Here is a 59,521-nt window from a genome sequence, read left to right as displayed (position 1 = left end):
AGCCCCGAGTCAATAAAGACTGAGAAAATTGACTCAAGAACATATTTCATTTTCATTAGGAGCTCCATTGTAGAATTCAGGCCTAACCATTAATTGAGAAGCGATGGGAACGACGAAACCTGTGGATGCATAAGATTCTATTGAAAACGAATCCTAATGATTCACTGGGTAGGATGGCGGAACAAACCCGGGACCAATCCACTTTTATTCTGAAAGGTCATGTCATGGGATAGCCCTACAACTGAAATAGATATTGAAAGAGTAAACATTCGCCCGCGAAAGTTTTTAATAATAAACAGCTTGAGAATGGACCTAAAGTACAAATAAAACTAGCTCTAATAGATCTAGGACACTTGTCACCTCATGACTTGTCTTATTACTATTAATTACAATTTATTGAACTAAAAAAATTAATTTGCGCTCTAGTATTTTTTTGATTAATCAAGACTCCCAACGACATCTTATAATTGCAATTGACCCTTCCATTAAATATTCATAGCCGAACTAAAGTCATATTCACTATCTATTAATTCTTGAGTATCCGATTTAATCATTTGATTAGTCTTGTACTCTTGAAATCATATTTTATTTAGTACATTTAATTTTAATAACTCCTTACTAAAATATTCCAGCCAGAATTTCAGTAATTAATTCCCATTTAATTTATCTCAAGTGGATATCACCACTAACACTCATAAATGGTTTAAAGACAAAACTTGTTTTGTAAGCTTTAATTCTTGATTAGACAACAATTAACTCTTTTATCCAAAATTAACTCATTATGGCTTTCAAGTCAATGATAGAAGGCATACGAACGTTAACTATGGTTTATGAACAAATTAAAAATGCAAAGAAAAAAAATATGTAAAATGTTTAGGAGCCTTATTTTAAAAGGAAAATGCTAAATGTTCTTCTAATGTTCTCCTGGTGGTCTTTCAACTGTAATGTGACTTTTAAAATCATCAATAGATTAAAAGTTAATAATGATAATATTAAATTTAACGATGATTTTAAAAGTTACATCACAGTTGGAAGAATACCATGAGAACATTAAAAGAACACCTAGCATTTCTCATTTAAAAATTCAAAATAAGGCTCTTTAATCCAAATTGATGCAATTTATTTACATATATTTTTCTGGGTCACATCCAAAAAAAAAAAAAAAAAAAAAAAAAAAAAAAAGATATGGATGCAATTCCCACAAGAAGAAATTGAATCTGTAGTGGCTATAATAAGCGACGTAACAGGCCCAAGACTGGGAATGTTTATTGGCTGGGCCTCTCTTTAAGCCCAAAATTTAGTAAATTGATTTTTGCCTTATACAATTTGATAACCTAAACTAGTTGAGAAAAGTTCATGTTCCAAAATATCAACTAGTTATTGTTTAATGTTTATAAGGTGATATGATTACTAATGTTTTTCATTGAAAAAAATGATTTATTTGAAAATATTTTTCGGCATTTGACTAATACAGAAAAAAGTGACAACAGAAAAAGGCCGGCGACTTCCAATAATCTCCGGTAGTGATTCGGCGGAGATGGTGAAACTCGAAAAGTAATTTACGGTTTTTAAAAGTGAAACCTTTCTTTTTTGTGTGTTTTTTTGGAATGTTTTGGGTTTGAAGTGTTTGAAATTGAGTAACAAATTATAAAAAAGAAAGTCGTAATTTGTCCACCCATATTGGTGGACGGTTTGGGTAGGGCACAATGTTGGATTGAAGCATGGAGACCCTACCCAAAGTACCCATCATAAATGTGAGCTTCCCAACTGAGTAAGGGAATTTCTCTCTTTGGCAGAAAGGGTAATAAAGGGAATAAACACTATTGATAAATGTGGAGCTAATCATGTAAAGGATAATGAACAGTGCCCAGAATTATTATTGGCCCACCTGGATATGACTGTTTGTAAGTACCTTATGCTGACATGATCCATTCAAGTACTTGATTATGGGTGGATAAGGGCCATAAGGCACCCATGGAATTCATAGGAGATAATGGTTGCCCTATGCTATTGGTAATACATTCTCACCACCACTCTCACCAAGAAAGGATATGCGAGAGAGAAATGAGGTTAGAAGGGTTCAACGGGATGGGATATGGCAATATCAGTTCGATGCTTAAGTCAGTTGATGAGAGTGAGAGGAAAATTTAGCATAATATTAATAAGGCAAAAGGCGTTGAATGGGATATGGCGAGATCAATTTGATGCTTAAGTAAGTTGAATGAGAGTGAGGAAAATTTAACATAATATTGATAAGGCAAAAGGCAAATGCCTTCTTCCTTTATGTATAGGTCAACGTCTTTCGACCTTTATCTTTAGGATTTTTGGAATTCTTGCTAATAGTTTATTGATGTAGATATTCGTTTCACCAGTATGTTGGGAGGGAAAGTATGGTGCAAACAAACGGTTAACTGAGCTAGCGAGTGGGAAATCAATTGTTGAGTGTTACTTTTTGGTATAAATGTACATGGTCCTTTCTAACAGGTGGTTGTTCGAGAGTTATTGGGCCTTTCAGGCCTCCCCTTGGTGGTGGGTTGTCGGCCTTCTAGGCCTTTCGATTGTGAACGGTTGGAGCTTCGATAAGTGACTTACCAAAAGGCCGCTGATAACAAAGCCTTTTAGCTATTAATTCCTTTCGATTGAGTTTATTATTGGCATCCACGTTTGAAAAATGATGACCTTAATGGTCCTACCAAACATATTACATAGCATCTTTCATGTAATCATGTGGACAGCTACACGCTAAAAACTTCTCACAAGCAAAATTTAATCAATTCTTACGCATCTTTCGCATCAAGTTTTTACCATCAGAGCGGGAAAAATTGAAATTGATTTTAACTTTAGTCTTATCTTTGAGATAAATTTAGTCCCCTCCTTTATTAATCTAACACAATCCGAACTCTATCATTTCCCCTCAAATTGGGAGATGCCTTTTTAGTTTTGTCTTTAAGGGTAAAACTTAAACATAAATTACTTACAAACTGTTTTATAGCTAATTTATATCAACTCGGACCTAATAGTTTGCTTTTTAGATTTAGTTATTTGAAGAGTGGAAGCAATGACTTTAGTGGGATAATTATTGAAAGTTGCAAGCTATCATTGATGAAAATGAAGTTTCAACACATGTTCTGATAAGAGTGATAATACATTGGCTGTGCTGAAAAATATCCTTTTTAGGTAGGTTAATATGGCCAAATTTTATTCCATTTATCATTTTGTTGTGAAAATACCAAATTGACCCATTCTCCCATAGATACTTACATATTTTTCTGACTGGGATTCAACAATGGATTTGAACTAAGGAGACCCTAATTCCCATTGGTGTCATAGAATTATTGAATTAAATATATGATCATCCCCTCCACCCAAAAAAAAAAATTGTTTAAAAAACTTTTAGCCTCTAAATTTGTTAAAAAATGTATTTATGGTATTTTTTTTTCTTCATTTCATTAATGATAGCTCTCTTATAATAACATTTCAATGCTATAGGTTATCCAAAGTTAAGGTTTTAATTCTGTACCTGCATGATCCCACTAGTTACTAAATGATAAATGCTATATACACAGTACTTCCATCCCATTTGGCGTATGTGTCTATCAGACAGTGTTGTTCTTTTTCTTTTCCCACTTTCTCAGTGTTGCGTAGAAAAAATAAGTCATTAGAGAAAAATTATATATTAATGATAAAAATTAACATAACTTCGCAATCAGATAATGTAGTGAGACCAAAATTGGCTCCACACCATCATAAAATATGTAAGAATAGAATACAGCGAGGAGCAATGATGAAGCCCCAAGGAAAATAAAGACCCCATACGTCCTTATGCTTGAATTCAAAGAAAGATGCAGTGTGAAATCATCATTATTGGTGCTTGTTTCCTGAGAAAATGCATTCCCTGGAAAAATTTGTTCCACCTGTTATGAATTATGATTGTCCCTTTCATCATTCCATTGGATGACGACAATTTCCTTACTAAGCCCTTCACACGTGTCAACAACCACAGGCCTAAGTGGATGAAGAAAGATCAATCAAAGAGATGCATATCAAACTTTGATGCTTACTCTTTTGTTTTCTTGTGTGATTTTCTGCAAATTAAAAATATTTAGTTTCATGTTTTTCGATAACGACATTTTTCTAATCATTTAATTAATGCCTCAAATTTTCTAATTAAATCTTCTTCCACTTCTAGATTTGTGGACTTTCTCACACGCCTTACCAACCAACCAAATGCTTGCCCTCGATTCTTCTTGGATTCTTTCCTAAACCCATAATTAGGGTCTTAAGCTGCTAACCCACTTTGTGTATGGATTAATTAATCATAATACGGTGCTGGAAACCCTTGTTAGCAATCATTCTGTCAGAATATATATATATATATATTTTTTCACAAAATATATAAATATAGATATCAAGATTCAAGAATACTTGCAAATAAAGGCACTTTCTTTTTCATAAAATAGGTGAGTACCAATAAGGATCCCTTAAATAGGTTTTCTATAATATAATTAGTAATATTATTCTTCCTCAGGTTAATTATCTAAAAAATGAGTAATTTTAGGTGGTTTACTTGTGTCCTACTTGTGTCCCGCTAAAAATGATATTGCTATTAAAATCACCATTTAATCAAAATTCAATAATGGTCAATCACAAGTCCAATGGTAATTTTAATAGTCACATTATTCTTAGTATGACACAAGTGGGCCACCTAAAATTACTTATAAAAAGCTGATTGAGAAGTCATGTACTATTCCTTATGTGGTTCTCCTTCACATCTGGATATTGTTTTTTAAAAAGTTTTTTTAGAAAGTAAGAATAAATCTTTTGATTTTTGTTTTTTGTTTTTTTATAAAACAATATTCACGTAAGATGATGAAAACATCAAGAGAATTACATGAGAAATCGTAGTATTTTTTTTTTAAAATAAGTATGATAAATGAGTATGAAGAGTAGTCTTAGGGCCTATTTAGGTGTGCGCTTAAAGAGCCTAAAAGTGCGCTTAACATTTAAAAAGTCTGTTTGAAAAAAAAAAAAAAAAAAAAAAAAAAGGTACCCATTAGGTAAAAACCTTAAAAAGCGCTTTTAAAGATCCAAAAAATCCCACAAGACTAAAACACACTTGACAAAAAGCTTAAAATAAAACTTTTACACAAAAAAAAAGGCTATTGACTTAAAATCTCTATTTCATAAACGCAATAACAAACGTGCTCTTACTCTAATATTATTCATTCAGGAATTAACACTAGGTGGAGAAAATGCAACCTAATTTTGGCTCAATTTCAACTCTACACAAACTTCGAATGTCCAACAAAGTTTTTTTTTTTTTTTTTTTCAATAAATAATATTAAGAAAATATATTCAATACTCTTGAAAACAAATTTGATATTTATGAAATGATCTCATTATACAAAGAAAGCCAAAGAAAACGATATTCCTCAATGGTATTTTTCAAAAAATGATTAGATATTTTAGCTTTTAGTGAATAATTAAAACAAGATATTTTAGGAATCCAGGAAAGAAGCAAAAGGATGGTAAATAAGCTGTAATCACAGAATCATTTCCCCCATCTCCATTAATTTATACAAAAAAGCAAGCAAGACCTCCTAATCCACACCATATGATAATAATAATAATAATAATAATATTAAAACAAATAAAGCAGAAAATTAACATAAATACTCAACTTATAATAAGGTTATTATATTTGGAGTATTATCTACGCAACTAAATTATTATTATAATCACACAGAGGGTTGTGAAACCTTGTTAACCACCTTACCCTCCTGGCCCAACGCGCCAGCTTGCCTCATATCAGCACTAACGGCCACGCCAACGCCGTGATACGGCGCCGTAGCGGCTGTGTAGTACACCTGTCGCCCGTCGTATCCCCCAGTCGCGCCCATTGGCGCGTAGCCACCTGTGTCCGTCACAACAGCTCCACCGCCAACGCCGCCACTCGGGCGCACCATACTGAACCCTTCCGTGTAGGCCGTCATCTTCGGCAGCTGCTGCTGCTGCGGCGGCGGCGGATGAACCTGCGGAGGAGCCGCGGACAACGGTGGTGGTTGGGACTGCGGTTGCGGGACCACATTGTAAACCGGTTGGTCCCGGTAAACATCTGGCGGGACGCGCGACATGGCGTAGTATCCTTGATTGGTTGGGGCGGCCATCGGTCGGACCATCGGTGGTGAATGGTAGACTGGTCCCGGGCCTGAGAATACGTACATGGGTTGGTCTGGTGCTCCAGGTGCACTCCCCGGAAAACCCCCTCCTGAGAATTGCTTTTCTGTCCAGTACCCGGTGGCGGGAGGTAGGTTCGCCGGAGAAGGAGCCTTTTCCGGCGCCTTGGGGAAGTAGTAATCGCCGGCGTATCCTCCAACGAGATTCTCATCGCTCTTTCTCGTGTACATCACCGCCTGTTCGTGATCCCCAATGTGAAGTCTCTGCAATTCCTGCAATTGCCTCTGGATCTCAACCGGGTTGACGGCCACGTCGGACCCGTAGACCCGGTCCCCGTAGACCCGATCCCCGTGACCCGCCCGGGAGGGAAACTCTGTAGGCGGTGGCGGAGCGGGTTCGGGCACAGGCTCTCGGAGATGCGCCGGTGGTTGTGGCGGCGGGACGCCTTTGTCCAAGCCGAAGAGAAAATCAACGTCGTTCGGCACCGGAGCTTTGGGCGGCTCGGTCGGACCCGAATTGAGAGCGTCCACGAAGCGGTCGCGATCGGACCTAGCCCCCTCGGAGCCGAAGCTGGAAGAAGACTGATTCGGCGTCGGCGCCGCCTGAAACACAAACAACCTCATCCTGGCGGGCTTGGCGGAGGCGCGGTAGAGGCGGTCGTACTCGTGCATCATGTGATCGAGGTCGTCGTCGTTGGTGACGGAGATCAAGGCGTCGAGATCCTCGCCGGGGAGCTGGTACTTGAAGGCGACTTCGGCGTCGGCGCAGAGAGCGGAGAGCCTGGAGATCATGGCGTCGAACTTGACGTAGCGGTCGACGGAGAGGATCTTGGTCTCTCCGCCGAGATAGGAGAGCTGGTTGTCGTGGGGGCGAGGGTGGATCTTGCCGCCGTAGCTGCACATGAACTTGGCCTTGTAGTTGGGAGGCTGCTGCTGATCGTCCCACGGCGGAGGGTTCTCGAACTCTATCTCCCTGGAGCGCGGGGAAGATTCGCCGGAATCGGGATAAGAGTTGAAGCCGTAGTTTTCCATAGTTGAATGAAAGGAAGGGAGCAGGAGAGCAGCGATGGTGGAAAGAGAGAGAGAGAGAGAGAGAGAGAGAGAGAGATGGTGGAGGGTTTTGTGGGGGCTGAGATGGATTTTTTGGTGAGGAGGGTGGGGGCCACTGGGCTTTGATTTTGGGGGAGTGTGGGGGCCGGAGAGACGGAGATAAGAGAGTGATGTGCTCTTGACTGCGATTAGACTACGGGGGAGGCTCTCTCTCTCTCTCAGGTGAGAAATGCCAAGTGCGAAGTTTACAGGTGTGGAAAACCTCTGCCCTACATCTGTACGGCGCTCGGATGCGTTGGGGGCAAAAGCAATTAGGCCCATTAGGGTGCATTGACGGGATTATCCTTGTTCATTCTCCTAATTTCATTTTCAATTTATGTCATTGATTTAGGTGGCTCAAAAATTGTTAATCTTAAATGTCATGTACTGAGTTTAAGGGTCGGTTTAAATGATGTGACTTCTAAAATTATAATTGGCATTGCGATTAATTTTTTTTTTTTTTTTTTTTGAATAACTGACTGATCTTTATTCAAAAATTCTGGAAAGGTACATAAAACATCTAGAGTCAGAGAGCCTCTAAATACCAAGAGCTCAAAAGAAAACTCTAAACATCAAGAGCAATTTGCTCTAAAACAACTACATCATGAATAACATCCGGGATTTCTTCCATCCAGACACTATGTATTCCAGTAATACTCGTTGTTTTAGCCAGGACATGAGCTGCTTCATTTGCTTCTCGTCGAACATGTTCCACGCTCCAGCTCTTGAATCTCGGCAGAATGGTGTGGATATCCTCGATAATCTGTCCAAACCTGCACCATGATGACCCACCTTTGATAGCTTGAACCACGATTTTGGAATCCCCTTCCAGCAGGATGTTTTGAAAGCCCAGATCGGCATTGCGATTGATTATTATTGAGTTTTGATTACATAGTGATTTTGAGAAAATAGAGCTTTTAAGTTTTAAGTCAAAAGATGATTTTTGGCTTAAATTTTATTTTTAAACTTTTGTCAAAAATGCGTTTTTAATATTTTTAGGCTTTTTAGACTCTTAAAAACGCTTTCAATTTTTTTTAACAAACATGTACTCTTTCCTTCAAACAAACTTTTTGAGTATTAAATGCATTTTTAAACCCCTCAAAGGACACCCAGATAGGCCCTTAGAGTGACACAAGAGGGATATAAGAGTTACTTCTAAAATTACTCATGGGGACTTGAAACATGACTTTTAAAAACGCGTTAAGCATTTGGCAAAATCGTATTTTAACCTTTAAAATTGTGTTTTTTTTAAAAAAAAAAAAAAAAAAAAACCCTCCTTGCATACAACTTGAAAATACAGATTACATTTTTTTAAAAAAAAACGCAATCCTAAACAATTAATTTTTTAAAATATGGTTTAAAATCATATTTTTTATATATGAAATTGCAATGACGCATCCAAAGTCAAGTCAAAACGTGAATATAAAATTATAAATTAACCTTAACCATTGGTGGCCTTAATCTTAATTGGATGTGTTTTTATATGATTAATGGAGATTTCAATCTCTTAATTTAGTGTGAGGGTTTTTTTGGTAAAATAAATTCACATTATCTTTTCTCAAATTTTAAAATTTAATTATCCCATCCAAACCCAATATAAGAAAGTCAAGTAGTCTACCTAAACCGGACTTGTATGGTCCTTTAAAGAAGATTTTTTTGTTAGCTCACTTGAACGGTCGATTGTAATTAAAAGTGGGTGAATCTTTTTTTAATTAATAAAAAGAAAATTTGAAATTGAACCGACGCTCCCTGATTGGTCAGTCATTTTTTTTATTATTATTATTTACGCTCCCTAATCGCAAGCCAATCATCCGGTAGCCTAGTCAAAGCTTTTTAAGACGTAGACCTGACAGAATTTACCCTTTCACCCAGTATTTTGCTTGTTTTGGTTTGTCCCTTCATTTCTTTCACCAACCCAAATATGTACAAAAACATTAAAAATCTAGTACTGACTTTGGAGCTAAAATAGTACCACAATAAATGAGATAGGGGTAATGATAAACAGCACATTGGTGCATGAACAGTTATACCTGCGCAGTTAAATTTTTTTTATTTTTTATTTTTATTTTTATAATTAAAATATTAAAACAAATAAATGAATTTTGTTGGGCGTACATGACTGTTCATGCACGCCTAGCGTGCTGTGAATCATTACGCAATGGAATAGACTCAAGTTGAAGTGAACGCCACTAAATCAAGGGTATGTTTGTGATATTGTTTCAAGGGTTTAAAAGTATTTTTAACACTTAAAAAGTTCGTTTAAATAAAAAAGTATTCGTTTAGCAAAAAAAATTAAAAGCGCTTTTAAAGGTTTAAAAAGCCTAAAAATGGCAAAAATGCATTTTTAGCATAAGTTTAAAAATAAAGCTTTTGTCCAAAAGCTTTTTTTTACTTAAAAACTCTATTTTTCAAACACAATCTGAATCCCCCTATCTCTTTTTTTTTTTTTTTTTTTTTTTTTTTTTTTTTTTGTACTGATGTGTAAAAAAAAAAAATTTGAGACAAATTTTATAATCTGGTTGTTTGAATTTATAAATTTTTTTTGAAAATTTAATAAGGTTTACAAGGTTCATTTGTCCCAAAGAATTTAAAGATGTAGGACTCTTATTTATACCCCATAATCTCTCTCTTTCAACTTGAATTTTGATGAAATTCATGCATCTCAATAGCAAAGAATCCAAATCCGACATGTTGTGGTTGTTTTATAAAACAAGAAGCATATATAATATATTCTAAAGAATCAATAAGAATAAGAATAATGCTACACTTACTTTTACTTTTTTACATAATTTTTTTTATACTTACAGGTGACTTTTAAAACCACCATTGAGTTGTGAAAAAATTGTGTAAATAAATTAGGGTAAGTGTAACATTTCTCTAAGAACAATAGGTATACTATTAAGGGTGGTATTTAAGTGGCCTAAAAACAAATCTCATGTGGTTAGTCTTAAAGACTAGGGCATGTGTTCGACTTTTGCAATAGGAATTCTGATTAGTGTAAACCTTAAGTCTTATTGATGTTCTTAGAGCATATTATTACCAGTATCACCAAAACCATTTTTTTTTTTTACCTACTTTGGTGAGTCAATTTGGTAAAAAAACTCTAAATCCCTCACCAGCAACCTCGCTATTCTGTTGAAACCAAATATATACAAAACGATTAAAAACTTTTCCCTCTCTCCTCATTTTTTTCCCCTTTCTCACGCATGCCTCTCTCCTCCATTTTCTTTGCATTTTCTCACCCATTTTATTTAACCCCGTTTCTAAAGAGCGCCATTTTCTTTCCACCAGTGCATCACTTCATTTCGAGTCTCACCATCACCGTTAGGAAAAATACAATTTTTTTTTTTTAATATTACCTTTAGAATAAGACAAATATTCAAAATATAAAAGCTAAAGAAAGAATAAAAAAATCTTTGAAAAATAATATTTAAATTAAATAATAAAAGTGAATTGTTAAAATGGTAAGACCGCTGGAATGCCAAAAAAAAAAAAAAAAAAGAGAGACTATTTTAATAATTAAAATTTGATAAAACTTCTAATAATGCTCTTATGAACGCAAAACTAGGAACCTTTCCTGTAACATGAACACCATTTTACTTGTTTTTGAAAGTCATCTCTTGTTAAACAAACAAATATTTGACTAGAGTTATTTAATAAATAATTGGATAAAAAAAAAGAAAAAAGAATGTTGACAATTATTAACAGTATCATATATTATTATATTAATATGGGGGAAGACATGACCACTTGACCAACCCACCTGCCGACAGCTTTATTTTTTTCCCCAAAACCCTATTTGTTTTAAGGTAGTTCTGCAATTACACCAACCTCGGCGCCATTTGCTCACATGAACATGTTCAGTCAATCCTGTCTCCATGTTCTCCCATGCATCTTTGTCACCAAGCTTTTCATTTTTCTAATCTTCTTTCTGTTTATTATTTATGCAATGTAGTTTCATTTTGGCTATGAAACATTGGTTATATAAAATATTAGAAGTCCATTGGGGCCTACTAGAATATAACAAAGCTTGTTATCCTTCCCGCACATGAAGCCCTATTCACTTTCAACACGGACAGAAAGCCTCTTACTCTCGGTTCTTCAAGAGACTCATTAACTGACAGTCTCCTAACCATCGATTACCCACCTAAAAGTAGGGTATCACCTGTTAACATTCCTCTATTTGGGTTTAGTCCTATAGAGGAAGGCTTGATTTTCTAAGGAAAGAATTTGCTTAGGCGTATTTAAATGGAAAGTCGTTTATGAGAATTTATCATCCTTCATGCCAAATCCTTGACTTCTTATACTTTGCCATATCAAACATGCATTTTCATAAATCATTCTATTGACTTAGGTATCGGAGCAGGCTTCATCTGTACAAGTCATATGTGTCTTTGCTAAATTATTAAGGCGAGACAAATTATATCAACAAAAAATCAACACCTTGGATTATTTAGGAAGACATTTCTTCTTGTTTTAAGGAATTTCTCTTAGCTAGTGCCTAAAAGGTCATGTTTCTTTCTTTTTTTCTAAACAAAACGACAGAAGCACCTTTAATTATCTTATCTCGTAAACCCTTTTCAAATTCACACTTATCATGAATCGAATCTTAAGCATTCTCTATTAAGAGAAAGAGAGAGAGAGAGAGAGAGAGAGACAGAGGGGGGATTAAAGGGCATGATTTGAAATCCTAAAAATTAAAGGACACGATGGGATAGGATTTGATGGCTTCTTATCCTAACAATCCAACATTCATTCAAACAAAAGAAATTATAGATACAGAAAGAACAGAAAGCAAATATAAACTTATTAGAAAAATTCAATCCAAAGAGACTACTAGCACTTCAAGAATCAGAAAAGAGATCATAAAAGAAAAGGTTATTTACGAATGCAGTTGTTGAAGGCCGCGGCGATTTGTCCCGACTCATTTCAGAATGAGGCCATATAGTGTTTGCTTACCTTTAGAGTCTACAATTTCATATGGGGAGGAAAATTTTAATAATTTTATCGTCAAAATAAATGTGGGAGAGTTTTATGAATCTTTGCTTTGGGCAACCACATACATGTAGTGTCTCCATTGATGTAGAATGTGGTTGCAACTATTGGTTTTGAATAAGATACAGAGAGTGAAATGCTTAAAACTTAAGTATTGCCTCAATTTTCCATTTTTATTTTTATGAAGTTCTTATATATAGAAACAAATATATATATATATATATATATATATATATATATATATAATCAAAGATCTTTTAGAATTTCTAATTGTTTTTGAATGAAGATGTTGAAGCATATTTTTGGATCTCTGGACTTGTCAGATGTCACCCAGAAAACAAAGAAAAAAGTGATCGAAAGACCAATCTCTAAAAGAAAACTAAAAATGAAAAGAGCGAGAGATGAAGAATTTATAAAGTAATAATTTTTTTTATTTTTTTGATATGTCCGTACAAGAGGGTGGGGGGAATTTGAACTAGTGACCTCTACTTCATTAAGTGTGGTCTCAGCCGATTGAACTACCTCTTGGGGACTATAAAGTAATTTTAGATGTCACTCTCTTTGTTTTTTTGGCAAAATAGATGTCACTCTCGTATGACTGTATCTTTCTTGTGTTTTTAGATGTCACTCTTTTTGTATCTTTCTTGTGTCACTTTATAAATGATGTGGCTTTTAAAATTATAACTTGCAATTGGGTTACCTCTAGCCATTAATGTAAAAATGCGCACACACACACACACACACACACACATATATATATATATTTGAAAACTTTACTTTAGATCTCTGAACTACTACGCGTTTTGAGAAGACTTCACTAAATTTAAAAAACTCTCAATTTAACCTCATAAACTTTCAATTTATTCATTTGACCCTGTCCATTGGATTTAACCGTTAATCCCTACCGGAAAACGGAAATGACTAAAAAGACCAAATTACCCTTCGAAATTCGGTTTTTTATTTTTATTTTTATTTTTAATTTGAAATTAAGAGTAAATTTAAAATTTTATAAAAAAAAAAGTCAAGGATATAAAATCATTTTATCATTTCTAACGTTTAAAATCGAATGGAGAGATACATTGTATCAAATTGAAAATTCAGGGAGTGAAATTAAAAACTTTTAAAATTTGAAAAGATGTTCTTAAAATGCGTGGTAGTTTAGAAGTCTTAAATTAAATTTTTTATTTTTTTAATCTACATTTGTAAATTACAATTTGTAAAAAATACTCTTAAATATTACAAAATTTGCGATTTATAGTTTAAAATTGGTGAAATTGCAATGGAAAATATTGCTATTTAAATGAGTTAGCGTGAATCTTCAAATCCATTTAATTAAATTCTAATAATAATCGATCACCAGTGGAATAACAATTCTACCCTTATTCTTGCATGGTTTAGTGTATTCACATCCTCCGGTCCTCACACACTCACACCGTACTCTTGCGTCACGCACCGCCACCGGCGATCTCCATTGCCCCCCTCCGGCGAGCTCAGGGTGGAAAGGAGCTAGCCCCTCTAGGCTCGGCACCCTTTCAAGAACAAAGGTGAATTTCTAAATTCCCTCTATCTAAAGAGCTGCTTCATGTTTATAAATGATGCGCAAGGAATTCCCAACAGAATGGAAGCTGATAACGCCCATTTGAAGGGCCGTAGAAATTGGTTTATGGGGGGTTTTGGTTCTTGAGGTGTTGTTGTTGCGGCTTCATGTCCTCAAGACTCTTGGCTCGGCTTTATGTCTTCAAGTTTGGGCCGTTTCAACAACTGGGGGATGCATGTAATTTGTCCACTCTTATTTTAGGTTAATTGTGGGACTTTTTCTTGTCTCTCAAAATAGGTGAATCGGAGCGATGGGTCGGTCTCGAGCGCTGTCGCATACTGTGGAAGACGATCCAAACCAAAGGTCCGTACAATTATTTTTCTTCATTTTCCTGCAAATTTAAGCACATTAAACTGCAAGAAAACCCATAAGAAAATGAGTGAATTTTTAATTGGTTCGAAACCAAAATAAGCCTATCTATTTGATGAGGAGTTTAATATTTGTATACATTTGTAGCGATGTTGAGCAGAAAATTGGAGCTTCATGTTTATTCCTAGATGTTTCATTTGGTGTTTTTTTTTTCTCCATGTTATATTTGCCTGTAGTTTGTGTATGTTGCTTTTTTCTTCAATGCAGTCTCACTTGAATTTTTCATTTTCTGTAGGTCCAAGAGAAAGAGGGCGGCTTCCAATGCAGAAATTATAGGTACTACTCTTACAGATACTTCTGTCACTAGCATTGTTAGCGTGATTTCGGATCTAGGTATATTTTTGTTGATGTGATAGTGAGGGTATTGGTCTGCAAGAATTCTGATGCCTCTTGTTGTTTGTGATTTGTGCTTTGGTTTCTTAAACGTTTCTTCACTTTGTAGTTTTAGGCCTGAATTTGACTACTAACTTAATCTCTTACAATGTGGTAGGTCAAGGAATGTTTGAAGGGAAAGTGGCTTTGTACCACTGTAATTATTGCAATAAGGATATCTCAGGGAGGGTCCGCATCAAGTGTGTAATGTGCCCAGATTTTGATCTTTGTGTAGAGTGCTTTTCTTTAGGAGCTGAGGTTACACCGCATAAGAGCAATCATCCTTACAGGGTTATGGTTAGTACTTTTCTTTGTAGTTAATTAATTTCATTGCTGCCTTGGCAATTCAAAGGTGTAGTGAGTACCCATTTCTGTGTCATGCCTTTTACCATCTCTATATTAATATTCTTTGCTCTCTCCTCTTACTAATACTTAGCAAGTACGTATTACGTTTGGATGCTTGCAGGATGTCAAGTTGAAAGCTTTTTTCTTATTTAAATATCATTTTGAATTTCAATAACTGTCTGGCACCTTTGATATAAGTTTCCAAAAGTAGTTTATTAGTTCGACAGGCCTATCATTAATCTGATTATCATGAATTCCTGTGTCATCATTAAATTGCTTTTTCCCACAAATTGCTTGAAGTTTGTTTTCTTTTTTTTTTGATAAGTAAAAGGGCAATCTCAGATTCTCAACAGCGCGCAAAAAAGTAGTTTCTTTTTTTTTTTGTTTTCTTTATAGTCATTTTTTTGATTTGGCACCGGGTATCTGGAGCTTCGCTCCGACTAGTCTTGGGGGTGCACATGCCCTCTGCAAGGAGTTTCTTCTTTATATGTGCCCCATCCAATTTCACAGTTGTGACATGGAGGGTTGGATTTTAATTTAGAGAGGTCACCAGACTCTCTTTATACCCTTTTTTGGATTTCTTAAGGTCTGATTCTTTTGGACATTTCTAGAGCAGACATCCAACCCAATAGCTCCAATACATAAGGCTCAAATATGAATGACTAAGCAAGATGAATCATATCATAGAAGTAGTCATGAAGCAATAAGAAATATACCGGTCGTTTTTTTTCCCTTTTACCTCACTAAACGACTTGTCGTTGAGGTTGGTTTTCTATCGTAAGTCATTGCGCCAAACGATGTGTCCTTTTGTCTTTTACCGCACGACATGTAGTGTATGTTGCACCAATAGACTTGCAGCTTGGTCCCCCTTCAATGACTTGTAGTTTACACCCCAGACAAAAATGACTTATCGTTTTAGCCCTGTCTAACATTGTCGTGGCCAGTCATTGGAAAATGCATCAGCATCACCAGAAAACATAAGAAGTACGTTAAACTAACCTAGAGAACATTGCCTAACGCCTTAGCACCAAAAATGAAAAAAACACAAAGACACCAATCACAAATTGAAGCTTCCGATCTTTCGGTTGTCGTTTTCTTCAGGGTGACAAGGGAAACCAGAAACCACTGTGCTTTGACCATCTTCGGGGTACATATATAAGACGCTCATGAGACCTTGAGCACAACTCCAGTAATTCTTACTACCCTGGCGTCAACATCTAGATGACCCAAGAGTCTTCGATCGAGCCTCTAACAGTCTCTAACAGTCTTTAACAACTGTGGGTGCGCCGCCTACGTGGCTTGATACTGAGTTGAAGAAAACAGAAAGAAGAGAAAAATAAAGCAGGGAGAAGAAAGCTTGTATTCTTTGATATATAACCATACAACATCTACATGCTCAAATAGAAAACCTTATACAAATTATTTGCTAATACAGTTAATGCAGATTACAGCAAAGAGTTCCATTCCCCTTACTCGTATTGCAGGCAATAATGAAAATAAAATATGAGAATAATAATGACAATAAAATCAAGAATAAAATCTGATAAGGAATTAAGCAAGTTTCCTAATCAACAAAAACTTTCTTAGGAGTAGGATTAGGAGCTAATTTAGACAAATTGAATGATTAAGAGATAGACAATGGACTTGGTTTTCATTTTGGTTCACTATGAAATGAAATTGGAAATCTGAATTAGTTTTCCACTTTTACCATATTGCCTCAGTTACTATGTGTGTAAATGTTGATTGAAATTAAGAAAAAAACATTTGTCCTGACAGGACAATCTCTGTTTCCCACTTATGTGTCCAGACTGGAATGTTGATGAAGAGATATTACTTCTGGAGGTAATTTATTTGCTTAAAACTCACTTTTCCTTAAATTTTTTATTTAATTATTTAGGTTAATGCTGCTAATAATCTGTCATGAAACAACGTATTATTGCTCTTGATGTTTGGGTGATGAATGCTTTTTTAGGGCATTGAAATGTATGGATTCGGTAACTGGACTGAAGTTGCCGAACATGTTGGAACAAAAACCAAATCGCAATGTATTGACCACTATAATGCTGTATACATAAGCTCTCCATGCTTTCCTTTGCCGGTAATTTTTGACATGTGCATACATACTTATACTACATGCATGTAGGTATATGGTGTGTAAATTAAAGTTGTAATTAATGTACGTAGGACATGTCGCATGTTATGGGAAAGAGCAGGGAAGAGCTCCTTGCTATGGCCAAAGGGCCTGGTGAAGTCAAGGAAGGTTAGTTTGCCTATTCTATTGTTAATTGCTGGCTTGTAGCTCTTGTTTTTGTGATTTTTCATTATGATATTTGACTAGTTTGAATTGGTATATCAGTAGGAGAATAAATGCCTTATGGATAAGGCTGAACCGTGCTGAGTAAATTTGTAGTCCGCTGATTTTTTGTTGATGTGCTTGCTTGAGTGGGATATATGTGTTTTGCTTATACAGTCATATTTTCTGTTGTTCCATGTAAATTTTAATTCAAAAGCATTAGTTGAGAAGTTTATCAATTCACTCTTCTTGATTCTCAGGAATGGTGCATTTGTTTATATTTTGTGCATTTACTGATTGCTTATAATTCCTATTGTCTCCAGAACTATAAGATACAAGTATTATTATGTGTGTCAAGGCTGCTGTATTTACCTTTTCTTTGCCACAGAAATTCCTAAAATTAGGGAGCTTACTCTGAAAGAAGAATCTCCATTCCCAGCAAGAGTCGGGTATTGCCATCTTCGACACTGTAGTGATTTTGAATTCAGCTTTGTGATTCTCATATGCTAATTATTTTGATTTTTTACATCAGATATGATGAATCAAAAAAAGGTCAGCCTTGTCATTCCTCATCTAGCTTTACATCAGGTAGAGCAGTCAATATCTTGAAAGTTGCTGCTTATCAGCATTTTTCTTTGTGCCTGTTTGGCAGTCCCAAAAATCTGACTTTACTTATTTTGAATTAACTCATGCAAAATTGTGTAAATTAGCCATGTCTGGTTGTTTATTATGCTCAATTAAGAAAGTAAGGAATTTGCCTTATTGCTAAAACTTTATACTATGAAATATCAAAAGAGCTGTGAAATGTGATCATTCAAAATTTGGAAAAAAGGCTACTTTAAGATCTCTTTGACACCATGGCATTAGTAAGCTCTATGACTGCTCCAGTTCACATCATGACTCTCTCTCTCTGGACAAGATTTATTGGTTTACTGTACTCTGTGGATGTACTGGTTAATTGAGGTCTTGTTGAAGGAAAATGGTGGGCACATATGCATTTTATGTGATTGCAGCTGATAGATTGGTAGTCTTCTCTGATTTATGAATCTGGAAGGAGATAGGTTCAGATTTGTTGATGCTGGTGGAGGCAAGGCTGACTAAACAGTGAAAGATGAAGTCATTTAGAAGAAATTGCATATGCAATTACTTGATCTAGAATGTGACAATTTAGAAAATTATCGTTCCTTTTATGTGCTTGGGTTTATTATTGAAAAAGCATAAACTTATTTTTACTATTGGCATCAGATATAGGCACAGGTTTGGGTTCAAGCAGTGGTGACACATTCTCAAATGCGGTAAAGAAGGCCTCCAACAAAGCCCAGATCAAGGATGGCACTAGTGTGCAAGGCAGGCTTTCTGCATTTTACAATAACTTCCAACCATTGGTTGTCTATTGCTTTATTTATTTATCAATTTTTTTTTATGGCAATTCTTGTAATCGATAATTTTTGGAAAAAGCCCCACGCAGCCTAGACACTGTTCAATCAAAATTGTGGCTCCTTTCCCTGACGTGCATTTACGATATTACCCTTCAATTGTTTCTCCAAAAAAATCCCAGCGCACGACTCGTAAAAGTGAGCGCTCGTGTCTGAGCGAATGCATTTTCCAAAGTAAAAAACCAACCGTTGAACACACAACCCAGCGATCATACCGGAAGTTCCTCCGGAGGGAAAAGTCAAACCAAATAAAATAAAATAAAAACCTCTCCCAACCGTCAGAGAGATCTCTGTACACTCGGAATTGCGACGGCGATAGAAAAAGCGGCAATGTCGAGCCCAAGAGGAGCACCGGCAGCAGCCGGAGCAGCAGGCCTAGACTCGTGGGACTGCACACTCCTGGGGCCGCCGAGCCGCAACAACTTTGGATTAGCGGACCTGAGCCCCTCGGGCCTCCTGGCCTTCACCGCCGGCAGCTCCATATCCGTCGTCGACTCCCGCTCTCTCTAGCTCATTTCCACTATCCCCCTCCCCTCTCCCAACCCCTCCAACTCCATTTCCCTCTTGCCATTCGTCACCTCTGTTCGTTGGACTCCTCTCCCCCTCCACCGCGACCTCCTCTCCATGGAGCCCTCATCATCCCATCTCCTCCTCGCCGCCGCCGACCGCCAGGGACGCATCTGCATCCTCGATTTCCGCGCCCGATCCCCGCTTCTCTGGTTTGAGACCGACTCCGCATCGAAACCTGACATCCAGGACCTTGCTGGGTCCAGGCCCGGCCTGACTCCTGTCTCCTCGCAGCCATCAACGGTCCCTCCACTCTCTCCCTCTACAGCCTCCGCCCGCTGCCTCTTCCAATACGACGCCGCGCCCGAGTTCCTCTCCTGCCTCCGCCGCGGAGACGGTCTTTCTGCAAATCGTAGGGGATGAATGAGAGAGTTCTCAGGGTATCGGTGGCGGTTCGGTTGAAAATCTGGTCGCCACCGGAGAAGAATCCGGTGCTGAGCTGGAGGATATTGGAGGTGTTACTAGATGAGAATAAGAAGGAGGTTTTGGGGGCTAATGGGGACTCGGGAACGACATCGTTGCAGTGCTGGGTGTACAGGACTTCGGGGTTTGAGTTTCGGTCTCCGACCAGAGAGTCGGAGGTAGTAGTCGGCGTGTTGGCGATGAATACGAGAAGGAAACAGAGGAAGGGACTGAGTGGGAATTTGTGGGGTTTTAAAAGGTTCATTTGGGATTTGAGCAATGGAGCTGAAGAAGAAGAAGAAAGAAGAAGAAGAAGAAGAAAAAGAATTGGATGGAGCGCCGGGGGGGAGTGCTTTGGGGATTTTCAGGAAAAAAATACAGTAAGTGAAGGATGGAGCGCAGGGGCAATATGGTCAAAATCGTGTGACATTTTGAGGCTGAAATTTCAGAGTTGATGGTCAACGGTCAAATGGTGAACAGTGTCTAGGACATCCCTGTTGCCAAACAGACCCTTGTTGATGCTGGTGGAGGCAAGGCTGACTAAACAGTGAAAGATGAAGTCATTTAGAAGAAATTGCATATGCAATTACTTGATCTAGAATGTGACAATTTAGAAAATTATCGTTCCTTTTATGTGCTTGGGTTTATTATTGAAAAAGCATAAACTTATTTTTACTATTGGCATCAGATATAGGCACAGGTTTGGGTTCAAGCAGTGGTGACACATTTTCAAATGCGGTAAAGAAGGCCTCCAACAAAGCCCAGATCAAGGATGGCACTAGTGTGCAAGGCAGGCTTTCTGCATTTTACAATAACTTCCAACCATTGGTTGTCTATTGCTTTATTTATTTATCAATTTTTTTTTATGGCAATTCTTGTAATCGATAATTTTTGGGGTGTTTCATTTGAACTGTTATTTGTATAAAATTTTGATATGTACAACTAATTTTGTAGCTGGAGACGTTATTCTAGAGTTTTCCCAAAAGTAAGTGCATACTACATAATTTCATCTGCTGCATAACATCTTTCCTCATGTGCACAAATAAATTAGAGTTTTCATTCTGAATTAAGGTTTTGTTGGATTACATTGTGTTCAAAAAGGAAAAAGAAAAAAAACTGTTATTTTTGGATTGATGTGTGCACAGATTGTATTCTTATTGAAAAAAATTCTTACTACAATGAGTTGGTGAAGAAAATAACATTTCATTTCACAAGTATACTTGATACATTCTTTTTCTTAATAAATTTCAGAACTTCAGTCGGACAGGAGCATTCGAGAGAAAAAGCCTAGGGTTTTAGGGGATGAGGGACCTTCTATGACAGAGTTGAGTGGTTATAATTTCAAGAGGCAGGAGTTTGAGATTGAATATGATAACGATGCAGAACTGGTACTGGCAGATATGGAATTCAAGGATACTGACTCTGATACTGACCACGAATTGAAGTTGAGAGTGCTGCGTATCTACTCAAAGAGGTAACCATGTATTTCCTTCAGTGTGCAGGTTTTGTGAAAGAAACTATTGCACAGACATGGCTGATTGATGGTCTATAGTATCAATATACATGTAATAAATAGATAAAAGAAAATGGGTTTGCCATTAAGTCCTGAAGGAATCTCTATAATGTAGCTCATGAAGGGATTGCAGTTTTGCTCTTGATGTATAAAAAATTGCAGAACCACTGTAGTTTGTTGTTTCTTCTTTTCATGGGCTAGATGCCTATTAATTGAGATTCAACTAACTTGTGGTTAGGGTTGCTGATTGGTCATATTCAGCCAATTGTTAAATGCTTGAGAGTGATTCCCTTAATTTTAAACGGAGTAGGAGAGGATCTCGAGCCTGGCACCAATGTCAGCTACATGCTCAAGCTTGGTTCATTACATATTTGAAGAAGGGCTGTGAAACATAGAGCTCATTTCAGAAACATTTTCCATTTATGTTATCAATCTTTCATTTATCAACTAGTCCATGTTTTCACTTGTGTACTAGGCTCTTGTAATAGAAGAATGAGTGATTATTTTAGCCCATATTGTTGTTTGCTGCACCAAGTTTAGTGTCTAGAAGGCTAAACATGTTTTGCCATAACCTATATTCTTGTCTATTTTTTTTCTTCCTATTATACTGCATATTATCATCAGCAAATCACATGCATTGGCAGCTTGAGAATGTTCAACCTGAGAACTTTGGTTCCCAACACACGGCCTAAGTCAATTATTCCACCTTCATATGTTAACACCGGTCAATATCCTATATTATTGTAATAGCATTTAGATTTTATGTTTTTAATGAAATACTAAAATATTTTATTGTTTACTTGCAACACGTGACATAGCACATTTGCCTATTGGACTGTAGAGTTATTGCATGTTTTGTACTGCTGTATGTAATTTTAGACAATTATTGTTGCGAATGAGTGTTATTTTGATACATGATCCTCTAAATAGGTATTCTTACTTACCCCCAAAAAAGAAGAGATGATCATGTATCAAAATAAACTCATTTTGCAACAATGAGAATTTTTGTTTTCCCATAACTCACTGGGCACTTCTTGACAGGCTTGATGAGAGAAAACGCAGGAAGGATTTCATATTGGAAAGAAATTTACTTTACCCTGACCCTTTTGAGAAGAGCTTCTCACCTGAAGAGAGGGAGATATGTCAGCGTTATAGGGTCTTAATGCGATTCCACTTGAAAGAAGAGCATGATAAGTTACTTAAGAATATTATTGAGGAACAGCGTATAGTCAAAAGAATACAAGATCTTCAGGTTGATGCATCCCTCACACTTGATTCTCCGTATGCATTATTCACTTCATTTGGTTCAAGATTTTCTTTTCCCGTGTTTGTTGGGAAAATTTGAACCTAGGATTACCTTATCCCCACCCTTTATCACTTTGACTTGAGCCGAGAGCATATGAGATGCTATTTTTTCAAATTCATTGGGTTTGCAGCACACATTCTCCTCTCACTTTTTTTGCTAATTTCTAATGTTCATGGTTACCTATGGCTGAAGAAGACTGACCAGCTAGTAATTGGCTATATGGCTGTGCTAATGTCCTAAATAATTATGCAGGAAGCTCGAGCTGCAGGCTGCTGTACAGCTGCTGAGGCAAATAGATTTATTGAGCAGAAGAGGAAAAAGGAAGCTGAAGAAAGTGAACATGGAGTTAAAGAAAGTGCTCAGGGTCCCAATGGTAAGGTCCTGCAAAGGCAAAATCATCTCAAAGGAGAATTTGATGCCAGCCCTCAGGGATTTGTCAAGGGCTCCACAGGTCTGCAACCTAGTAGCAGGGATTCGTCTTCAGCATTGCAAACTATTTCAAGCTGGGTAGACGAGTGGGACATCACTGGATTTGCAGGGGCCGATTTACTCTCCGAAACTGTAAGAATGCTGTCCTCAATTCTAGCCTTAGCATAGAAAGACGACTCCTCGTTTGTTACTTATCCGATATTCGTTCTCTCTACAATTCTACCAATCCTCAGATTGTAAGGAGACAGCATACAAGAATTATGTAGCAAATTGTGCTTAATTTTGTGTCGTCGAAGCTTGTGAATTTGATTATGGTGTTGTGATAATGTTACATGCAGGAGAAAGGGCTTTGTGGGGAGATCAGAATACTACCTTCACATTATCTGAACATGCTGCAGGTCATGTCAGTAGAAATTCTGAAGGGAAATGTCACCAAGAAGTCCGATGCCCATAGCCTGTTCAAGGTGGAAGCGAGTAAAGTTGATAAAGTGTATGATATGCTTGTGGAAAAGGGGATTGCTCAAGCATCATGACATATCCCCCCATCTTCATCTTTGTATAGAAAACTGTACAGTTTCTTTTTGCTAAAAGCAACCATGTCAACGTAGGAAAAAAAAATATATGCAAAGATATCAATATTGTTATACATCTTGGGGAACTGTTTTTTTACTACTACGCACTGTTGTAATGAGAAACTTTTTATTTTTTTATTTTTTTTATTTTATATATATATATATATATATAATGCTTGGGAAGGGAAAAGGGATTGAGGAACTAGTTAATTATCATTTGATCAAAGCTTAATAATAATTCTTTATAAATTCAATAATGATTTTAAAAGTTATGTCATGAGTATAAGAAGTGGGAGGAGTGGGAGAATGAAAGTTTGTGTAGTATATTATTCATGAATTCTGGCACATTTAGTGCGTTGGAATAGACCTAAAAATCAAATAACTATTCCTATAGAATAATTATTTTATTATTTGGATGCTCTACCATTATTGAGCATAACTATTATTTAGAAATAACTATTCTCCTAAATTGAGGAATATTTATTTCTCTAAAAAAATATAGCTATTCTTATAGAATAATCATTTTATTATATGGATACCCTGCCTTTATTGAGAATAACTATTATTTTAAATAACTATTTTCCTTAAATGAGGAATATATATTTCTCTACAAAAAATAAGGGAGGAATAAAATAGTTCTAAAATTAATAATTCCATTAATCGTTCAAATGGTTGGCCACCCTGGTCGACCATTGCTCAGCCCACCTCCGGCCACTACTCGTCTTACTAATTAAATTCGATCAACTTGGAAAGTGCTATTGAAACTAACGAACGGTGCAAAATTGGTTGGAAAATTAACGAAATAATTCATTTCAAATTCGCGATAAACTTATATGCACCGAAACTCGCAAATTTTAAAATGGCGTGTGTTAATTCTAGATTTTTTTTTAGATTTACCCTATTATTAATGAAGCGGAGAAAAATTAGATGAATGTAATATAATTAAATCTATTAATTTAAGATAATTTTTTTAAAAAAAGAATTGGACTTATATAAATCCAAAATCAGGGGATAATTCAAGAGTGATATTTGCTATTTTGCATTTATCTATTGATGCTTGTTTTAACTAAAAAAAAAAACAAAAAAAATATTAATAATTCAAGAATTTCTTACTCGTGATATTGCAATCATTTATTAAACAGCAAAACCTTTTACATAAAAGCTGGTATGGTGTATAGGTGCTCTGCAGTACCTCAAAAAACTGAACCAACTGCCATGGAAATTGCTTCTTGTTCAATTCTTAACACTTTGCGCCTTTCAAGCACCGCTAGCAATAACTCCAACAACACTTTTTGCAACTGTTACACGCCCAGAAACCCTTATTTGGCTCTCCCATTTTCCTCCATTTTCCCGAGAAACTCCACCACTTCTCCCGGAAAATGTTTGCACTTCAATCGGTTCATTGCTTTCAGCTCACCTTCCAGCTCCGACAACCAGAACCCATCTCAGGAACTTGCTGTTCTTCTTGAAGTTGAAGGGTACACATATTTTCTGTAGTCTATGTACTTTAATTTGATGTACAATTCGTATCGTATTTTCTCTTTTACCTGATGCTATCTTCCTGTACGTTTCTTTGATGCTTCCTTTACTTCTTGTTATATTTGATTATAAACTAGTGTTTCTTTTCAATTATGGAGTTGGTTAAATGGGTCTTCGCCCAAAGGATTTCAGCAAACGTGTGTCATTTTTGTAATTGTGATTTTTGACTTTATTCTGATGTTACTATGCGATAACTTTTATAGATTCATTTTGATTTTTCAATTTTTCTAGTGCCCATATGATGTTTCCAGGTTTCGTGTTACGTGCTTGCAGTTGATTAGATGGGTCATCTACTCATCTTTATGTGTAAAACTTTTTATTACTCTTTTCTTTTGCTTACCAATACAGTAACCTCTATTTGGTTTCATTCACGATATATCTGATTTTTTCGTTCTTTTCTGATTGTGTTATCTATATTGCATTCCCATTAATGCATATGATTGAAATGATAAGTAACATTATGTTCAGGAAATCCTGATACCGTGATCACGTTCCACTAGACGTGTTCAAAAGTGGTGAAGTGGAAAGATTAGTAGAGACCTGAACTCTTCCTTCTGTTCCTCCATTTTAAGTCTTCAATAACCTAGATAATTCTACTTAGATGTTATTAATTTATTTATTATTATCATTTTAAAATGTGTATTATACATATTGGTTTCATTTGGAACTTTATTGTAAATCTATTTTCTTCCTATCAGGGTTCTTATGGATGCTTATCGTGTGGGTAACCGCCAAGCCTTCAACGTAGGTGCGGTAGATGCAGTAATTATATTGTACCACACAAAATGATCTAATTGAATATTCTAGTAACCACAATTCATAGCTAGTTGAAAATATATGGTTTGTGACTTTAATCTTCTTTTTCTTTGCCTTCTTTTCTTTTTTTGATGGTGTCAGCATTTCAAAAGCTTGGGCTTGACTGTGCAAACTGGAAAGAACCTGTCTATTTGGACCTTGTGAGGTGTGAATTTCATTTAACTATGTGTTTCTGTAAAATGGGCTGTTCCTATTGGATATATTCATTATATGGACTATAATCATTTTGGAACATGAAATTATTGCTAGTTGAGTCATGTAAAAGGAATTGAGTTGCAATGTTTCAATGCTAGTTCGCGTCACTGGGTCTCAGTTTAACTCTTTGATTTTGGTGTATATACTTTCATATATTCCGTTTAACTCTTAACCAATGTCACTGGGGTTCATACAAAATGCAAATTTTGTGGCTGAAATGACCTTTCCTCAGAGTGTGAGTCAAGTTTTGGGTCTTCGCATTAGTTTTTGATGGCCACATGAAATTTATTTTAAAATTTGTAAAGGGATTGGGAGATCTCTTCATTAGTTGATATCTAAGTTTGTTGTAAAGGATTATGTGATTATGTACCAGGAAGTGTTCTGGTGACGAGGAAAGGATGCTAATTCTTTATTTTAACCGGGTGAGTTCTGTTTTTTCTTTTGTGACTTTTGAAAAATGAGAAGCTTATTGGTAGTTCTCTACACATGCCTCTACTTCATCATTTAATCAGTCTTCCCTATTACCTCTTGCCTTATTGCAGATTGGTTGGCCTACTTCATTGCCAACAAATGAGAAGGGACCATTCATAAAAAGTGTGCTGCGAGAAAAGGTTTTCTTAGATACCATAAATAAAATAGTCATATTACTTGGATTTAGTTAAGTTTTACCTTTACTGGTTGACTTGTAACTTCAAGTTCCAATCCTAGAATGGTGGTCATTTTATAGCTTTCATTGTCTTAAGAGTTGCATTAGAAAACAGAGATTAGAGGATTGATGTCGATAAATCTTAGACATCATTAATTAGCTCCCTTAGTAATTAGCTTTTCTGACGTTCTTGCTCTCTTTTCTCTTTCTAGTTAGGTGTCCTCTTGACAACATTACTCATGAAAAAAAAAAAAAATTATATTCGTAGACATCATTTTTTGATAAGTATATTCGTAGACATCATTAATTTGATTATATAAATAAATCTAGATGTAGTTGCGTAGAGGATTTGTAAGTAGGATGGGTTATGTGTTAGGTCTTGTCAGGAATTCCCTTGGTTGAGTTTTTGAAATCTCATTTTTTGTTTCAACTAGACAATAACCATCTTGAGTTAGGGTAAATGCTCTGAATTATATATTTTATACTCTACAAGCACCATGAATATCTTAAATTTTAGTGGTTATTAAAATTTGGTAAGGTTTGTTTTAAAATAATGCTTGATGAAATATTAGATGCTTAAGAACTTCAACATACCTAGTATAAAATTAGAAATTGAGGCGTCTCAAATTTCCACTGAAGCTTATACCTTTGACTTAAATTTTGTGATATCCTCAAAAGTGATTACTGATTCCACTTTTTCTTACTAGCTCATATCTGAGCTATTTAGCTTATATTTGACTTTCATTATGAAGTAATTCTGCCAAACTACTCCTATAAATCTTAAAAACTTTTTTTTTAATTTTTATAAATTGAAGAATACCATAAAAAAGCATATCTGATGCTTAGGTAGAAAGAAAAAAGAATTCAAAAAAAAAAACAAAAAATTCCTGCCAATTATTTTATTCCTTGTGATCTGCATGCTGTTGATTTTTTCTGAGTATATCTTCAATGTTGGATTGTTCTCAATCCAAACCTTCTCGCTGCTTTTACATTAAAATTATTGTTTGGAAAACTACCCTCTCTGCCTTCACATTAAAATTCTTGATTAGGTTGTTTAAGGGTGTCATCAAACCATTTTCAGTTTCAGCTAACTTGGTTGACCATTCAAATTCTTGTTGGATCATTCATGTTTAACTTCCCCTTATGAGAATGAAGATGCTCATTATTTTTTTAAATAAGCTGCTTAAGAATTGGATTTTTTTTGGCAGAAAAATGCATTGGATGAATTTGTGATGTCAAAAAGTTTACCTTTACGACCTGGAGTTGAAGAGTGAGTTGTCTTATACTTTTTTCTTTCCTACAAATATGCACCTGATGACTTGCTTGTGTTCTCCATAGATTAGCTACCTGTTCAAAATTAAAGGCATTTATTAATTACCAAATTGGAACGTTGGAATTAATTGATACAATTGATTTATGATACATTTGACTTATTAGTTGGAACAATTGATTCTTACTTCATATATATGTCCATATTTTGTGCATGCAATATAGAACTCAAACAAAGATCTGAAGGAAAAATGCCTTGACAAAAAAACTTGTGCACCAGTAGCTCAAAACGCCTCAACATATGATCATTCCTATTTAATTATTGGCTCCAAATGAAGCATGCAGGTCTTCTTCTTTAGGCTGACAGGCTGTATGAAAGCTAATATCACTAACATTGATATGTTAACTATAGTCCTCAATTTTTATTTTTATTTTTAATTTAATTATTGTTTTCATTTCAGATAAATTCCATTTCCGGATACCTATACTATAGTCTATAAAATGTTTCTAAGGGGCAGCTCAATTGGTTAGGGACCATGCCTCATGAAGTGGAGGTCACTAGTTCAAATCTCCAATTCTCCCTTTCCTTGGGAACTAAAGTTACTTATATATATAAAGAAATATGGTCTTTACAATAGAATGATTTTGGTAGAATTCCCTTGATTTAGATAATATAAAGCTTATTTTATTTTATTCATGAACATGGAAAATGATAAAAGAAATTTCACATCTATATTTATGATATAGTCTTTCATTATGAAAAGAAAATCCTCAGTTTTTTTAATACACTATGTTGTCAAGTCCATATCACATTTCTTTGTTAAATATTATATTTAATCAAATTGGTAAATTACCCCCCTGTTGGGACTTTTGGCCTTGATGTAGCAACTAATGGTATGGAGGAGCTCCAAGAGTGTTTCTAGAGAAGTATGACATTTTCTGTGTTATTGACAAGACAGTTTAAACTTTAGTTGAGGGCTTAAACAATATGCCCATGTCCATATCAGTTCTATTCGCAAACAGTATCAGATCTTCTCTCTTGAAGAATAGCCAATTGCAGTTATCTCCATAGATAAAAATTAAAACTTTTCATATGTTGTGTGCTACCAGGCATAAACTTTCCTTGTTATCAGACACAGTATATTTTGCTGCAAAATGATTTATCCCGGACTGATTTGCCTCTGCTCCTTGGATCTAAATATTTGTTATATCTGTTGCTAATGATGTTCGACTAGGAGTAGGACGGTTAGTATTCGTTCCTTAAATCCTAGGACACTTTATACAGCTTCAAACCCCATTTGAAACATGGACACTACTTTCCATGCTTTCTCAATATGCATATGTGTAGCCATTATGAAAACACACAAAGTCATGTATGTTTGTCTGCCCGATTTGCTCTTCTTCTTTGTTTATTGATAGGTAAATTCACTTAGTTATGTGTTGGCATGGGATTAACCCGACCTCGTCCTCTGTCTCTATTTGTGTGGGGAGAAAATTCCAGTTGGTCCAAGGACCACATGCAGTCTTTTAATACAAGGAAATTAATTTAACTTACTAACTAAATTTGGTGATAGGGTACCAGTTCCACATGCTGCATTCATTACTTGCTCTGGTGTATCATTTAAATACACAAGTTAAGCAGCATAATTAGATATCTATATGAGTACAGCTTGACAGCAAACTATCAACAGATAATGTGTTATCATAATCAGAGTTTGATGCAGGATACCCAATTTAAGTTGCTAGGCCAGTCTGCTGAAAAAAAAAAAAAAGGGCTATTCCAGGCAATTAGTGAGTGGACAGTTAGTGAATTGATAACCATTCTTGTTTTTATTTTTTTAGTTACCACCAATTTATTTTTTCTTGCTCATGTAATCTTATTTCATTTTTATAATGAAAAATTAAAACCTTTATGTGCTGTCTCTAATTGCAGTTTTATAGATGATGCTTATCAGGAAGGAATAACTGTAGTGATACTAACAGCATACAGTAAAAGCGGGGATAAAATTGCCGGGTATGCTCTATTAGTTACCGAAGTTATTATGTATCAAAAAATTAAAGGAAGATTGTACTGGAATAATGACTAAGATATGAGTATTCCTACTTTGAATATTGTTAGAAATTAGACAATTTCAACTCTCCAGGGATCTGCAATGAACACATTAGCATGTTCATTATTTCCTCTAGGGATGTAGCACTGCAACTCTGAAAAGAGTCGACTCATATCATAGTGAATGCATACCTTGAAGCCAAGATTTTAGTTTTCAGGGGGCAAGATTAAAAAATAGTATACTTAGAGATTGGTTTGAGTTGTAGTACCATTTAGAGAATGGGCTTGGCTCTAGGCTTAAGAGCAGCTCATAAAGAGCTCAATTTAACTCAGCCTTGACTAATGTTGGTTGAAGCTGGGTAGTCTGATAATCACATTCCCCTTAATCTTTTTTGTGAGTTTAATTGATGTAGTGGCTATCTGTTCCATGTTACTCACAAAAAAAAAAAAAAAAAAAAATAGAGAAAGAAAGAAATTTAAAAAAAAAAAGAAAAAAAAAAAAGGATATTTGTAGCATAGAGAAGTGCACAGGAGTTCCTTCTCTTCTGAATGAACTCTTGGTCTTCAGTTACTATAATTCTTGATCATTGTGCATTGCCACTTTGAGTTTCAGCAGGTTTTGTGCTTCTAGGGACAGAATAAAAGAAAGCTAATATTTTCTTTTATCTGTTTCTTAGATCGATTATTGAAAAGCTTGGCCATGAAAGAATTTCAAAAGTAAAGATCATTGGGAATCAGGAAGTCAAACAGAGTTCTTATGGCCAACTTGCCTCTCATAAAGGATTATCTTTGGGCTTGAATGAGCAACTTGCCAAGGAAGCAATAAAGGCAGGTAAATTCTTAATCCTGAGTTGGTTGGCATGCATTTGTTCAATGATATAGTTCAAGTGCTGAAGGTGGGGTGGTAAAGGGCCTAAAGGCTTTTTTCTTGCTTTCTGGGCCAGCTTCAGCTGAGAAACAAAAAATAGCAGAGGAGGTTGCTTCCATGCTGAAGTTGAGTGTTGAGATTGATACTAGCTCATCTGAAAGGTTAGTCATTCATTTATATTTTGTTTCTTAATCTTTGCCACAGGCCGTTCTTGTCTGCTAGTTTTTATTGTTGCAGAATGTATAGAGTTGGGAAAGAAAGAAAACCAAAAGAACATAAGAACTCATAACTTTTATCTTTGATTTTGGTTATATAATATATAGGATTTGGAAGTTGTATTTCAATATTCTCTGAGGTGTTGGATTTTGCATTCTGCTTACCACTCATGTAATTGTTATGTTGGAACCAGGTTTTCACAAAACCAAAAACCTATTTGTGGAATTTCCCGTAAATCTTCACTCTTCTTTATCATAAATCAAAGAATACATAAAATATGATAAAAGACTAACCTTTTCTTTGTGAAAATTGAAAGAAGAAAAGAATTTTGATGAAGATTTTTCTTAAAACCTGATGCCTTCTTCGTTATGCCAAATGTGTGATGCACAACCAAGAGAGTGTGGTTTCTCGTTTCTTTTTCTCTCTCTACCTCAAGTGTAAGGCAAAACAAAAGACAATTTTTTTAATCTTTCAATATTAATGGCGGGCCAGCCTATAATGGGGATTACTACAAATGGATTGGCATATTATTATTGAGTATGTCTGCATAATAGTTTTTTGAGTCATACACAGTTCTAGCCTTTGATAGCTCATTTAATGATCATATATAGTTACTTGTTTTGTTCTGGTGATCAAGTTTGATCTGATATGTGGAGAATTTTCCAGCTTAGGCAAGACTGTAGCTGCATTGCGTGCTGGGGCAGAATATGCAGGGGTACCTTTCCAAAGCTGTGTCCTTATTGCAGGAAGCCAGTCTGGAGTCTCTGGAGCTGAACAAATTGGCATGCCATGCATTGTTCTACGGAGCAGGTAAAGGCTTGTTTAAATCCTAGAGTTACCAGTACAAATTTATGCTCTCTGGACATTTTTTTGGTCTCTTAGATGTTATTGTGCTGAGGATGGTGTTCCCAATATCAATTAGTCTAATGACACATTTTTCACTCTCATAAGCTCTCAATGGGAAATTTGATATATTTGGAATCTAGTACACATGAAAAGAATTTGAGCCCATTTCTAGTCTTTCAGAGTTACATGAGTTAGTAGCAGCAAGGATAGTGCTAATGGAAATCGAGAATGGATCAATATAGGTGTTAATCAATTTTACAAGCTTTGAAGATCCAAGGACAGTGGATAGAGGTGGTTGCGAGACAATGGCTGGATATGCAGCCGAACGGTGGCTGCATAACTGGGCCGACAATGAGCCAAATACTTGGCTCACTCTGGGCTGAAGACGCAGCCTCTTGGGCCAAAAGACAAGGTCAGATTGAGCCAAAAGATAGGCTCACTTGATAGTATAAGAAATTGCTAAAAGTGGCCCAAAATATCTCATTACTTGGAAAAGCGGTTACCGGTTAATAATTGGCCTTCAATAACCACATTACCGCCGGTTGCCATTAACCGCTAACCTGGTTAGTAGGTTGCAGTTTCGATTATTTAAAAATGAATACCCACCTAAATTGGTTGTGGTTAGGAAGAATAACCGCAACCACTTATACACTCCTAACATCAATTACTAGGGATGAGCCCGATAGGGTTACATTTTGCTCTTATTGACTTATTTACAATGCAAAAACCTTATTCATAGGGGAATCTATTTATAGGAGAATTGGGGTAGGTAGAGAGAATATAATGAAGGTAATCTAATCCTAGAGATTTGATTACAAGTTACAACACACAACCATGGTAAATAGTTTAATTAAAGGAAGACAAATCGAACCTAATATGGAAAAATCTCATATTCTAACATGAAATAGCACGAAGAGAGGCAAGATGGGAAGTTTGCTGAAATCAAATGGTTATAAACAATTATAAGTAAGAGCTGGTCATGGAGGAACAATACGAGAGGAAGGAGATTGCTTAAAACCTGGGTTGACCTTGGGGGATAAACATGGTGTACGACTTGTGGAAAGTGTGTCCATACATGTCATGGCAATTATATGATTTTCATCCACAGGGTGGCCATCATGGATGGAGGGTGATTCTATAACCGTTGGACATATATTTTCTGGAAAATGATTGGCATAACCCATTGTGCATGACTAGCATTTTTAAATTCAGGCCGTGTAGTTGGTTTCTGTGGCGGCCAAACGTTTTCTTGACACAAGTATTTGTGATGGCTGGCTGTGTTATATATGATAGAAACTTAAAATAACATTTATTCAACCCTATGTCGCCGTTCCCACCACCGGAGTACTTGCCATTCCAGTCAATGTAACTCCAATGCTCTGAAAATGTTATAACTTATGCTGCTCTGTTACTTGATTCTTTTTATTGTTTTTTTCTTATAGTTTGACTACAAGAGCGGAGTTCCCTTCAGCCAAAGCCACAATGGATGGATTTGGAGGTGCAGATCTGACGATCTCAAAACTACGCGGGAAGAGATGGTCATGAGAAAACTTTGAGCTTGCTGGAATCACAGAATACTTGCTGATGTCTGAAATATAAGTTTGTTTCATTGTTGAAATTGTCTATTTGCCTTCATTGTTGAAATATACAACTGGAAAAACAGAATTCAGTAGGTGGTGTGGTGTGTCTGTCTTGGTGATATATACAACTCCTTTTTGACATAAATTTAATTAAGTTTAAACCCTAACTATCTTCCCTTTCACAAATTCACAATTACAACTCCAAAATATGCGTTGCCCACATATCCTTACAAACACAAAAACACAATTATTTTTCCATGTTTCACAATAATGGAATCCTCAAAAATAGAAAGTCCAGATCTAACGTTCTGTTCCAAAAGGGATGTCATGTTGACAGTGAGGAGTTCCCTTATAAAGCAAACTCAATGAAGTCATTGAATTATTCAGATGGATTTCAAGAATTTTAACAGCTGCTGCAAGTGACACATTTTATTTTCAGTCTCAAAAAGAGCACATTTTATGTACATATAAAAAGAGAGACATTTTATGTATATACAAAAAAAAAGAAAAAGGAATTAAATTAAAAGGAGGATGTCCTGTTTTGATATACAACAGACATATACGAATGTGGTTTCACGAAGACCGTTCTGCTTCCTGAATGTTTGTAGTTCGCCTGTGCATCAAGTTGGGGCTCGAGTATTCCACACCATTATCATCATCAGATGAAATATTAGATGATACAGACGACTCAGGAATTTGGCTTGATGTGGGATTTGGCTCAGGAATTTGATTCCTGTAAATCTGAGAAGCAGCAGAATAGGATGGTCTTGGTGCCTGTGGTGTTGGATGCCCTTGAGCTTCTTCAGCAAGTCGTCTTAGAAGGTTCATGAGAGTGGGAAAAAACCTCGATGAAATTGAAAGTAGACCAGCCAGCTGATAACACAGCAAATTAAATTACAATGAGGCTTACATTTCTATCTAAAGAGCACTCAATGAGGCTTACATTTCTATCTATTGTTGATCCTATCGCAAAATACTACTTACTGTCAAACCAAATAGGCAATGAATTAACACACTACCCCATGCCAAGTACATGGAAAAAATTGGAGTTTTAAAACAACGGGAAAAATTACCTGAGTGATTCTAACAGACACAATAGCCTAATACTTGTACTGTGTGGATATTGGAAGTGGTACCTTTTAAAAATACATAGAAAACAAATCGCATTTGCTCATAATTAAGTTTTCTGGCAAAAGTTCTATTTTGTAAACATCAACTAACAAGTCCTGTGTTATTTTGTTACAACCGAAGTGTAATTTATGGTTAAATAAAGAGAAAAGTGATATGCAAAGAGTGATTTTCCTTTTATACTCACAGTGCCATTTTGAAATGCTCCGACTATATCCATCTGTGCCCATAAGGCTTTCGATAGTAAAAAGACAATAAATAAAACCATGAGGTAAAGAGGATTCCTGTTTCATTTGAGAACAAGAACTGTCAATGAACATAATAAGTGTGATAAACCAAGATGGTAAGAACATCAAACTCAAAATTAATTATATAGGAGTCAAGACCATGGCCTAGCTAATGTTACCTTAAAACCAGCATAAATTCATTAAAACCAAGGACAACCATCGCTAGGATTGCCCATGGAGGAGGTAACCAACTGTTACTTTGCCTATGAGCTGCCTGGAAAGAAAAAAAAGAAAGAAAGGATCATTCATGAGTGTGCTGGATCGTTTCTAAAATAATGTGATCAGAATACTGAGTGATTCTTTAATATCGTGAGCAACTGCAGACAAGGATAAAAAAAGTAGGGATCACACGATGAAAATTAAATTAGGGGTGTAAGTGCCAAAGGAATGGAAGTTTGGGGGGCTGTGTATTTTCCCCTATATATTTAATAGTTTTGCATGGTTCAGATAAAATTAAATTGTTTTTGGGAAAAACACTCTTAGCCTCCTCAAACTTACTCACATTTGGCAATTAGAATGCTAAACTTTAAAAAATGACAGTTGACCCCCTCCAACTTCCACTCAGATATGATTAACACCTTTTGTTAGTATTTTCAGTCAAATTGGACAAAAAATGTGTCATGTGATGTACATGTGACTTTTTTGGACATAAATTGTCCAAAATGCACCCTTTTCTGAGGGTACTTTGTCAAAAAAAAAAAAAAAAAAAAGGCTTGAGGGAGGCCAAACCACCCCCATAAACTTATGGGGGTGTTTTGGCCTCACTAAAAAGGCAACAAGGGGTGACCAAACCATCCCAAAGGCCACCCCCGAAAATACAACAGGGGAGGGGCCGAATGACCCCCATAGCTAGTGGGGGTGGTTCTAAGTGCCCAACAAGTCCTCATTTATTTATTTATTTTTTTAAAATAATATTTAGGGATATTTTGTTGGGAAGTCAAGTAATAATTCATGTGTGTCGCATGTCTGGTATTTTCCAGAAAGTCGTATTTCACATCCACAAGTATTTCCATACATCACCACACTTCAAAATACACTATTTCATATCATTTTTAAAACATTTCTATGAAAATGAAAAATTGGACCCAACATGTATATGGTATCATTCCTACTAGTTCCCAATTAATTTTCCAGCTGAGTTCAAATATCCAAAATACTTTGGGTTTGTTTTATAGAAATCACAGCTCAAACTTGTGGCAGAAACTCAATATTACACAAACAAATTAAAGTACATGTCATGAAACAACTTTATATGGTGCAAAACCATACTTTTCATACATTAAAATTTAAAGCTTCCAAGTTTGAATCAGCACATAAAACTAAGGGTTAGTTAATGATAGACACGGACAAGGGCGGAACTACATACAACAGTGGGGGGACGAATGTCCCCCCAAATTTTTTGAAATTTTCATTAAAATAAGTATATTTATATATTTGCTTCTTAAATTTAGAAATTTGTCTCTCCAAATTTAGAAATTTGTCCCCCCAAATTAATTTTTTACTCCCTTGTGTTTGTCTGCAACAAGACTTTGTTTTTAGCTTTCATTGTTGTTAATTAACTTAAATATTTGATGGGTTTGGATTCATTAATTTATTTGGCATTCTTTCACTTGTTAGTGGTAATAAGTAACTATAATAAAATTTTAACAAAAATGACTTGTGATTTACTACGAAATTATATCTACGTATTTGGTAAGTGCTATTATGGTCACGTCCAGGTAGGATAGCCATAATTAGTCTCTCCGGCCTACTCTTTCAATTAAAAAAAAAAAAAAAAATCGTCCCCCCACACTCAAAATCCTGGTTCCGCCCCTGGACACGGAAACTTCCCAAATTAATAAAGAAAGTTATTCATTTCTTATGCAACACCATCAGCTAATAATTTCAGGTACACTCAAATTACTGGCGAAAAAAAAAAGCAATAAACAATAAACTATAGAAGAGGAATAAGAATAAAATGCATAGGAATCCACCTGTGCTGAAATAGCTTGAGTGACTGTATACTCCGTCTCTGATTTGAACTGTCTCCATAAAGACTTGCACTGCACTGGTGTAATTAACGTATCCTTTGGGGAAACCTATATTATAGTTGCTCCTCAATAAGAAATCTGTTTGGTGATAAAAGCATTATGCTAAGACACTACCAGTACCCACTAAATAGTACCTCCTCCCATGTGCTTGAGGCAAGAGGGTCAGAAGGAGCTTTGATGCTCCTATCTTGAGAAGAAGGAACAGGAACAGCACCATCCATAAGAGAGGAAAAAAGTGAATCTTCAATCTTATCGGGCTTCTCATTCAAGCGTATGGCAGCCATAATAGATAAAAGCTTTAGAGACTGCAACAGCAAGATCATAGATGAATCCATTTAAGTATAAACTGGTAATTCATCTTAAACTCCATCAATAAAAGCCCTTTGCAGATTACCGCAGAGCGTGCATCCTTTGTAATAGCTCTAATATCTTCCTTCCCAGTCCAAATCCTCGGCATTGAGTCATTGTCATGATTGAATACAGTTGAGAACCTGAAATTTGTTAAGCAAAGAAATAAGCCACCAAAAACGCTAAAGGAGAATAAAAATAAATAAATAAATAAATAAAAAAGAGAGAGAGAGAGAGAGAAAGAAAGAAAAAGAAAAGAAAACTTCCCACTACTTAAGTTTGCTAGCCCCTACCTATCCTTCATATGGATCAAAACTTTTCCAGCTTCTTCTCTTGCCTTTTTCTCCACCAAGTTTCTTGCATAGTCCCTCAAATTTTGCACCATTTTGTCAACTGTTGCTTGGTCCAACTCAAAACCAGCAATAGTAGTTGAAAACTTTGCTACAGCAACCTCAGTCTCACGTTTAAGAAGTTTTCTTATTGAAGCCCAGGTGTCTTTTTGACCAGCTTCAAGTAAGGATTCTACCGGCTCCATCAGTGCCAGGTTAAGTTGTTTCTGCAAAATCAAAAATAGAAAAAGCATCAGCATTTTGGCAAAAACTGGAAACTATGAATGGGCTACAGTAGCTAACTTATGTGTGTTTATGATATGATATTAATGTGTGCATCTCCTTAAAAGGTAAGTTTGTGTCCGATGTCAGTCAGCAAGTGAGGGCATGTCCCAATGATATCGTCACTGAGTTTGTAGTTTCTGTCTTCTTGTTGACTAGTGATGGGTTATTTGGGCTATTTTTATGTCAAAGCAAAGCATTTTGCAATTCTGTCAGAACTTGGGAACGGTGGTGTTCATTTTGCCGAGTAGAGGAGTTTATCGAGTGGTGATTTTGGGCAAGCCAAGCCATTGTTGACTACGGTGGGGAATTAACTAAAGGCGAGAAAATGAGAGAGTTCTATAAGACTCTTCGAGTCTGTTGCACAGAGACGAGCGAATAGTCATGGAAGGTTCTTGGAGCTTTTGGAATACAATGCAGGAGCACGGCATAGATTCATCATCCTCCTAGAGGGCCGAGAAGGTAGTGGGTGGGGCAATTGCATTTCACAGAAGAGGAAGGTGGTAAAGTATTTTGAGCAGAAGTGTTGTCGGGAGTAGGAATGGTGAAGTGTTTGGCGCTAATCCAGCGATGCCACCATCATCGGTGGAGCAAGGACGGCAGCCGTATGTGGATGTTCTTTTAGGGAAGGGACATTTTCAGGAAACAGAGAATACGAGCAGGTGTGACAATTAGGGGATGCAAACGTTGAAAGGTGTTGAAGGCTTTGGAGGGAAGGAGACACGAACATCGGTCAGAAATCACACTGTTCAAGCTGGTGATGACAGCTAGAAGACGATTACAGCCGTTTTGGGAGGCATCTGATTTTCAAACATTGAGGAACATCTTGATTTGACTTGAAAAGGAAGTAGATCGATCTTTGAATAGATTAGAGCTGGGATTGCGTTTATCTGGGGCCAAGAGTGTTGATGGAGCAGTAGATAGCCATTCTAAGAACCTGAGAGAAAAGGCTTTGGTTGTTTCGATGGAAGGTGAGGGTAATACTAATATGGGCTATTGGGTTTTCTGGGCCAAATAAAGTAAATAAAATGGGCTCGAGTTATATTCAACCCAGAGGCATAGGGCATAAGGAGTTGGAGCCTAATGTTAAAGAGGGTGTGGAGGCCCGTATGACTAGAAAACTCCCCTCCGCCCCTCATAAAACTTTTACACAGTCCCACCCCATATGACCCATAAACATCATTAGAACACCACCCACCCCACGAGCTGCATACTTAGAATTCCACAACAACCCTCCACAACATCTCTCTCAAGCACGTAGCACCATAACCACTTGTTGTGCAAAAAACACACGATCACAATTACGGTTAAATAAGGCGAGAACAATCACACACAAGATAACACCAAGATTTAAGTGGTTCCCACTTCCATCAATGTGAGGAACGTCTACTGGCGGAGGCGATCACGAAGAAATTCACCATGAAAGATAAAGTACAAAATATAGTAGAGAGAAAATCACTCAGACCCAAAACTCCAATACACCCAAATCTCACTATCACACAATAGAGATTATTCCCCAAAAGAATACAAAAGACAGGAATACAAACTCTTCTTCTTTTGCTGGGATAAGATGACGATTGGTCTCTATTTCTTTTTCTCTTCCACAATAGCACCCTTTCTTTTTCTCTCTTATTTTGGCTCCTCCAAAATCAAGAAGAAAACAGTCGGCACGCTTTCATCACACACACAGCAACCCACCTTTTGTTTTCACCTTTGTGCGGCTCTGTTGGTTGGTGTTTTTCGCACACTCTACCAAGAAGACCAAAAACATTTATATATAGGTAAGCCAAGTCGGTTGCTTGAAGGAGAAATACAAGTTGGTCAAAACTCCTATTGCACGTAGGTTTTTAGTATTCCCACTAGGTCTTGGATTTCATATAAGACAAAACCAAATCATTTTCTTCTTAGAGAAGGACCACACATTGGGGACCCACCTTAGTTGATGGGTAATAAGTCACCCACGTCAACACCACTTCCCCAAGAGAGCTCGATTGAAAAGAAGTAAATTTTGGACCCCACCAGACCCACACCTCCTCAGCTTTGACTAGCTTACTAGGTAAAATTTGAACTCTTTACCTACACCACCCCACAAGAAATCCCACTATAACTTCTCTATGCAATTGGCAACACCCGTTAGTACAGCCAAATATCATCCAAACTTGTTCACACACCTCTGGACGGCAAAGGCTTTTTCACACCCAGGAGGATTTCAGAAACTGCATCAAGGCCTCTACTAGAAGTAAATCTTCGATGGTTGCCAATAAGCAAGTCACACTTTACCCAAGGATACGAAACACATGATGCACCTGCTCCTTTCAGAAACTCGTAATACAGAACACCCCCCCCCCCCCCCCCCCTCTCTCTCTCTCTCTCTCTCTCTTCTCTTCCATTGCAAACTCAAAAAGCTTGCACAGAGAACCAACTCAATAAACCCATTGCAGAATACCATAAAGGAAAGACTAGACTTATGCCATTGTCGGAGAAGCCAATAGACAACCTAAGGAAAGTTGGGACGTTCCTACACGCACCAACTAGAGAGAGAGAGAGAGAGAGAAGAGAAATAAAGCTTCCCAATCCAATCACTCCCTGGTCCAAAGTGTTAGTGATATGTAATTTTTCATCATAATGAATTAAATTAAATTCAATCGTGAATTGGTTCCAAACAGAGTGTTAGTGATTTGGCCCAAAATATCATTATGGACATGATTTAAAGAACACTTTGGTCCAGAAAGCAGTAATGACTCATTGCATTAATCAAGAACAATACCTCATAAATGGCTATTATTTTGGACAATTCTGCACCACGAACAGATGATGCATGTCCATCAATATCACGACGAAGTTTGTCACGGACTTTTGAAGCATCCCAATTAGCCTGTCTTATGGCAGCATCTGAAAGGGGAAAATAGCAAGTCACCTATGGAGGAGGCACTGACTGTACGATGGACATGAGAGAATTATGCTTGATTCAACCTTTCATAGTGCTTATTCAAAATTCTCTCATGTTGACATGTTGCACATCAAATTTAAAGTATGTCACGAATACATACTATGAAGCAACTAGACAATGCTCCAGACCAGGCAGAGTACAACCCTAAGTTTATGTAGAATAAACACAAATAATCACCACACATCTCATGGTTGACATGCTACATAAGCATTGACACAAACATAATTTCTGCATAAGTATGTGTATGCTGGCTGATTAAAATTTGATTTGTTACTACCTGCATATCCTTGGTCAAACTCAAGCAAACAGGACTGAGTACAAGTACGAACAGATGCAGCAAACGCTTCTCCTTTGTTCAGTGACTGCTCCAATCTACTCTTAAAACTCTCAAGAGCTTTAGAACGCAGATGTCCCAACATGGTGGTATAAGCAGGGTGCACAAACTGGACAGTTCATAAGACAGCAAGAATCAATTATGAACAAAACATAACCATAGACATGCAACCTAACAATAAGCCATGCTTCTCTTTAAGTCTCAACTTTAAGCACAAAAACTGTATATTCCATAACAGAATATGCACAGTATTATTTCTAAGACACAAATGGGCAATATAATAAGACCTTGATTAAATAGAAGCCCAACAACCATAAACCTCTTGAAATGCAAAAAAATGGTATCCCATAGTCCATCAAAGGATATGTCTATTTCTTGCTTTGGCGTTTGAGAAATTGGCAATCATTCTTCATATACACAAGTTAGATATTATATGATTGTTAAATCACCGATTATCCTAAAAGCTTAAGTTGATAGAAAATAATGAATTTAATCATTTAATTAATATTCTTAAACTCTCCTTTACGTGTGGGCCCGGACTTTTCCCTCATTAAGTAGAACCCAACACATGAAATATTTAATTGGTAGGTACAATATAGAGTCGAGGTCCATACTCAGAATCTCTGCTTTGATACTATATTAAATTGCCAGTTGTCCCAATAGCTTAACGAATAGAAGACGATAAACTTAAGTAGTTCTTGTGAATCTAATTCATTGAAATTCCGTCCAGTAAAATGGAAGAATTATAAATCTCCAAAATAATAGATAGGAATATTGCAAATAGAGTCATTGTGATACCCATCAAAGGAGTAGTTCCCCAACCGGCTCATTTAAAATATTGTTACAAGGACATGGGTGAGACAATAGCCGTCACTATATAGAGTTAACAACATCATGCCACAATACAATACATCTTTTCATGAAAAACAATCTGCATCAGTGGTATTTACTGCAGTGTAACTGCTTTCTATTATACAAAACAAGATCACATACAGTGCATGATAGAAAGACTATACAAAATATTGTCACTTAAAAACTAATTCGTTAACTTTTTTAATATAAATTAAGGTTTTCAGGGCAGTTCTGATGGTGCGGTTACATAAAAAAATAGCAACTTGTCTTCAGTTACTTGACAAGTAGAGAAAGTTTACAGAATTTTATGGAACTAAATGATACTTGTTGAATAGACCTCAAATAATCACATTGTTAGCAATCACTCAAGGAAAATTATTTAAATAGTTCATGTGATAGCAATTATTTGATGGATAATGATGCTCACCGAATTTTTAGACATGTACACTGCAACTACTTATGATGTCTGACCTTAGCTATGTCAAAATTACCAACGAAGCTTTAGGTTTTTTTTTTTTAATAAGTAATGTTATATATATCAAAAAGCGTAAGGCGCCCCTAAGTACACAGTAAGTATGCACAGGAAAACCAACGTTAGCCCACAAAAGGACCCCGATTAAGCTTGGGTAATGGAATCATTTGTCATATGGCAAAGTTAAGTACCGTCTCTGAGACCCAAATCACTGTTGTCAGGCCTGATTTTTAAAAACTGTACGCTAATGTTACCAATTTCTTTTGTCAACTACTAAATGGAACACATCAAATTTTTCAATAAATTCAAAAATTTCACCAACTTAGAATTTGTTTTGACATATCAAATAATAATATAATCCATGATGGCATATAAGTACATAGTTAAAAGTAACCACATGCCCTCTTTTAGGTGATCTTTTATTATAATAACAGGAAAGCTCATTTATTATACAAACATTATTTTCCATGTATTTGTCTTCCAATGATTAGATTTGTTTTTTTATATGAGCAATTCAATCTTATTAGAAAGCGCAAAAGGGCGCAACCCTAAACTTTTTGGAGACAAGGAGCTGGAGCTTACATCCTTGGATGGTAAATAAACTAGAGCAGAGGTTCACTGGAAGTGTAGGGTTGCAGGCATCAATGGCTTCTATAGTCTCTCAAAACTTTCCAGCTAAACACAACCCACAACAAAACTAGCTCAGATTTACAAGTGATTTCGAAACCCTACCCTCTCCCTTCCTGTATTGCAGGCATCCCAAAAAAGCTGGTAAACACCTTCAGAACAGACATATTAGAGTCTGTCAAAGTTGTTATGGCAACTGAATTTCTAAAGATTGTACAGAATGAGTTCAGGAGGTTGATAGATCTCAAACAAGCTAAAAACCAATAATGTTAACATGCATGCCTGTAGTCTTAAAATCTTCTTATCATAATGTCCAAATTTAAGGCCAACTATAAAAACCAAATATTCTTTTTTTATTTTTTATAAGTAAAGTATATTAAATATGCGCATAGGGGCGCAACCCAAGTACACAGGAAGTATACAAACGGAACCCCTACTGAGTAGAAAATGAAGTACATATCTCTAAGAAATCAGAATACGTATACCCATGCAAATGAGACCAAGTCACTCTCCATGAAAACATAGTATGTAGTGCCAAATATTCTCCTAGTTGATGAAATGCTTCTCATCTCTATCTAGCTAAACTTGTTGGAGACAATGAGTTGGAGCCAGGGTTTTTGGACAACAGAATTATATAGAGAGTTCAAGAAATGTATGGCTATAGACATCAGTAGCTGTTATGATTTCTGAAAACAGGTAAACTAAATGCAGCCCAATGTTCTTTTATTCAATAAACCAGATCCCCTTGGCTTATCTTTAAAAGATAAATCCCATCCCTAGCCCAGAATGATCAGGGTTGAATAGACCCTTCATCATTGGAGGGGTAATTCCATTTAGGTGAAAGGTCCTTGCAATCAACTGGAACCCACCGAAACACCATTTTGAGTCTACAAATCAATTCCAAAATGCATTTCTCTCCATCCTGCTATTCAAGGCATCCTCAAAAACGCTAATCAACATCCTTGAGGCAGACATGAAAGAGAGATGTAAAATTTGTTATGGGAGTAGAATTTCCCAGCTTCAATTGTCAACCACTTATGTTTTTGATAAGTTCTAATAATCAATCACATAGTTTGCGTCAACTTAAGATCATATAAGTTACTTGTGGAGTTCAATCAATCTGAAATTATGCTTGTGCGTTCCATTACTAAAAATGTGGTGTAATCATTTAGGGAAATTTCATATTTAGTCATTAGGTTTTCATCTTATTTGAATTTAGTCATTGAGTTTTCAATTTCAAGAATATAGTCCTTAGGTTTTGCTCAGGTTTTAAAAAATAGGATCTCTCTTTCACTTTACCATCAAAGTTGACAGTTAGTTTTCCATCTGTCACATGTGTCTCATTTGACATGTCAACATCCATCTCAACACTCCAATGCAATGCCATGTCAACAGAACCAAAGTCTTTTGTTATTGTGGGTTTGATCTTTAGGTTTTGTATTTCTTTAAAGTTCACATGTCAAATCAATTGTTTATTGTGTCTATTTTTTTCTATGAAATATGAATGACTTGGCATTGTTGACGTGGCATTGCATTGGGATGTTCATGGCATGTCAATTGTCAAATTAGGTACATGTGGCAAATGACAAACCGTTAACTTAAACGATAAAGTGGCAGGGGGGCCTATTTTAAGCTTGAGCAAAAATTAAGAACTATATTCTTAAAATTGAAAACCTAAAGACTAAATTCAAATCAAATGAAAACCCAGGGACTAAATATGATTTTTCCCATCATTTTAACCTTCTTTCCCCCCTCCCCTTAGTAGGCCAACGGGGTGGAGTGATAATGCTTGGTTGTGAAAGCTAGCAAATTGGATAGCTAAGCAGTTCAGAATGAAGCTATAATAAATAGCAGAAGGAATTGAGATAGCTTGGAGATAGGCAGAGGGGCAAAAGCAACCTTACCTGTTCAACTTGGACACTAGCTACATTAAAGAATCTAGGAGTATAATCAATAGCAAAACACAACACATGATGGCCATGCAGCACACATACAGGAGCAGGGTGAAGGGATATAATACAGTAGAGTCCATTATAAGTCATACAATTTTATACATCCAGAAAAATATGCAGTAAATTTAATGAACTGTGTGTAACAATTGACATAAGAGTGAGGTCTTACATCCAATGCTTTTGACTCCAGTTGCCGTCGTTTTGCATATCGTACACCTTCATCAAAGTATGCTGTCTCCATGTCATATCTGTTTGGGTGGTGGTGGAGGGGGAGGGGTGGGGGGCAGGAATTGACAGTCCGCAAGCAAGGTTAGAACTCACAAATCAATTGAAAAAAGGAACATAGTCCAAGACTATTTATAAAAATCAACATTAGATCTATATATAGAACCACAACCCCAGATTGAGGAGCGCCTGGCTGAATCTTATTGGGGTAAATCAATGATGGTCGATGGGCAGAAGAGGGATGCATTCAGATTCATAGAATAAAGCAAGAGGTGGATAGAGCACTAGACAATCAGAGCATGTAGTTCACAGTTTCCAACTCTTATTGTAGAAACCCTTATATGATAAGTTGTCAAAGGCAAATCGAAAGCTAAGAATTGGAGCAATGAGCCTACAAGAACAAGACTAACTAAAATACGGTGGGGAAACAAAGACTGTGAGGAGTCCTTACCTTTTTTTTTTTATAAGTAAATCAATTTCATTAGAAAGCGCAAAGAGGCACAACCCGTATACACAGATAGTATACATGAGAGATGCGGAGTACTTACCTTGTTGCAAACATTTAATAAAAGAGAACAAAAATTCCATGATATTATGCACAGTAGGTCAAAATATTTCCAGGTAAATCAGCATATTTAAAGATTTGAAGATTAAAAGACATAAGCAGAATGGAACTAACTCTGAAAAATATTTTTCTAAAATTGAGCTGAGCTGTTTCCCAAAACCTGATACTGGAGCTGCTTGAACAGCTTCCTCCAGTGCCAACCAAGCCTGAATTAAATTCAATAATGATTAATATGGAAAAATAAAATTCCAAATTAATCTAGAAGCAACTCTGGGAAAAGAGGATGAACAAAGGCGAACCTTATCAGAGGTCAAGTGACTTAACTTCTCATTGGCAATCTCTTCACACCGGACAGTGGCAACCATTATCTGATAAACAAACAGATAAATGCATATGAGGACACCACAATCACTTCCAAAAAGAAAAAAGAAGAGGGAGTCATAGAATAAAATATAAAACCTTGTGAGCAGGGAGATCCAGATCCTTGTTCTCTTTAATAACTTTCCATATCTGCTGTGCACTGAACGAAAATCCAGAAGCAGGGACAACACCACGCCTATCACCAGCAAGCCCTCCAGGAGAAATAGAATGGAAAAATCGCTGCCTCAGTTGAGCAACCTGTATTAGACAGGAGGATATAGCTGTAAGCCTATATATTCCACTATAAACACAAGAAGAACGGAAATTTTCAAAGGACTGATCAAATGAGGCCTGGGTGTCAAGGAGTTAAGTTCCATTTATTGCGAAAATTTAAACTTTCAGAAATAAGATAATTCATTAAACATTAAACAAACCAAACAATCATCACTGTGCTACAAGAGAAGCATACAAGTAGCTCTGCCAATAAAGGCACATTGTAGTTTACACAATACAGAATAAAAAATTTCCAGAAACAAATGGAAAACAGCAGAGGCGGCATTCAAAATAAGAACAGAGAAAATTATACATGTGTGTGTACATATATAAACAAATCTGGACAGTATGAAAAAACACTTCTTGAGATGCTTCTTATATTAAACAGATTACCTCCTCTTTGAACTTCTCCTCCTTCTCCTCATAACTGGATAAAGCAGTGATCTCAACCTTCATGTCAAAGAAAGTAAATCAACACATAAGATTAATTACCAAGAAAACAAAGTAAATAAGCAACCAGTTAGAGAGAGAGTATACTACATTAAAAAATTCACTAAGAGGAGTATTTTTATGGGCCTGGGGCTTAGGCACTGCATCCCATATCTGCAGAATATACAACCTCTGAGAAATACTGAAGAAAAATAATAAAGAGAAAGGGGCATAAATCTGACTGTAAAAATAAAAGACAACCTTCTGAACATCTTCCCTTAAAACAGGCTCCAAATGTTCAAGTGGGGTCTACATGGAAAGCCACGAAGATTACAAAGATTTAATACGAAAAAATAGTGCATTTGAAGAAAAGGCCCAAAGTATTTGGAAACATGTTGAGAATAAGTTTACTTAGTGCAGACCTTTGTTTTATCACGTATAACAAACAACAGGGTTGATTTACGGGGACTGAACAAACGCATCATGACCTAGATATAGGACAGTAACCAGGTGGTCAGATACCATCCAAGAAATGCTACATATAGGACAGTAACCAGAATGTCATATACCATCCAAGAAATGTTCACTGGAAAGACCATTGCTATACAGTACCTGAAAAACTGTTTTTAGAAGAGGTTTATTGGCAGCATGCTCCCTACCAATATCATGGCACCACCTGTAAAGAATATTCAATCTCCAGTTGAAATCTAACACAATTCCTCATTACATGTGCACATAAAATCCTAAATAAGCATATTTATGTTGCATGTATATGTGTATAAGAGATTCCAAACCAAAGGCTCATTATTTGAACAACCTCTGTTTTCACAAAAAGCAGTCCTTTCTGAAGACTCGAGAGTTTGATTAAATATTAAAAAAAGAAAAATGCTTAAATCATAAAAACTTACATGTTTATCAGCACAATGTCAGAAACTGCCAAAGCAAATAGAGCACTTTGTTTCTCAAATGCAGTATCATCCTGGAAGTGAGAGAAAACAAAAAAAAAAAAAACACTATGACAACGGAAGATATTCCCGTGGAGGTATAAGTTTCATGAAATATCATGTACTTATCCAAAATAAAAATCCCAAATGAAAGTTCAGATATCCTGTTGCTCACAAACAGATACGAGTTAAAGGAACTGAGAAATATGAGTGGGTGGGCCTCAGCCTTTCAAAAATGTTCAGAAACATATACCATCAATAAAATTGAAGTGCAAAGGGATGGCAGTGTTTTTTTTATATAAGTTAGACTGCAGTTTTAATTAAGTGTATGAAAAGAAGTATTTTTTCTTTTTTGATAAGTAATGAGAATATTATTGAAAAAGCGCAGAGGGACGCAACCCTAATGCAAAAAATATATACAATAGAAACCCCTACGGAATATACAAAGAGCACATATTCAAGAACTCATCTAAAGTCGGGACCACACTATGATGATGAGCCAACACCCACAAGTGTAGCAGAGAGATCATATTCTTCCTCATCCCATCCACCGAACACTCCTTATCCTCAAACGTTCGTGCATTCCTCTCCCGCTAAATACACCACGTGATGCACAAAGGAACCATCATCCAAATGACTTTAGAGATAACCCTACCCCCCACTTGATTCCAGTAAGACAGCAAGTCAATGAACCGTTGCGGCATGACCCACTCAATACCGAACAAAGTAAAAACATAGTTCCATAACCGAGTAGCCACTTCACAATGAATCAACAGATGATCTACAGTCTCCCCATTCTTCTTACACATACAACACCATTCCACTACCACAATTCTCCTCTTTTGCAAATTGTTATGTGTCAAAATTTTGCCGAGAGCCGCAGTCCACCCAAAAAATGCCACTCGCAAAGGCACTTTAGAGCGCCAAATACTCTTCCATGGAAATACCTCACAATCTGGAAAGGACAAGGCCTTATAGAACAATTTCACCTCAAACGTACCCTTTTTAGAAGAGGACCATCGAATACGATCCGCATTACCATAAGAAACCTTACAAGAGTACAGCAATTCAAAGAAAGATGAGACCACATCCAATTCCCAATCCTGGGCGGAGCGCACAAATATGGCATTCCACTCAACCCTCCTATTCCTCCAACTAAAATTATCCTTCACCCACGCTTCTTTGTACCTTGCAATACCAAACAGGGAAGGGAAAGCATGCTTCAACGGTTGATCATCACACCAAATATCATGCCAAAAGCGAACTTTCAAGCCCATCCCCACCTCAAACCTCACACCCTTTGCAAAGGTATCCCAACCTCTTCTAATATGGAAAGAAGTATATCACACCACAATCCATATTCGGTCAATGCAAAAAAAGGAAAGTGTTAAACCTAGGACATTAGCATCCACATAATGCAGAAGATGTGAAGATTTCTATTTGAGAAAGCTTCAAATAGATATAATGGTAGGGATTTAGTTTCAAATGGTCCATGTGAAGATATAATGACCAAAGAAATAAAAACTTGTTAAATAACCAATTGTCCCAAAAGCTTAAGCTGATAGGAAGAGGTAAATCTAATAATTTAATCAATACTTTAATGCTCCCCTTCACTTATGGGCTCATACTCCATTTTAATAGGTGAGTCCCAACACGTGAAATATTTAATTGAAATTGGGAGTGAATTTGACGGAGTCAAGGTTCGAACTTAGGACCTTTGGCTCTAATACCATGTTAAATCACTGCTTGTCCTAAAAGTTTAAACTGACAAGAAGAGGTAAATCTAATCATTTAATCAATACTTTAACAAAAGCTTGACTGTTGGATTTTCTCAAAATCAATGAAGGAACTATGCTCAAGGGAAAGGAGGAGGAACAATTTTAAAAATTTGAAAAAAATAAAAATTTCTATTTGGGGTTGAAGAGGCTGCAATATCTTCCAAATCCACCAATGCAAGTATTTGCCAGCATGCCTCTATGTTCCTAAAACTAACTTCACCATGGAAGAAAAACAACAATCTATGTCGAATAGGTTCAACATCTACCTAGACCAAGCTACCAATAAAACATCAACTCATTAGTCTTGGGAATAATATGGCAAGCTTCCATTTTAATGCCACCATTATGTAACTTGGGCCAGGGTTCTCCAAGAAAGAAAGAGGGACAGAGGGAGAGAGAGAATAAAATTCATTTTAAGTTCTTTTGTGATTCTGATATTTACAAAAGCACAGAATTATGTACATGAACTACTCTCCCTAAAAGGAACTGTATATTATATAGCATGATAACCTAATAATAATAGAGCAAGCTTCTATTTTAATGTCACCACTATGTAACTTGGGCAAGGGTTCTCCAGAAAAGAAAGGAGAGAGGAACAGAGGGATGCAGGGGGAGAGAATAAAATTCGTTGAAGTTCTTGTGTAATACTGATAAGGTAGCAAAAGCGCAGAATTAGGTACATGAACATATGTAGACACACACACACACATGTATACACAAGTACGTAAATATGTATTAATGCATTTAATTCTCCTTATCCCTCACACTAAGCAGAAAAATGGGAAATAGAAATTGCTCTTCCACCCAAGAAATCTACTGAGGAATGCAAAATTCTATCCAGTGCGGAGGACTTGGAATGCTGCAATGTCAGCCCCTACATAGTGCTGTAGGGTGGACTCCTGTAACAGCTGAAGGATGGTTTTTCAGCTGCTGTTGGTCAAAGATTATCCACCATAATTTTTCTGCACAATACATAAACTAAAGAGGGAAGAGAAAAACAAAGATTTCCTTGATAATATTCAAATTTTGGTGCTCAATGATTAACCGGTGATAAAGAAGAGTTAACAGAAGAAATTGCTCAAAAGAATAAAAAAATTGTGATAAAAGGAACACAAAATCTAGAGCAAGGAAGATGAATAAGAAAAGTATAAGTGAAAAAATACTTCAAAAAGAAGGGACAACGAAAAAGGAGAGACAGGAAGCACAGCTCAGGACACATCTAATTTGCTTTTGAGATTTACATTGAGGTGATATAAATCTCATTTTTCACCCACCCCCCCCCCCCCCCCCAGGCCTACATATAGGCTTAGTAGACCTATTAAATCCCTAAAAACAAGAAGAAGAAAAAATACTTCCAAGACTCATCCTAACCAATAATTTCATTTATCAGGATCCAAATTCTAATTTCTAACACCACCAGACTTCCAAAAACAATAACATTCCACAATTATATTTTCTCGTCATTCTCATAACAATTGGGGTGTATTACATCAGGCAGCAAATGTACCACTTACAGTCGAAAATGAAGCAACAAACTTATCAGGGTATACAAAAATAAATGAAAATTGGGTCAAGTACAAGTTTTTTATTCTGGATGTGTGTACATGAGCATGTGAATGTGCCTACAATTGGTTATTTTCCTTGCATTCAAAATGAATAGAGCCATATTGGGTTAAATTCTGACATATACTATACCCACTTTTATCACAAAAACATCATAACTTTTGCCACATAAAGTGTATGAAAGCTTAACAACACTCCCTTCTGCTAATAACTACACTTCCTTTCTCCTATTGTATCTTCTTAGATAAAAGCAGAAATTCTAATAAAAATCTCATTACCTCGCCTCTTTCCCTCCCATCAGTACCCTCCAAATCCATGGCAATTGTGCAAGGCTCAATGCCAACACACTTAGCTATCCAAATGCCTTTGGTTGTTTGACTCCTACAATAACACAAAATTATATCGCTTGTTTCTCAGATGGAAGGTCAATTCAAAAAGCCACAAGAAGCAGCAGAAAGTGTGTCTTCTGGTTAACCATATATGAAGCAATAAAAAAACCAACCTTCCCTTGTATGCGTCCATCTCCCTGAAATTTGTATGGAAAAGATAATTCAATAAGGTGCTCTTCCCTGCTCAGCAGAGGGAGTTGAGAAAAAAGGAAAAAGAAAAAAGAACATTAGCTCAGTTCATAAGATTAAATCACACTCAAAAGACGCACACTAAGAAGGGGGGAAGGGGACAGAGTGAGAGTGAGAGAGAGAGAGAGCGATGAAACCCTACTTGCTAATTCTGTAATTCATGTATTTCTCAAAACAAAGCATTGAAAAGCAGCAACCACACTATAGGAGTCCCCATTTAAAAAGCATAATCAGCATTATATTGCCACCTCTCAGGTAAACAAGAACATGAGCTGATGGCTGATGCCACTTTGTTCTTTTATCCTCTAGTGATACATAGACAAATAATTTTTTTTCACCCTTTTCTTTGCTGATAGATTTTACATCAAAAAAAGGAGAAACGGAAAAATCAGGCCCAGCCTCTCCTCATCTATCCACTTAATCTGCTACTTCCCTTTGTTAGTGGCACCTTCAGCTACAATTACTCTCACCTCTACCTTCTTCCACTTCAATTGACAATCACACCATCGCCATTGATGCCATTGGATTATTGATAGCATTGAATTGAAACTAAAATAAGAAGAAGTTATAAGTGTGTGTGTGTGTGTGTGTATAAAATAACATTCATATCTCATTTATCTCCCTCTACAGTTCCTTCAACCTCTAAAATTCAATATAATTTCCACCCCAATACATGAACCATTTATATCTTTACATTGGCACCACTCTCAAAAGATCATCTAAATTTACACTCCCCTCAACCAGACAGTCTGTTAACCACATCATTGTGAACAATTCAAGCCATTTCTTGCTTTCAAAACCAAAGCTCTAATTCAAAGAGAAGCAGAAGTACTAAATTCTTCAGCTCCCAATCGACCTAGGAAACCCCTTAATTTAATTTAGAATCAACTGCCAAAAATTCCGTCCCTCATGACTGTAATTATGTTAGTTCAATCCCTCCTCAAAACTTTTCAAAAACCTCATTGCATTGATTGGTGATTAGGACCATAGCCTAGCAAAGACTTTCCCTCTCAACCAATTCTCCAAAACTAGATCAATCCAACTTCCACGGGAAATTTGATCCTCACACAGTGATACAATTCAAATGTTCACCCCTTCTACCTTCTTACACAGCAAGCACCATTGCCTCAAAAGGCTACCACAGGAGGATTTGATGGGTTTATTGTTTTTTGATTTGATAATGTCATTTTACACCATTAACTCTCAAATTCCGTCAAAATCTCCCAAAAATGGCAAATACACGTAAGTGTAATAACTCATAGAAATTTACGAAGCCAAGAGCTTAACACATGAAAAGTGATTAATAGCAGCAGGAAAGATCCCAAATATGACAAGAACCTCCACGGATTGGCTCTAAAACCTCCAAGTAAATAGCGGTTTCAAACTAGTACTGCAAATAGCACCACCAGCACTCCCATACACGCATAACAAAGCAGGATGAACACAATACGCAAGAGCTACCCACTAAGCTCAAGTTTGCAATTGAACAAGCTCAGAATCTACTAAACAATATCAGAAACAACAAAATAAACTCAAAAGGAGAAAATCCAACTTGAACTGATTTATGCTAGGCACGACGGCTAAATATTGGATATCATTGAGAAATGAAAAAAGAATGCAGAAGCGCGATTATTGAAAACTGAAGTGAAATACAGACTTTACGTACCGCTACTTTGAGGGCCCATGATGGCGACGACGGCGTAGGAGAGGCCGCACTCGGCGAGCTTCACCTTCTTCGTGAAATTCTCCAGGCCTTGCACGTTGAAGTCGCCGTTGGCGTCGACGAGTTGCGTGGCGCAGCAGTCCTCCTCCTCCATGACTGAGTCGAAATTGAGGTCGCTGAGAGTGAAGCTGAATTGGAATCAGTTGGAAATACAAAGAGGCAGCGGTTTTCTGGGAATGACTCCTCTAGAGGCTCTGGACAAATACTCGAAAGCTTCTCGCAATTTTCACTTTTTGTCTTTTCTTCCATAAAGAAGGTGATGATGGGAAATTAGAATGAGAATACGTGAGACTTGTGCTGACTTCACCCAATCACATCTTGCCGTGTCAATCATTTAGAATAAAACTGACACTTAAGGGACAACCGGGTTGTAAAAAAAAAATTAAGATGATTTATTTCCACTCTTAGGATGGTTTGGGATTACCGTTTAAAAAAGTGCGGATTTAAAAACGTGATTTTTAAAAATATAATTAAGTAATTAGTAAAATTGTACATTTTCAAAAAAGTATCTTATTATCTATGATTCGAAAACACATATTTCAAATTGCAATTTTTTAAAAATGAAATCCCAAATAATTTATTTTTTGTCATTTTTTATAATTTTTTACATGTCCTTTTAGTGTCATTTTATTTAAAATCACACTTTTTGTTTACGAAATCATTAAGTTCTCATGGTTTCTATCTATCTAGTTGTCGTATAAGCATTGCAACAACAAATGATCACTTAGTACGCTTAGGATTGCGATTTCGTAAAAATAATTTGTATTTTTAAAAAATATCATAAAATATAAGGTGTTTAGTATTGCGATTTAAAAAGCACTTAATCTAAAATAAGAAAAAAAATTCACGATTCTATAAGCAAGTTAGAGGATGCTTATTTGAAAAATGCACAAATTTAAACCAAAATCACAATTTCATATAACAAAATATTTAATAGGGTTAACTTCACTTTAAACCTTTGAATTACCACGCGATTTGGCAAGCCTCTCTTGAACTTCAAAACCTCTCAATTTGAACACATCCGTCAAATTTTAAACGTTAAAAGTGCGACAATGACATTTTATATCCCTGACTTTTTTATAAAATTTCAAATTTAACCTTAATTTCAAATTAAAAATTTTAAAAATATATATATTAAAAAAAATGAAAAAATCCACTTTACCTCCTAAAGTTTCAGGAGTTTTTCAATTTGAATCACAAAGTTTAAAAATTGGCAATATAGCCCTTAACGTTTAAAAAATTTTCAATTTAAACCTTCCGTTATTAATTTCCGTTAAATTTGACGAAAATTTAAAATAAAATAAAGTCTGAGGGTAATTACGTAATTTCATAGATTTTCGTCCAATTTGACGGAAATTAGTAACAGAAGGTTTAAATTGAAAATTTTTTAAACATTAGGGGGTACATTGCCAATCTTTAAACTTTGAGGTTCAAATTGAAAAACTCTTGAAACTTCAGGGGGTAAAGTAGATTTTTCCCTAAAAAAAAAATTCACAAGGTAACCCACAGTTGGGCCACCTTGTGACCCTTTTTTTTTCAAAATTTTTTTTTTCCATTTTTTCAATTTTTTTTTTTTAATAAAAAGAAAATTGAAGAGTAATTTTGTCTTTTTAGGGGTTTTAACAGCAAAAATTGACCGAGGATGGTAAATTGACTGCAATTGAAAATTCAGAGGTTCAAATTGAAAGGTTTTGAAGTTCAAGGGGGTTTGTCAAATCGCGTGGTAATTTAGGGGTATAAAGTGAAGTTACCCATATTTAATAAATAATAATTTTTAATATGTTTTACAAAACACTTTTTATCAAACACAATTTTTAAAATCGCACTTATTGAAACCTCAATCTCAAATGCTGACTAAATCTGACTTAACTTTGAATGAGGTTTTATAACTTTTAAGAGAAATTTCAGTTTGGCCCCCTGAACTTTCAACTGATTTGACAAACCCTCCAAACTTTCAAATCTCTCACTTTGGATCCATGAACTTTCAATTTCTATCACTTTGGACATCGTTAAACTCAAACGGTTTGACTTTTTATGCCCATTATACCCTCACCCAGAAACTACACCATTTTGGGCCCCAAAACTACAGCACACACCCAGTCCAAAACAACATTGTTTTGGGCATTAAAATTATATTTTTTTTAAAAAAAAAAAAGAAGAAGGCAAAATATTAAAATAAATAAATAAAAAAGAAAATAAAAGAAAAAGAAAAATCGAGGTGGCTCCCCATGGCCGGTTTGGGGGTGGTCAAACCACCGGGGTGGTTCAGCCACCAAAAGGCCAAAAAAAAAAAAAATGGAATGGCTTTTGGGCGTGGCCGGACCACCCCCAAGGGCCTGGTGGTGGTTTTGACCACCCCCTACGGTTCGTATGGAGGGCCACCCCCTATGGCCAGTATGGAGGTGGCCGAAACCACCCCCAGGGGCTTGGGAGTGGTTGTGACCACCCCATTTTGGCCGGGGAGCCACCCCGATTTTTTTTTTTTTTTTTTTTAATATTTTGCCTTTTAAAATATATATATATATATATATATATATATATATATATATAGATGCCCAAAACGATGTCGTTTTGGGATGGGGGTGGATGCTGTAGTTTTGGATGTTTTCAAAATTTCAAGTCAACTGAGTAAGGGTATAATGAGCATAAAAAGTCAAACCATTTGAATTTAACATTGAAAACTTACAGAGGGGTCCAAAACGATAGAAATTGAAAGTTCAAGGATCCAAAATAAAAAATTTAAAAGTTTGAAAATATTTATCAAATTGACTGGAAGTTCAGAAACCAAAGTGAAGTTTCTCCTCACTTTTATTGTTCCCATCTCTCTTTGTTCACCCCCATCTCTTTGGGAGTGCATGTTGTGAATAAGGGCCTGACTAGATCAGGTGGTCCTGTGATATTTGAAAATGGGTGGTTGCAAATACTCTCCTTGCATTGTGCCAGAGGAGCTTGCAGATCAAAGGACTGAACATTTATTGTTTAAAAGAAAAAAATTTGAACATTTATTCGGACCACCAATAAAAATAAGTGGACTGAAATTTTAGTAAATTTGATTGATGTGAAAAAAAAAAATTAAGAATATTTTGTATAAAAAATTGAAAAAAAAAAAATTGTAGAAATTTTTTTATTTAAATAATAAAAAAAAAGATTAATGTGATGTAAAAAGTAAGAGCATTGAAATTGATTTTGTGATGAATTTTTTGGGTAAAATGGCAGTATTATTAGGCATTCCAACCCTGCAAGTGTAACTTTGACATGTAGTTAGATACTTAGGGGCAAGGCTTAGGTGCGGTAGTTCAAAACTACCGCACCATGCTGTAGTCCAAAACTGCACCGTTTGGTGCAGTTTTGGGCAATAAACAAATAGTTCTTTTAAAGAAAAAGAAAAAGAAAAATATTTAAAAACTAAAAGTATTAAAAAAATAGAAGAGAAAAAAAATATAAAAATGAAAGGGGTGGAGCCACCCCTTGGCCAAAATGAAAAATATTTTTAATTATTAGTTTTTTTATATTTTTTAATTCTTAAATAATTGTTTGTTATATTTTTAAAAAAACCAATTTTTTTCCAGTCCAAAACTGTACCGTTTGGTTCAGTTTTGAATTTTTCCTTCTCAAAACTGCACCAAACGGTGCAGTTTTGGACTACAGCATGGTGCGGTAGTTCAAAACTACCGCACCTAAGCCTTGCCCGATACTTAGATGGCCTTAATTGGCCAAACATGCATTAGAACTCTACAGAATGCCAAGAGACCTTATTTTGATGGCTAGGTTCCCAGATTCCCTTGCCATACTCCTGCGTTTGTCCTCTAAACCAAATCACCCTTTCATCATATGGAGATCTAAAGAAGGTTGATGTCATTGTGACCCCAACAACTCGGTATATATATGTAAGCAGGGGCGGATACACACAAGGGCAGGTGGCCCGCCCCTGGTAAATTTTTTTTTTTTTTTTTTTTTTTTTTTTTTTTTTAAATTTATGTCTAAATTTTCTACTAGCTCCTATAAAATAAACCTAAATTTCATATCCGTGACACTTTTAGCCCTTATAAAACTCAGCCCAGCCCAAATTTTAGCTCAAAAATCAGAGTAAACTGAAGAAGAAGATGTTTTACACTACTTTCTACCTACCAGGCTACCACAATTTTTTTTTTTTTTTTTTTTTTTTGTGCTTGTTCATTGTTGTTGGCTGCTACTACGCCGTGATTCTGTTATATGAAGCCTATGATAAAAGTTCTCCTACTTGAGCAGTGAGTCGTCGTCCACAGGCCACAACTTTATTATTTTATTTCTACCACTATTAAGATAAATTTCCAGATCCGCCAATGTATGTAAGCCTAACTGATAAGCACTAATGAATGGATCATAATATACAATAAATCATCAATTGAGGAGGAATTTGGATATGGTTTACTACAATCCATGCCAAAGTTGTCAAATTAGTATCAAAGAAAAATACTAATTTGACTTGTGTGCTGGTTTACCTCTAGCTTATTATCTTGCATGCATGCAGCATATTTATATTTTTTCTTTGAGAATTTATTATAACTTCAAATATATGATTTCTTATGCTAACAGCATGACAGCCCCCCATAACACCTCCTAGTGCAATTCAATCTGGGGAGACGGATATGCAGATTACAGGTTTGTTGGTCCGCATTCCACATTGCAGCTTTAGAAGATTAATTATTTTTTTGTCTATTGTACCCGTTCTCTCAACTGAAAAGCATGAATTTGAAAATGATTTTTAGCCAAAATGTTTGTTGACGTAGCGGAAGATTAAAGTAACTAATCAAAGAGCAGCGTTTTTGATTTTGCAACGAGAAGCGTCTTCGTCTTTTTCTACTATCCAAGGATAAGCTCAAACCCGCATGTTGAGAAAAGAACGCAGACTCCATAGATAGGGGCGAAACTAGAAGTTTTAGTTTGGGGGGGGGGGGGGGGGGTGCAAAAAAAAAAAAAAGTTGGGGTAAAAAATAATTTTTAAGGTCTATTTTATAATTTTTTTTTTTAAAATTTTATTTAATTTTATTTTTAAAAAATAAATTCTTTTTAGGGACCACCTTAGGGCTTAAGGTGGTTCCGCCCCTCTCCACAGAGTTTTTGAGAGAAAATTCTCTTATTTGAAAAATGTTTGGTTTTCTCCATTTGAAATCATTTTTAAAATTGCAGTTTAACTTTTAAATTGTGTGTTTTTTAAAATGCATATTTTTTTACGTTTTCAAATTGTAATATTTTAAAAACTCACTCTCAAATTAACAATATATTTATGCGATTTGGTTTAAAATCATACTCTAACATTCATAGTTGATAAAACTTGGTTCGGTTTAAACGCTAACAATTTCTTACATTACTTGTAAACTCAACACGAAATTAATGGGTTAGGATTGAGAGATGAAGAGTCTAACCCATTTAAATAAATAGGTTTGCTTTCAATATGGTATGAACCCTAGTACTTAGCTTTGAATAATCCAGCATTTCTATGCAAAATTCTAAAATAACATGTCATTCTTATTTTAATTTACATATAAGGAGTTTCAAAAAAAAAAAAAAAAAAATTAGAAGAAAGAAATATTCACGTGGACAAAAAATGAAAATTGGGTGAATCCCTCAATATTCACATAAAGAAATATTTTGAATTCTATTAGGCTATCTCATCAATGGCTTCCTTTTCCTCTTCATCTTCTACAACTCTTTCTTCATATTAACATGGACAATTTCCTGTTTCAGAAAGCATCGATGGTTGATGGTTCGTGACAATTTTTTCGGCTATGTTGATGGCAGCTTCCCTCCTCAATCACAGTTGCAGGGACTGATGGCTAAAATTTCATTAATATAAATGAAAATGGATAAGTTTAATCAAGATGAGTACCACTGTAAAATAATTTAGGGATGAATATTTTTTTATTCCCTAAACTGACAACCATTTTTTATTTAGCTCCATGAACTAATTGATGTGACACTTAAATACATCAAACTAATATTTTGTTACATTTAAGCCCCTCCGTT

At 36.0% G+C, this 59,521-nt stretch overlaps 4 protein-coding genes across 8 annotated transcripts; 2 read left to right on the top strand and 2 right to left on the bottom strand.

Moving 5' to 3' along the window:
- Nucleotides 1–5,618: 5,618 nt before the first annotated feature.
- Nucleotides 5,619–7,424, bottom strand: LOC132180054 (Octicosapeptide/Phox/Bem1p family protein). Its single transcript, XM_059592896.2, has one exon. It carries the CDS (start codon nucleotides 7,206–7,208, stop codon nucleotides 5,739–5,741), a length of 1,470 nt encoding a protein of 489 aa, XP_059448879.2. The 5' UTR covers nucleotides 7,209–7,424; the 3' UTR covers nucleotides 5,619–5,738.
- A 6,216-nt stretch (nucleotides 7,425–13,640) lies between these two features.
- On the top strand, nucleotides 13,641–23,603 carry LOC132177202 (transcriptional adapter ADA2). 2 transcript variants are annotated; one of them, XM_059589452.2, is made up of 15 exons: nucleotides 13,641–13,804; nucleotides 14,095–14,160; nucleotides 14,462–14,502; nucleotides 14,717–14,895; nucleotides 16,720–16,785; nucleotides 16,916–17,041; nucleotides 17,128–17,203; nucleotides 17,625–17,685; nucleotides 17,769–17,788; nucleotides 18,482–18,583; nucleotides 20,330–20,431; nucleotides 20,893–21,115; nucleotides 22,196–22,406; nucleotides 22,713–23,021; nucleotides 23,228–23,603. In XM_059589452.2, exons 2-15 carry the CDS (start codon nucleotides 14,108–14,110, stop codon nucleotides 23,420–23,422), a joined length of 1,764 nt encoding a protein of 587 aa, XP_059445435.2. In that variant the 5' UTR covers nucleotides 13,641–13,804; nucleotides 14,095–14,107; the 3' UTR covers nucleotides 23,423–23,603. The 2 variants fall into 2 exon arrangements, with proteins under 2 accessions (XP_059445435.2, XP_059445434.2); XM_059589451.2 differs by having other exon boundaries at nucleotides 17,769–17,824.
- Nucleotides 23,604–24,608: 1,005 nt separating this feature from the next.
- LOC132177201 (Haloacid dehalogenase-like hydrolase (HAD) superfamily protein) lies at nucleotides 24,609–33,653 on the top strand. 2 transcript variants are annotated; one of them, XM_088515078.1, is made up of 11 exons: nucleotides 24,609–24,939; nucleotides 25,699–25,748; nucleotides 25,898–25,961; nucleotides 26,385–26,433; nucleotides 26,554–26,622; nucleotides 27,866–27,927; nucleotides 29,860–29,940; nucleotides 30,654–30,808; nucleotides 30,927–31,005; nucleotides 31,727–31,870; nucleotides 33,349–33,653. In XM_088515078.1, exons 1-11 carry the CDS (start codon nucleotides 24,629–24,631, stop codon nucleotides 33,449–33,451), a joined length of 1,167 nt encoding a protein of 388 aa, XP_088371204.1. In that variant the 5' UTR covers nucleotides 24,609–24,628; the 3' UTR covers nucleotides 33,452–33,653. The 2 variants fall into 2 exon arrangements, with proteins under 2 accessions (XP_088371204.1, XP_059445433.2); XM_059589450.2 differs by having other exon boundaries at nucleotides 30,921–31,005.
- Nucleotides 33,654–33,895: 242 nt separating this feature from the next.
- RL2 (Root hair defective 3 GTP-binding protein (RHD3)) lies at nucleotides 33,896–53,745 on the bottom strand. Of its 3 annotated transcripts, XM_059589447.2 has the most exons (22): nucleotides 53,459–53,745; nucleotides 51,717–51,783; nucleotides 51,493–51,595; nucleotides 47,838–47,908; nucleotides 47,542–47,605; nucleotides 47,352–47,417; nucleotides 47,191–47,238; nucleotides 47,041–47,103; nucleotides 46,894–46,950; nucleotides 46,327–46,485; nucleotides 46,167–46,235; nucleotides 45,982–46,073; nucleotides 45,247–45,325; nucleotides 41,118–41,283; nucleotides 40,658–40,782; nucleotides 37,573–37,835; nucleotides 37,326–37,422; nucleotides 37,066–37,236; nucleotides 36,875–36,979; nucleotides 35,021–35,115; nucleotides 34,802–34,898; nucleotides 33,896–34,359 (listed from the first exon to the last, which is right to left on the bottom strand). In XM_059589447.2, exons 1-22 carry the CDS (start codon nucleotides 53,607–53,609, stop codon nucleotides 34,060–34,062), a joined length of 2,508 nt encoding a protein of 835 aa, XP_059445430.2. In that variant the 5' UTR covers nucleotides 53,610–53,745; the 3' UTR covers nucleotides 33,896–34,059. The 3 variants fall into 3 exon arrangements, with proteins under 3 accessions (XP_059445430.2, XP_059445431.2, XP_059445432.2); XM_059589448.2 differs by lacking the exon at nucleotides 47,041–47,103 and having other exon boundaries at nucleotides 53,459–53,744; XM_059589449.2 differs by lacking the exons at nucleotides 47,041–47,103; nucleotides 47,191–47,238; nucleotides 47,352–47,417 and having other exon boundaries at nucleotides 53,459–53,744.
- Between the last annotated feature and the right edge of the window lie 5,776 nt (nucleotides 53,746–59,521).

Source organism: Corylus avellana, chromosome 4, assembly GCF_965113065.1.
Source record: "Corylus avellana chromosome 4, dhCorAvel1.hap1.2, whole genome shotgun sequence".
NCBI lineage: Eukaryota > Viridiplantae > Streptophyta > Magnoliopsida > Fagales > Betulaceae > Corylus > Corylus avellana.
The sequence above is the reverse complement of the archived record's forward strand: the minus strand, read 5'-3'. Positions and strand labels throughout refer to the sequence as shown.

Excerpts from the sequence above, each read along its gene's own strand:
- LOC132180054 (XM_059592896.2), bottom strand. The coding sequence starts at position 7,208 with ATGGAAAACTACGGCTTCAACTCTTATCCCGATTCCGGCGAATCTTCC.
- LOC132177202 (XM_059589451.2), top strand. The coding sequence starts at position 14,108 with ATGGGTCGGTCTCGAGCGCTGTCGCATACTGTGGAAGACGATCCAAAC. Across the intron at positions 14,503-14,716 it reads TTCCAATGCAGAAATTATAG|GTCAAGGAATGTTTGAAGGG; the intron begins GTACTACTCTTA and ends ACAATGTGGTAG. Across the intron at positions 17,686-17,768 it reads CCATTCCCAGCAAGAGTCGG|ATATGATGAATCAAAAAAAG; the intron begins GTATTGCCATCT and ends TTTTTACATCAG.
- LOC132177201 (XM_059589450.2), top strand. The coding sequence starts at position 24,629 with ATGGTGTATAGGTGCTCTGCAGTACCTCAAAAAACTGAACCAACTGCC. Across the intron at positions 30,809-30,920 it reads CAAGGAAGCAATAAAGGCAG|CTTCAGCTGAGAAACAAAAA; the intron begins GTAAATTCTTAA and ends TTTCTGGGCCAG. Across the intron at positions 31,006-31,726 it reads GATACTAGCTCATCTGAAAG|CTTAGGCAAGACTGTAGCTG; the intron begins GTTAGTCATTCA and ends AGAATTTTCCAG.
- RL2 (XM_059589447.2), bottom strand. The coding sequence starts at position 53,609 with ATGGAGGAGGAGGACTGCTGCGCCACGCAACTCGTCGACGCCAACGGC. Across the intron at positions 47,909-51,492 it reads ATGGGAGGGAAAGAGGCGAG|GATGATACTGCATTTGAGAA; the intron begins GTAATGAGATTT and ends TCTCACTTCCAG. Across the intron at positions 35,116-36,874 it reads CTCAAGCTATTTCAGCACAG|GCAGCTCATAGGCAAAGTAA; the intron begins GTGGATTCCTAT and ends TTTTCTTTCCAG.